Below are 66,304 nucleotides of genomic sequence, written 5' to 3' on the forward strand. Positions count from 1 at the left end.
AGTGCTTTCTGTCACTGCAAAGGGACAGGAGTGGAGTCGGGGCACCTGGGCGATGTGAGCCTGCCTGTGCCAGGCCGCAGTTGCCGGGACGCTGGAATGGAGGGTTTGGGGTGGAGGGTCTGACAGTCAACGGCTGTGAGGGGCCTGGCGGGACCACAGCAGCCAGTGGGGGCTGGGCTTGGTGGCACAGGCGCTCTGCTTGCTCCTTTCAGAGGGAGATGGCTCCTGTGCAGCCATTCCTGTCCCCCCACCAGGGGTGGGCCCCAGAGCTGAGCCCCCTCCTGGCCAGCCGCTTGCCTCTCGGTGCCTGGCAGCTGGCTACGTCCAGCCCTTCCCTCCCTGCAGGACAGCAGGGCTGGGCGTGACCTCACCCACCACCCTGCCCGAGGGGTGGGGAGAGGCTCCCGGCCCGGCCTGGCCACAGTGTGGGCAGCGGTTCCTCCCCAGGCAGCGCTGAGCCAGCTGTGGGTCTGGTGCCCTGCTGCTCCCCAGGAACAAGTTTGCTGGCCATGACCATGGGCACCGGGGAAGCCCCGGGACCCTGGGAGGTGGGCCCGCCACGGTCACACCCCCTGCAAGTTACACCTGAGCTGGATGGCCAGGGGTGGCGGGCGAAAGGATGAGGAGGACAAGTCCTGGAGAGAAGCATGCTTTCGGTCCCCAGATACCCAGCGCCCACTCCGCACGAGGCACCGTCCTAGCTAGGTGCTGGGGTGGAGCTGTTAGCTAGACAGAACAAGGCCGAGCATCGGGGAGCGGACATTCGAGGGCGTTCTAGGAGACTGAGCTGCCGAGGAGCCACTGAACTGTTGGAGGAACAAGAAAATCCTTTCATGACGGGCGGCGTGGACGGTGCCACGGGTGCTGTCAGAGGCTGGTCGGCGGGCTCCTTCGGCCAGGGCGGTCAGGGAAGGCCTCTGCAGAGGCGACCTCTGCGTGGAGGCCTGAATGAGGTGGCAGAATGAACTTGGGACCCTCTGAGGGAACAGTGTTGTAGGCAGGGAACAGCAGCAGTGGTCTGCGTGGGCAGGAGTTAGGCAGGTTGAGAAAGAAGCAAGGCCAGGGCCCTAGCCGGTGTGGCTCAGTGGATAGAGCATCGGCCTGCGGACTGAAGGGTCCCAGGTTCAGTTCCGGTCAGGGGCACATGCTGGGTTGCAGGCTTGATCCCCAGAGTGTGTGTGTGGGGGGGTGCGTGCAGGAGGCAGCAACCAATGATCCTCTCTCATCATTGTTTCTATCGCTCCCTTTTCCCCTCCCTTCCTCTCCGAAATCAATAAAAATAAAAAAGAAGAAGAAAGGCCAGGTGTACTGAGCAGAGGAGACCAGGCTGGGGTGGGCGGGGCTAGGGGAGAGCAGAGCCGAGGGCCCTGGCTGGTGGGGAGACGCACACTTTTCTATCTTCAGGGCCCAGGAAGCAGGACTGTGCACATGTCCCCCGGCCCATGGTTCCTCTGCCCAGATGGGTGTTTGATCTCTGCCACCCGCCTTGGATGAGGCCTGCAGTGTTTCACATGGTGGTTCCTGGTGGGAATTTGCAGGGGGTGGGGGGTGGGGGCGGGGGAGGTGGTAGGGGGACCCCTCCTGGATCTGATAGAAATCACACTCTCCCTGGTGCTGGTGAGAATCCTGCCCACGGGGTCTTTGTGGCGGGGTGGAGAGTGAGACACTGGGGCCAGGTGTCCAGGCAGGGATGTCCCCAAGCCCTGATAAGATCCATCTCTCCTGGGTGGGAGGCCCAGCCAGGCAGGCAGCACTCCTGCTCTGTCATTGGTTGCCAACCGCAGGAGTAGCGTTTGTTCTGGAGCCAAAGCCTCGGGCAGAATCCCGGTGCTCAGAGCCGGTGCTTAGGGAGGCTGCCCCATGGGGCAGGTGGGCAGGGGAGCCCCGGCCCTCCCTCTGCTGGCACCACAGAGACCCCCTGCCCCCTCCCCACAGGACACCTGCCCTTTCCTGGGGAGAGGGCCGGCTCAGCCCTGCCCTCTGTGAAGGAGCCGAGGTGGCCTGGCCCACGGCTGGTGCTGTCGCAGCTGGGACGGGAAATGGGGGCCTTGTTCCCCCTGCAGTGTTGAGGGGGCTGCTGGTCACCCTGCCTGGCTGCTCTGGGCGCTCAGAGGCTCAGTCACGACCTTCTTCCCTGCTGCAGGCTGGTGAGAGGCAGAGCCGTGGGGCTCGGAGACGGGGAAGTGGCCGGACGGCAGTTCCCGGCCTGCACAGCTCAGCCTGGGCCCTGCTCCAGCTTCACACAGTGCCTGCCCTCCGGGCGGCTGGCTCCAGGCCCCCCCGGCCCACCTCGTCCCATTGCCCGCCAAACTTTGGTCCGTCTGTTGGCTCTTCCCCCTCCCTCCCGGCCTCCCCAGTCCCCTCGGCTGTGCTTGCCCGTGCCCTTTGCCACCCAGGGTCCCCATGGCAGCTTGCTTTTCTGCTGGTGTGTTTCTGTGCGTCTGTTCTAGGGTCAGGTGGGGCCCAGGGACAGACGGCAGGGGTGCTCCTGAGAGCGTGGCGGCCAGTCACTGAGGGGATGCCGCCAGGAAGGAGAGGCCCGCTGGGCAGGTGGGCCATGGCTGGGTATGGTGGCTCCACAGCCTTTGGCTGGGCAGCGGCTCCCGAAAACAGCCCCGATTTCCGAGGCAGAAGCTCGGGTTCCAAAGTGGGCAAGTGGATTTATTTTCTCACTTAAAGCAGGTGGGTTTGCCCGGCCGGCTCGGCTCAGTGGGTAGAGCATCGGCCCGCAGACTGAAGGGTCCCGGGTTCAGTTCGGTCAAGGGCACGTACCTCAGTTGTAGGTGATCCCAGCCCCGGTCAGGAGTATGTGTGGGAGGCGATGTTTCTCTCTCTGTCTCCATTCCACTCTCTCTAAAACATCAGTGGGAAAATACCCTCCTGTGAGGATCAGCAACAACAAAAGTAGGTGATTTATCCTCGTGTTTTTGTGTGTTTTTTACTAACGGGGAAACTGAGGCGCAGAGGGGTTAAGTGGCTTGCCCCAGCTACCCATCCAGCTGGACTCAGGCTCCTGGCTGTGCCCCACCGCGGGCTGCCGCGAGGGAACCCCGGGCCTGGCGTTTCCTTGTCGGTGTGTTCTGGAAGGGGCCTTCCATGCTGTGGCCCCACAGCCGGGGGCCGCCTGCTGTCATCTTGGAGGGGAACTCTGTGGAGCTGGTCCTTGCTGGGGCGGCAAGGCAGCCCCAGGGGCAGGCAGCGGAGACCCGTCTCTGACTGACAGAGCCCGGGAGTGGCAGGGCTGATGGGGGCCAGTGCCAGGGAGGGCCCCCGACCAGACTTGGCAGGAGGAAAGCAGACCACTTGGGAGGGTCTTGGATCCGGGGCCGGGAGAGAGGGAGTGAACTGGCAGGGAGGCGCTGAGGGGGGCTGAAGAGGCTGCCGGCGTGTGGGTGAGAGGGTGAGATCGGGGAGCGTCACCCTCTTTGCCCGCCTGGTCTGCGTGTGCCCGGCGGGGCAGTCCCATCTGCTCCCTTGTTAGGGACTTAGCAGACAGGCTGCCCGGAGATTAATTAATGCCAAGCTGCCGGCAGATCCAGCAGCATGCCTGCCCCAGGCTCTGTCCTGGCAGCACAGATGCCCAGCTGACCCCAGAAACGCTGCCCTCCCCCCCGGCAGCCCTGGAAACATGGGGCCATGTTGCTGGCACAGCCCTGCCCCCGAGCCTGGCTGGCAGGAGGGCTTAGGTGGTGGCCAGCAGCCAGAGGTGGTCGCCGGACAGCCCACCCTGGGCCTGGCCCCATCACCCACCCCAAAACTTCTCATTTGTCCCTGGCTGTGCCCGGGCTTGCTGTGTGACCACAGCCATGCCGCTCAGCCTCTCTGAGCAACTTCATTTTCCCATCTGTAAGATGGGTGTTGAACTGGGTCATCCCTGAGTCTTCATTATCTTAATTATCTGATTCCGAGTGCCCGCCCCATATCGACTTCCCCTTGGCACCCTCACTGTCATCTGGCAGTGTCCTCTGCCCCAGGCACAAGCTAGTTCTCCTGCCGTGCTCAGGGCCTGGGGGCACTGCATGGCCTGGCCAGACCCTGAGCGTCCCAGCAGCGTGGCCAGGGCGAGGCATCTGCTCCACAGTGGCCACCTCCCGCAGGCCCAGCACATTCCTCAGGCTTATCTGGGGGCCCGCCCACTGGACTCTGCCCTCCCACCCCGGGGACTGCTGAAGCGTTCCAGGGGCTGGGGCCGCCCCGTGGGCTGGGAGAACCAGGTATAGGAGGGGCGGGGAGGCGGGATGGGAGGTGGGGTCTGCTGAGAACGGCAAGGCAGATTGTTCTCAACCTCAGGGAACGTGGGTCACTCAGACCCCAGACTCTGTGCCGTCTTCTGGGGGACCCCCACGCCCATCTCTGGAAAGGTGCCCGTGGGCCTCCTGCGCTTGAAGGGGGCAAGTTGCCCTCGGCGTCTGCCCCGAAGTTGTAACTGGAGGTTGGGCGGGACAGCAGCGCCGGGCCACCTCCTCCTCCGGCCCCGCCTCCGCGCGGACCCGGCACGTCCTCCCAGGAAGGGGTTAACTGCGAGCCCCAGCCTGGAGGGAGGGGACTGGGCTGGACCATTTTCCTCGCCGCCGCCTCCACCTCGGTTTTCCTGAATGGTTCTGTCGTCCAGGGTGGGGAGGGAAGGGAAGGAAGAAGGGCGGGTGAGGTGGGGGAGGGAGGGAGGGAGGAGTGTGGGAAGAGGAAGGAAAAAGAGCGAGCCAGCCAGGGAAGAGAAAGATGTCACGGCCTGATCTCCCTGTCATTTTTGTGTCCGGCAGGCGCTGGGCGAAGGAGCTGCTAGAACAATGCTGAGGCGGGCGAGGTGAGGAGCAGGGCTCTGCCTCCGAGAGGAAGCGCCGAAGGAGCGTCTCGAACAGGTGATCGGAGGAGCCGGACACCGAGGCCACCTGGGCATCCCTCCCCTCTCCCCGGCCAGGCCCTGCCCCCAGAGAAGGTGGGGAAACCATGGCGACCAATTTCAACGACATCGTCAAGCAAGGCTACGTGAAGATGAAGAGCAGGAAGCTCGGGGTGAGCCCCCCTCCTGGGGCCCTGCCGAGGGACGGGCGCAGGAGGGGGGCGGAGGACTTGCTCCGGAGCCTGGCGGGTTGGGGTACACGGCCCGGCATCGTGCATCTGCCTCCAGGCTTCTGCCCAGTGGGCTGCCTGGCGTGTGCCCGGGCCCTGCCCTGCCCGCTGCGGCCCCCGCCCCAGCAGGATGGCTGGCATCCCAGCGGCTGGGCCCGTGGTGGCAAGCCGATGGGCCGGGGTGCCGGCAGCTCCTGGCTATTGTTGAAGTTGTCGCCAGGGCAGCGGCAGGGGCCGTGTGCGCTGAGACCAGCTTCAGTCCCCTCGCCGCCGCCTCCCTGCCTCTCCCCTCCCCTCCCCTGGCCTCCCGGCCGCTGCTCCCACTGCTTTCTGTGTATGGGAATTTACCTACTTACCTTCAGTTGTCCTCTCACCGTTAAAGAAGTGTTTGAAAAGGAGAGGGGCTGGTGGTGGGGTGCGCGTTGGTGTGAGGGGTGCAGAGGCTGATGGTTCTGTGGTTCGTGAATGAGAACTTGGGCCCGTGGCTCCGAGTGGCTCGTCTGTGCTGGGTGTTTGGCCCCGGGCCGGGGCTTGCAGGGCTGGTGGAGGTGAAGCCTCGGGCACCTGCTGTGAAGACCCCCCGAGGGCTTGAGCAGGGACCAACTTAATGATCTTAGTGGGACTGTCCAGGAGTTGCCCCTCTTCCTCTGAACCGCCCCCCCCCCCCCCCACCTGGCAGCTGCCCTTCCCGTAGGATGGAAACCCTGGTGACAGTGGCCCAAGTTTAGTGTTTTACCTGGGCCTCTGGTCCCTCCCTTCTTCCTCGCCCGTGGCCTTGATGGGGTGGGGGTGGGTCAGACTGCTCCAGGCTTCCTGGCCCTGCCTGAGTGGGCGGGGCAGGAGCAGGGCTTCATACCAGCTCCCCTGCCTGGGGACCGGACTGAGCAGCGCCGGCCTTGGAGAGGGGATCCCCTCCTGCCTGAGGGCCCGTGGGGGTGTGTCTGACTGTCCAGCACCGGAGCTGGTGGGCGTTTGCAGCCTTATTGGAATTTGGGTTTGTGTCCCATCCTGGGCCCCCCGCCCCCCCCCCCCGGAGACGGGGTCTGGTGGCTCTCAGCCACCGCCTTTACCCTGAGAGAGGGCTGGCGCCCACGTGGAGCACAGAACAAGGGAGAGCCTGAGGCTGAGGTGGGCAGGCCGAGTGGGCAGGGGCCCAGTTTCTAGTGTGGCTCCCCCTCCCCGTGGGCCCAGACCTAGCAGGTCCGCAGGCACTAGCTGGGCTGGGGCGCCTTCAGGATAAAGCTCACTTGAGGGCAAGCGCGGGCTCAGGGTCAGGCCTGTTCTGGGAGTCTGCGAGCCTCCAAGGTGGGCACAGCGGGGAAGGGGGTTGGGAGCTGGGACATGGCTAGGCCCAATCTGGGGTCTCCCCCCTCAGCGATTTGAGCTTCCCTATGCAGACCTGAGATGAGGGACTGCAGTCACCCCTCAGGACAGCCATGATGGCCTCAGCTCCGAGGGGAGGGGGAGGGGCTGGACGAGATCAGGAGCCCCCTCCCTGCCAGGGCCTCCCTCCAGGCCCACGGTGCAGTCTTTCCGAAGGACTGATCACAGACCTGTGAGAGGTGGGGAAGGAGGGCTCCTGAGCACAGCGGCTCCCTGGGGCTGTGTGTGTGTGTGTGTGTGTGTCCCTGTAACCAGGCAACCAGGGTGCTCAGGCCCCCCAGGCCTTTTGCCCCTGACGCTGCAGGCTGCATGGAGCCCAACCTGGCAGGGCATATCTGGGTCATGCATGCATCCACCCGTCCATTCATTCAGGGCCCCGTCATATGGCCATTCAGAGCTGTTAACGAGGCTCCCAGGATGTGCGTGAGGATTCTGAGAATAACAGTGTTCGTCCACAGGAGGCCGGCTGTGGTTTAGGCAGACAGGCCCGGGGCTGAGCCGGGATCATGGGATGGGGGCTGCCTAGGGCCCCTGTACCCTGGGACTCGGCCGGACAAAGGCCTGCTGCCTGTGTGGCAGAACGGGGCTACTGTTTGCCAGTGAGAGGAGACCAGGGATTTCTGGGCGTGGGTCCGCAGGCTGCTGGAGTCCCACTGGAAGAGGAGGGACATTCCAGACAGCCTGGACCTCAGAGAGCCCGAGCCAGGAGGGAGGGGCCGTGGAAGGAAGAGGCACAGCCGGCGGGTGGCGAGGGCCACCCCTCGCGTTGTCTGAGCCAGTTTGCCCTGTAGCCCTCGAGACTGGTCCGCTCCCCCCTGGCTCCTGGGCACAGGGTCACTGGCGGTGTTTGGACAAGGAGGGAACGTTGATGGGGAAGGCCCTGTGCTCGGGGTCACCCCAGGTTCCTAGACCTTGAAGGCCTCTGGTTCCCAGCTGGGACAGGCAGCTGTGCCTGCCCCCTCCCCAGGTTAGAGAATGAGTGAGTGGAAGCCCCTGGAGTTGAGGGGGTGTTGCCGGCACCAAGAACGGGGCCGTGACGTGCAGCTGGCGGTGGAAACGGGCTGATCCCTGCACCGGGACGCCTGCCGTTGTGGCTGGTGCTGCCGGAGCCTGGGCAGAGCTGGTGCGCAGTGGGCTCCGAGTTCTGGCCCTGGGTCCAGACAGCCTGTTACAGACTGAACTACCGTTTACAGCTTACTTTACCTTCTGGTGCCTCAGTTTCCTTATTTACAACGTGGAGATAATAGAACCGACCTCAAGAGTGACCCCGAGTAACTGTCGAGTGCGAATACCAAAAAGCACCCATGAGAGGCGCTCCATAAACACACTGGCTTCTCTGTCACAGGACAAAACCTTCCGACTCCTCCTCGTCCCTCGGTATCCGGATTGGTTCAGGGCCCCCGCAGATACCGAATCCACGGACGCTCAAGTCCCTTACATAACATGGCCGAGGACATGCCTCCAGGCGGCCTCTGCACCGATTCCCAACCAGATACACAGGCTGTGTTTATTGGGGGGAAATCCCTGTGTAAGTGGACCCCGTGCTACAAACCTGTGTGGTTCAAGGGTCACTGCACTGCGAGCCCCGCTCACAGTGAATGGAGGGCACCGTGGACGAGCCTTTCCGAGCAGCCAAGAAATAACTGCCTTTCGGGGGGGGGGGACTCTCCCCCGGGGGCGGTCACGCTGGTGTAGCCGTCCCCAGGTTTTCTCCGGGGCTGGGGCCTCCCGGATGGCTGTGCGGCTCCGCCCCCGGCGGCAGGCAGGGGTCACTGCAGGGCATGCTGGGTGGGAACGGGAAGCCTGATCCCCTGGTCCTTGTCGTCTTGCCCCTCAGATCTACCGCAGGTGCTGGCTGGTGTTCCGCAAGTCCTCCAGCAAGGGGCCCCAGCGGCTGGAGAAGTACCCGGATGAGAAGTCCGTGTGCCTCCGAGGCTGCCCCAAGGTGAGGGCCTGGGCCCTAGCTCCCCTAACCTGTAAGCAGTGGGTCCAAGAGCACCCTCCTGGGGGTGGCAGAATGGTGGGGAGTGCGGAGGGGGGCTCCAATCTCGCTGTCCTTTGTGGGTGCCGCTCCAGGTGACCGAGATCAGTAACGTCAAGTGTGTCACGCGACTCCCCAAGGAGACCAAGAGGCAGGCGGTGGCCATCATATTCACTGACGACTCGGCCCGCACCTTCACCTGCGACTCAGGTGAGGACTTCAGCCTCCCCTGGGCCAGCCGTGCTTCAGTGGGCCAGTTGGAGAAGGCAGAGCAGGGCTAGCTCTGGCTGGAATGAGGGTTGGGGTGCCTTGGAGTGAGCGGGCCCCCAGGATGAGGGGTAGACAGGCCGAATTCACAGGCCTTGCCTCCCTGCCTCACAGGGTGGGATAACTCAGGCTGAGTAGATGGGGTAGGCTCCGGGGGACCCCGAGCCTGCAGCATGACGAGGCCCCATTTCTCTAGAGCTGGAGGCGGAGGAGTGGTACAAGACCCTGTCTGTGGAGTGTCTGGGGTCGCGGCTCAACGACATCAGTCTGGGAGAGCCGGACCTCCTGGCCCCAGGGGTGCAGTGTGAACAGACAGGTGAGGCCTGGCGGTGGGGAGGAGGGGACAGGAGGCCCCGCATGGGAAGCTCCGGCCCATGCACCCTCTCCCCTCCAGATCGCTTCAGCGTCTTCCTGTTACCCTGCCCCAACCTGGATGTGTACGGCGAGTGCAAGCTGCAGATCACCCACGAGAACATCTACCTCTGGGACACGCACAGCCCCCGCGTGAAGCTCGTCTCGTGGCCCCTCTGCTCCCTGCGCCGCTATGGCCGGGACGCCACACGCTTCACCTTCGAGGCCGGCCGGTAGGACCCTCTGGCCTCCCCGCCCCGTCTCCCCACGGCCATGACGGCGGCCACATCCACTCTGGGTCAGGCACTGTGCTGGGAGCTGGCGTTATTTCCTGGTGTAGCAACCCCAAAGGGAACGTAATATTCCCCTTTTACAGATGAACAAACTGAAGCTCACAGCCGGCAGGTCAAGTGACAGTTTACCAAAATCAAACTCTTTGGGCTTAGATCCAATGCTGGCACTGACACCAGCTCTGAGGTTGTGGACCCGAGCCTCAGTTTCCTCATCTGTCACATAGGGGACGAGAAAGGACCCAACTTCCTGGAATTGTGGTGAGGACTGGGTTCCATAGCGTGAACTCGGAGCCTAGTACCTCGGCTTGAATTCTGGTAATCCTCTGTGTAACCTTGAAGTTTCTCACCCTCTGTATGCGTTTCCTCATCGCAAAGGGGTTTGAGAAAACCCCTAGAAACAAGGAAACAAATCGTGTAGAGCAGAGGCGGGGAGAAAACGAACGGGCTCATCCTATAGAGCATTTAGACCACCCCCGGGCGCATCGAAACCACTCAGAATGTTCGAGCCGGGGGTCAGAGCCCAGGGTGACAGCCTGCCTGTTTCCCAGAGGGCCCAGCGTACAGGAGAGCCCAACCAAGCACGTGTGGGTGCCACGGGGTCCCACCACCTTGCCTTCCATGCCACTGTGTCCCCAGGATGTGTGACGCTGGGGAAGGGCTCTACACCTTCCAGACGCAGGAAGGGGAACAGATTTACCAGCGGGTCCACAGTGCCACCCTGGCCATCGCCGAGCAGCACAAGCGGGTCCTGCTAGAAATGGAGAAGAATGTGAGGGTGAGGCCGTGGGTGTCCGCCCAGGGCACAGGGGAGGCTGGTGGGCGGGCAGGCCGAGTACCTGGAGTGTGCCAGGGCGTCTCCTCTTAGCGCGTCCACAGGAGAGGCAGGCAGGGTCTCGGGCTGGCTGCTTGCAGGCAAGCCACTGTCCCCAGGGCTAATGGGACCCCTTCTCTGGCCCACAGCTGCTGAACAAGGGCACGGAGCACTACTCCTACCCCTGCACGCCCACCACCATGCTGCCCCGCAGTGCCTACTGGCACCACATCACCGGCTCCCAGAACATCGCCGAGGCCTCCAGCTGTGGCGGTGAGTCCCTGCAGCGCCCCTCGGCCACCTGCCACGAGCCTCTGTGGAAGACAAGGCCTTCTGGACAGGGACCCTCCGACCTGGACCCGAGCCCTGAGCCTGCCTCTGTGTCCACAGGTGAGGGGTCCGGGGCAGCCCAGGCCAGCTCGGAGGCGGACCTCCTCGGCAGACTCCTCCTGCTAAAGCCAAAGCCCAGCCCGGGGGGCAGCAGCGAGGCCAGGACCCCGCCCAGTGGCAGCCGGGCTGGTGTGCACCACTGACTGCGGGGCTGCCCGCTGCGCACGGACAGCCTCGGGGGCTGTAGGCTACGCGCCTGGAGAAGGGGAGCCGCTGTCCCTTCCTTGCCCCCACGGGGGAGGCTGGACCCAGGCAGAGGGCCGGCCACACTGCCGGAGCATGTGCGAGGGGCCAGAGCTACCGTGGGGCTCTTGACTGTTCAGGATTCTAATGTATACGGCTTACGACACATCCTCTCTTAACGACACTTCCCCGTCCTCCCCGCCACCACATCCATTTCTGAATCCCGAGACCAGGCCACCACCAAGGCTGGTTCTGAATGTCCTCTTGGCACAGCCCTCCCGCTGCCGGGACTCGCCTGAGCTGCCGGGGCGAGGCAGACAATCAGAACTCAGGCTGGTGCTGTCGGCAGGCTTTTCCCAGGAGCCAAGGGCTAAGACAGCAAGTGGCTTCTAGTTCCTCTGGGCCCAGTGGCACAGGAAGGATCCGAACTCACGCGGTGCCACTTGCTGACATCTGGTTGACCCCTCAGGTGAGAAGCTGGTTTGAAAAAGAAAGTTTCTGCCCAGGCTCCTCCCGCTTTGTGGGCTGGAGGTCCCTGTGGGCAGCAGTGCTGGTGACCTCAGCGGGGGGAGGGCCGCCAGGACTGCTGTGGGGAGCTCCCTGCGGCCCCTCACGGACCTGGGCTGGCGGTGCCCTGCGGAGAGGCCCCCCCTCTGGTCTGGCCGCCCTCTGGCCAGGAAGTCCTCAGAAACCAGCCTCCCCTCCTCCCCACCTGGTGCTGATGCAGCTGAAGCAGTTGACTCCCCAGCGCTGGTCTTGACTGACTACTGGGCACAGGGCTATCTTTCTATCCACATCAACCCTTCGGGTGTGTGGTTTTTTTAGTGTTTTTTTTTTCCTTAAATACTTAGGGTTCTGATTTGTGGGAACAGACCTTGTTACCCTGATGTAAATAACCACTGTTCAGAGTTGTGGCAGGAGGAGGAGAAGGCTGGAGGCCCCTCCAGCAGAGGCCTGGAGCCAAGGAGGTGGCCACAGCAAGCTCGGCTCGGACCGAGCAGGGACGGACCACCAGAGGCCGGAGCCTGCAGGCGAGCCCGCTGGGCCTTGGAGGGGGAGCAGCACGATGACGCATGGAGATGATGTTGTGCTCTTTACTGCCCAAAATAAACACTCGGCTGTTAATCAATACCCCTTCCTTTCTGCACTGTGTCTCCCTGCCAGGCTGCCTCATTAACTGCTTTGGTATGTTCCTACCAACAGGACTAGGGTCAAGGCCAGACCTTCATTAAGGCCCTTGCCCACCCCACCCTCGTCCCTCCCCCCCAAACTAATTAAGCAGATCACTGGCAGGGAAGTCATAACTGATGGGTAGAGAATGAAATACAGGGTTTATTGGGGGGGGGGGGGGGGGGGGTCGGGGGGAGGAGCAGCAGCCAGGCTCTAAAGACATTTGGGAATTTGAGCAAAGTGTAGGCTGACCATGGGCAGGGGCTGGGTTTGTAGGCGGCCTGAGTGAGACTTCTAACGCTCAATCCTAACACGGAAACCTAAGGTACAACTGTGAAGTGCTAACTTCCACACACACAGTCAGTCAAGAGCTGAAATGACCTAAAGAGGAGGGTCTAGCTCAGCGGTTTTCAACAGGGAAGCAGTAGGACCTCTACAAGCAGACCAGGGGGAAGGGAGGTCTGGGTTCCGGGGAGACTAGCCATCAGCAGGCAGGGCCAGGGATGCTGCATGCTCAGTGAAGGACTGTCCTGCCTCAAATACCAGGGGCACCCCCGAAATCTACCTGGGACCAAGCAAGGATGGGGGCACCCTTCCCCTCTGCTACCTCTCCAGTTGGTGCTGATGGCTTGCTAAGAAGTTAAGTACAGCTGTCGGGACTTCTGGAGCTAGGAGGGTCTCAGGAGACCTGCACACAGCTGCTGCTCGGATCCTTTTCCGCTCAGGCGGATGAGCTGCGGCTAATTTATGGTGAGGACGTCACTCTGGATCTCGTGGCTCAACTGAGTCTGTAAATCACTCAGCTTCTTCTTTAACCCAGAGAGGGCTGAGAGGACGATGGTTTCAGGGCGCAGAGAGCCACAGGACTCCACGTTGTAGTAAAACCTGAGAGGTGGGAGTGCAGTGAGAGCTGCCCCAGGGGCTGGTGAAGCTGAGCTTGGCCAGGGCCACCTCTTTCCCTCCCGAGTCCTGCTTAACTCCTTTCCCACCAGGAGCTCAACCTTGCCCGGGGCTGACCTCCACCCTCTGACAAAGAGTGCTTTTCACAGGACCTCAGAGGCTGCAGCCACCTCACAAAGATCCTATGACACCCCCCCACACACACACACACACTCTGTATAGCTGAGGAGAAAGTGGAACATAAACGAGCGGGTCGCACAGGCCAGCGTCTCTTCCTCACTAGGAGACCGGTCGGTTTCTGGCCCTGATGTGACCCCATCTTCGGATGTGCGAACCAGAACAGGAAGAGCTTGGGTAACTGGAGGCCCCTCTTTCAGTGACGAAAGGGGGTGCACCCATCCTGGGTTCAGCAGTCTTCAGCCCCTCCTCAGCTTTATGGAAGCTCAGACATGAGGGCAAGGGTCACCCTAGCTCAGAGCCCGCACCAAAACTACGTTCCTACACATTTCACCGTCCGCACTGGCCCAGGCGCTTACCTCTCCGGCTTGCCATTGGGGTCGTACGGAGCCTGGGACTCATCTTCATCCAGCTCTGAGTACTCGCTCTTGGGCCTGAGGTCAAACACAGGTCAGCACCCGGTTGTTACTGCTGCTTCCGGGCACCTGTGCCCGTAGTGAGTCTGCCCACCTGGGTCACTAGGAGCCACGTCCACCCCCTCCCCTCTAACCGCCCGCCTTCATCCCCAGCGGGAACCTACCACTCCTCTGGCTTGGGGTACACCGTGTGCCTCAGGGCATTGTCGGGGTCGTACTCAAAAGCCACCCCTGCGGTCGGGTTCCACTTGGCATGCTCCTTGCCAAAGCCCTTCTTGGCATAGGCGCGGAGTCTCAGCTCCTGGCCCTTCCGCAGCTTGACGATGAGGATGTCTGTGGAGAGAGGGGGAGTCGGGGCGGGGGCAGGAGAGGCACGGTCCCCCCACATTGACCTGGAGTGCCACTGGAAGGCCACACACATCTGGAAAAACGGACCAAAGGCCAGCTGAGCTGACCAGGCGGCACAAGGCTGTCTGGTCTCTGCCTCCCTGTTGCCGGGGAGCCATCTGCACACTCACGCCAGCCCCTTACCGTCCTGGTCCACGTAGTCATTAGGGTCGTTATCTCGGTTCCGGGACGTCACCTGCCGGAGCCCAAACAGACATTAGCCGCTCATCTCCCACGCTCTTCTGGCAAGTACCTCCCAGCACTTCCAGATCGCAACCTGCCAACCAGGGGCAGGATGCCCACGAGTGAGGGCAGGAGTGCCTACCAGGACCCATCTGGGCTGGTGCCTGTACTCCAACCCCTGCTTCACGGCGTGTGACAGTCCCCTGTCAAAACAACACCGTGGCCTTTTATTTATTTTAAAACTGATCTGAGAGGAAGGGAGAGAAAGATAGAACCATCAGTGATGAGAATCACTGATTGGCTGCCTCCTGCATGCCCCCTACTGGGGATTGAGCCCTGGCATACGCCCTTGACTGGAATTGAACCCAGGACCCTTCAGTCCACAGGCCAACACTCTATCCACTGACCCAAACCAGCTAGGACAGTGGTCGGCAAACTCATTAGTCCGCAGAGCCAAATATCAACAGTATGATTGAAATTCCTTTTGAGAGCCAAGTTTTTTAAACTTAACCTTCTTCTAACGCCACTTCTTCAAAATAGACTCGCCCAGGCCGTGGTATTTTGTGGAAGAGCCACACTCAAGGGGCCCAAGAGCCGCAGTTTGCCGGCCACGGGGCTAGGGCTATACTGTGGCCTTTTAAAGGGGCCTGGGCGACAGAGGGCACACAGCACCAACCATGTCCGCCCACCCCAGCAGGAGCCCGGAATGAGCGTGTGCAGGCACCAGGGTAACACAGGGCACGGTGGTGCCTCGGGCGAATCCTCCCCGTCCCGCCCATGCAGAGGCAGGAGAGCCCAGGGCCTGGGCAGGGGGCTGGCCTCAGACACTGACTGGAATGACCCGGGGGCTGTTGGAGATGAGGTCTCGAGACGTGACGTGACGAGTCTGGTCTTCGTTGCACCGCACGTCGAGAGTGAACTCCACCGAGCACTCGGGGCAGAACTCCTCGCACGTGCAGTCCTGGGGCAGGGAGAGCAGGTGTGAGTGTGGAGAGAGGGAGGGTCCTGAGCTCCCTGCTTGCGATCCCCAGTTCCTACTGTTTCTTCGTCTAGAAGAGGGCTGACCAGTGTCCAGACCCTGGGGAGCCGTCCATCTGGTAACCTTCTCCCCTGCAGGCACCTCCCAGCTCAGACAGCCGGGTGCTGACACCCACGCTCCTTCCACACCCTCAGCTGCAGGCTGCCACCGGGAACGCCCTGTTCACATCTCGGCCTGGCCCTGGGCGTGTCCCTCCGAGAACCGCGGCGGTCCTCTAGCTCAGCCTCCATGGACCAGGTGGACTAGCTCGGGAATAGAATCATTTAAAATAAAGAAAAGGGAAATAGGAAGAAGTACCTTTCAAGTTCTAGACTATTGACCTTTTCTTAAAACAAAACAAAAAAACTTTCTATATACAAACACACACATATGCATACATATGTAAAATAAAGCAAACGCAACAAAATAGTAACTAGAGGCCCGGTGCACAAAATTCGTGCGCGGAGGGGGGTTGTCCCTCAGCCCAGCCTGTACCCTCTCCAATATGGGACCCCTTGAGGGGGCAGTCGGACATCCCTCTCACAATCCAGGACTGCTGGCTCCCAACTGCTTGCCTGCCTGCCTTCCTGATTGCCCCTAACCGCTTCTGCCTGCCAGCCTGATCACCCCCTAACCACTCTGCTGCCAGCCTGTTTGCCCCCAACTTCCCTCCTCGCCGGCCTGGTCACCCCTAACTGCCCTCTCCTGCAGGGTTGATCACCTCCAACTGCCCTCCCTTGCAGGCCAGGTGCCTCCCAACTGCCCTCTCCTGCTGGCCATCTTGTGGTGGCCATCCTGTGTCCACATGGGGGCAGGATCTTTGACCACATGGGGGCAGCTATATTGTGTGTTGCAGTGATGATCAATCTGCATATTACTCTTTTATTAGATAGGATAGAGGCCTGGTACAGGGGTGGGGGCCATCTGGTTTGCCCTGAAGGGTGTCCCGGATCAAGTGGGGGTTCCCTTGGGGCGTGGGGGCGGCCTGAGCGAGGGGCCTGTGGTGGTTTGCAGGCCGGCCATGCCCCCTGGCAAGCCAAGCAGAGGCCCTGGTATCTGGAATTTATTTTCCTTCTACAATTGAAACTTTGTAGCCTGGAGTGGAGCCAAGCCTGGGGCTCCCTCCACGGCCAGCAGCCATTTCTGTTGGGGTTATAATTGAAACTTTGTAGCCTTAAGCGGGTGAGCCCCGCCAGGGTGCGCAGAAAGCTTTGCTTCCCCTGTTGCCGGCGGCAACCCTGGCCTGCTCTCTCAAGCTTCATTCTGCTGCCATTTGTTTGAATTTGTTTACCTTCTATAATTGAAACTTTGTAGCTTAAGTGGAGGCTTAGGCCTGGCAAGGGCAGGCAGAAAGCTTGGCTTCCTCTGTTACCTAGGAAACCTTGCTCTCTGTGGCTGTAGCCATCTTGGTTTGGGTTAATTTGCATGCTCACTCTGATTGGGTGGTGGGCGTGGCTCGTGGGTGTGTCAGAGGTATGGTCAATTTGCATATTTGTCTATTATTAGGTAGGATTGGCAACAAAGGTCAAAAGTAAATGGAAATTTATTATTGTTTCTTCAACTTTTCTGCAGATTTTCAGAAAAGAAAAAAAAAAAAAGGACCATACCATCTTTCAGTAAATGCAACACTAGAGAAAATGTAATAGCCCAGCCGGTGTGACACAGTGTTTGAGCGTCGATCCATGAACCAGGTCATAGTTCAATTCCCACTCAGGGCACGTGCCGGGTTGTGGGCTTGATCCCCAGTAGGGGGCGTGCAGGAGGCAGCCGGTCCATGATTCTCTCTGATCGTTTCTCCCTCTTCCTCTCTGAAATCATTAACAATATATTAACAAATCAATGGAAGGAACAGCTAGGCCATAGGGCGTGCCTATCTTTATATGAGACATTGCCAGACGCCTCTTCAGCTGACAGGCTGCACACCTGTCCCCACCAATATCTGATGCTTTATTTCTTAAAATCAAAAATCTGAAGATGAGAAGCAAATATGGCAAAGTGTTAAAATGTGACAAAATGAGAGCATAGTATCTGTTATATTAGCTGCACACTTACACACACACACGTTTGTATTCATAGGACATATCAAATTAGCCACCACAGAAAATGACATGCTCTTGGGAATTAGATGGGCTGATTCAGGATCGAGCAAAGCCATCAAAGGGGAATAGTCTCAAGCTACTATGTAACGCAGTCCTGGTGAAGAGACGCGGTCACCTCTCCTGTCCCGTTCTCTCCCGTCCCGTTCTCTCCCCGGAGGAAGGAGCCACGTTTACCAGCATCACCTACTGGGTGAGTCACAAATTGGGCAGCCACCACACTCCGGTCTCTGGGTGCTGCTCTGTGGACAGGTCTCACTCCCTCTCCTGTCCTCCACCCTCCCCAACCTTCGGTTGACTCCCTTTAACCTCCTAGGCCCCCGTCACTGGGAATAGATGCCCTGGAAAGCAGAATCAGAACAGAACAGACTGAAATGTACCCCCCCAGCTTGTACACATGGGCATTCTAGTGTATTCCCCCTTTTGTGTGACCGATGCCCTGTGAGTCTAATCAACCTGAGGCCCATCAGAACCAAGGACCAACGCCTGCCGTGGGCTCTAGACAACATCTCCACATTGTCTTTCTAAAAGCCAGAAGCAAGATGTCAGGAGAATCCTTCTGAGAACTGAAGGCCCCGCCTCCCCGGCCACCCAACCCCCCAGCATACCCGGGAGTACTGCAGCTTGTCCACAATGTCGTCGCTAGTGAGGGGGATTAATCCTGGAAGACACAGAAAAGCACTCTGAAGGAGGCCAAGCAGCCAAGCCCAAAGGAGAACCTAGAAGACCCCTTGGGCGTGAGGAAGCTTCCTCTCTGACACCAGACACAGCCCCACCGTGCACGGTCCCAAACCCGCACTCACCGAGCCTGTGAGCGATGAACTCGTCGTGAAGGACTGAGGAATTGGCGTCAATCTGGACCCAGTCAATGGCTGAAACGTGAAGGAAGCAGACATGCAGCTTAGCCTCCAAATTCTAAAGGCTTACAGCCGTGGTTCTCAAGACGCAGGAATCACCTGATGCATACGGTGCAGAGGCCTGGGCCCGGCGCCAGACTGAGTCCCACAGCTCTGGACCAGGCCCAGGAACCTGCATCTTAACCAGCACCACCAACGCCACGCCCCACACACCCCTTCCCTTCTCAGGAGGGGTTGATGCAGGGTCCCTGTACCACAGAGGAAAACGACGGCTAGCGGACAGTACGGAATATTCCCAAGAAGCACGACATCTGCTCCTCATGCCAACGTGAAATCCAAGAACACAAACTGTTTGGGTACTTAAATCCTAGGGAAAGCCTCGAGGCAACACAGACGTCTAGCCCATATCTTATTTTACGGGATAACGACCAGACGCCCTTTATTAATACTACATTACCACTCAACCAACCAATGCTGACAGGGTTCCTTCAACGGGCGAGGCACACTCCGTATAAAACCCAGTCCCACAGCAATGAGCTGGCAGGCGGGGAAGGCCTGCATGCTCACACACATTCACTCATTCGCTCACATCTGCATGTAAACAAAATCGTACAGCAAATGGCATTGGAGCCCACTTGTCAAACAAGAGGTGTAAATACTAAAATGGAGGTCAGAGGAGGACCAGACGCAGCCAGGCCCCGCCTGCTTGCTTCTACGCTTCCTACTGCCTCCTTCTCTCAACCCAACTCAAACAAGGACAAGCTAAGCTTTCCGGTCTCTGTCCCTTCACAGCACCTCCCTCTGGCACGCCCTTGCCCTCTCCAGTGAAGGTTAAAATCCTCTGAGCCTCCAAGATACAGATAAGATCATTCCCTCGGTAGGGAGCCTCAGACCGACCTGTGGCAGAGCCACATACAAGTCCGAGCTTGGAGGGGAGAGCCCTCCAGCACAATTAAGCTTGACCTTCCAGTCCTCCCTTGTTCCTAGGTAGCTAATGGGCTGTGGGAGGTGCAGCAAGTGCTGCCAAAACAAGGCTTGAATAACAAAATAGATTTGAAACTCACAAGAACATTGTAAACATGTTGACCATGCCCCTTGCTTTGCTTGGTGTGATCTGACTATAAAAGCTTTGGCTTACAGGCTGTCAGTTTCCTCATCCAGGCACAGTGATCCCACCTGGCCCCAACTGTATTCTTCTGTCTTCTTTAACCCTTTACCACCCCTCCTCAGGTGCACCCTCCCTGTAAGATCCTCCCTAAAAAATCCTGCCCAGATTTCTCTTAAGACACTTGTCATATTGTGCCTTGTGTTACATTCACATGGGTCTTGTTTCTACCTCAAGCTCAGAAAATCCCCTGGGGCAGGGTCTTCAGATATCTTAACTTTTGTATTCCTACCTCTAGGTTGGGACAGAGCAGGTTCTCATTTATTTGCGGGGCTGAATGGGAAAGTGGCATTTAAATTTGGAACGTCAGGGCTGCATCATAAAGTGCAACTCCCTCATTTTACTCCTGCTGAAACCCAGGCCCGGAGACGAGAGTGATGAGGCAGAGGGAGGACCGGCACACCAAGCTCTGAGCTGACCTGTCAGGGGAGGTGGAGGGTCAACTACAACACCCTCCCATTTACCCATCCCGCCTGCTTATTCCCTTAGGAGTAGGCACACCTGATGCAGCAGCCGACTTACATTTCGCTTTCCTAAACCAAGCTGACACTCAGGAAATATTGGTAGTATGTGTGCAAATTTGCAAGATACCTGGAGCATTGAGGCTGGAACTAGAGCAAAAACCACTGGCTAAGATCCTCCCTCTAAGCCAGTGGTTCTCAACCCTCCTAATGCCGCGACCCTTTAATACAGTTCCTCATGTGGTGGTGACCCCCAACCATAAAATTACTTTCGTTGCTACTTCATCACTGTAATGTTGCTACTGTTATGAATAGTGATGTAAATATCTGTGTTCTCCCATGGTCTTAGGCTCTAGAGCAGCGGTTCTCAACCTGTGGGTCGCGAGTCTAAGCCAACAGCGCTGGCGCCAGCTCCTCCCAATACTGGTCCAAGGCTACCTTGCGTTAATGTTGTCTGTGGCTCCTCTTTCCCCTGCAACTTCACTGTGGGCTCTACGAAGGCAAGAACCCTGTCCTATACAGCTAGCTCTGCATTCCCAGTGCCCAGCCACTGCCTGGCACTTGTATGTTCCATAGATGCAGTTGAAGAAACAGATTCATAAAAAGACACCTAGCAGCCCTGGCTGGCGTGGCTCAGTGGTTAGAGCGCCAGCCTATGCCCTGGAGGGTCTCAGGTTCCATTCCAGGTCAAGGGCACATACCTGGGTTGTTGTTTCAATCCCTGGCCCTGGTTGGGCTGCAAGGCGGAGGCAACCAATCGATGTGTCTCTCTCACTTCGATGTTTCTCTCTCCCCCCTCCCTTCCACTCTCTCTAAAAATCATTGGAAAAATACGTCCTTGGGTGAGGATTAACAACAACAATAAAGACGTCTAGCCGCACTGAACACTCACCAAACGTTAGGCACCTAATAGCGGTCACCTTACTTCCTCCCGCCATCATAGGTACACAGCGTCCCAATGTTACAGGAAACTACAGCCCCGTTTCAGGCGCCGTAAGTGAACAGTATTCGAACCCAGACTCCTGCACCCATGCTCCTCACCAATGCAAACTGAGAGTGGACCTGAGAGTACGCGGCCAGGGGGGCCAGGGAGGTGGCCGGAGCTGGCCCTGGGCCAAGGGCACAGGGTCCGATCCAGCTTCCTGCATCGCTGCTTTCTCAGCGGCACTCCCTGCCCCTCCCCCCGCCTCCCCCAAACCAGGGCTGCAGGCAGAAGCCCCAGGTGTGTGGTCGGGGGACCGAAGGGTGGGGTGAGTCTGGGGAGCACTCGAGGCCCTGGCAACGAGGAAGCGGGGGTTGCTTACCTATTATGGGCACCTCGGCGATGAAGACCCTCCGAATGGAATTAGCCACCCTGAGGGATGGAAACGGGCGGCGTGAGGGCACCGCAGCCTCGACAACCCGCCCCGCCCTCACCCCCGGTTTCCAAAGTGAAAGCCACGGCACGGCCCGGGGGCCTGCAGACTCGGCCCGTCCCTCCCCTCCCCCTCCCCTCCCCTCCCCCTCCCCCCGGCTCCGGCCCCCGGCGCTCCGCGGCCGCCGCCTCCCGCAGCAGCCTTACGCCAGGTCCGTGTTCTCGATGATGAACTTGACATTCTCGTCGGTGAGCTCCGTGATCCGCACGGTGGGCTGGTTGGCATACGGCATCGTGCTCCGCGGCCCGGCGGGCCGCCGGCGTCCACCCTGCAGCGCGCCCCCGCACCGGAAGTTACAGGAAGTTACCGGAAGCCGGTCAGCGTGGCCCCCACCGCCTCCTCGGAGACGCGCCCACAGCACCGCCTACTGCTCGGAGGCCGGGACTGCTCCGGGCTCGCCGTTTTCCATCCCACCACCTGGTTTCAAAGCACCAGTTGGACCATCTAGGATGGTGATTTGGCAAAACACGCATCCATCCTTGACTCACCAATAACGCTTCCAGGAATTTAAACTGCAGAAATGCTTAAAATTTCAGGCAAAGATATATTTACAGGGATGATCACGGCAGCACCGTTTGTAACATCAAAAAAGCAACCAAAGTAATTGTCCATTGAGAGGCCTGGTGAAATATACAAACGTAGGAATACTATGTCTTTTAAAGAATGAAGTTTGAACATTATGGGAAAACAGAAGTGTACTTTAGCCAAGTCTACTTGAACGGTAGGTACATACCCCTTCCCTTCCACCGCAGCCGGACCTGACCATACAAGAGCGAACCACACGTGCAAAAGGAGCCCAGCCAGTGCAGAGGCCAAAACATCCTTAAAGCTGGATTGTATCACTGAAATGGTGAGCACAGACCAGCACAGCCAAGGAGCTGACGGTGAGAGGACAGGGCCTGCCGCTCCCACTTTGCCGTCGGGTGGCTGGGCCCAGAGCGGAGCTGCCACATGGTTAGGCAGCACCAGGGCCACTCGGGGCTCCGGGCTGCCAGCCTCAAGCCTTCCCCACCACTGCCGTCTCTCTGGGGTCTTGGGTGCCTGCCATGGTCTGGATGAAACTCACTACACAACAGTAAATGGATTCAAACATGTTTATTAGTATTTTTACAGAGTCTAAGCTCACTAATAAGCCTGCACGCACGCTGGTGTAATGCGACACCAGGCCTGAGATCACACCTCGGGCCGGGCTGTGAACCACTGTCCAGCAGGCACCTGTCTCATGTGGCAGCTTTCTGAGGGGGTCCCAGGCGCAGTATCTCAGGCTGCTGGGGAGGAAAATGGCCGCAAGGAAGACCGCTGGGTGCCTGTGCTGTGCTGTGGACCAGCTGCCACAGGGTGGCTTCAGACCCTGACTGACCTGGGAGCCCCAGAGAGCATTCTAGGAACATTACGATATGACCTAGGTGCCTGTGAGACGTGACAGGCCGTGCTGGGTTTCTGTGGCTTGAACGCTTGGATGAGAGCCTCAGCTGTCAATCACTGCAGAAAGACACCAGGAAGCCGGGCGTGGTGCTAGGAACCGAGGAAGTGGCCCGCTCCTGGGCTACAGCTGTGTCACAGGTGCCCTGCGGCTTCCAGGTGGCTGTGGTGGTGACTCAGGAGTCCTGTCCTGTGCTGGCACTTCATGCTGTTCCATGTCCTTTAAATATATCCGCAGGTTTTCTTCTGGGCACTCTAGCTTACACCCTTCTTGCTCACCGGCGCTGGTTCAGACCTGTCAGGTTCTTGAGCTGGTAAAGGGGTGGAAACAGACAGAGTGCTGAGGCCTTGCCCTGCCCCAGGACTTCAATGGGAGAGGTCAGGATTTTCAAAGCAGCGCACGTGGCTGTGATCTGATGTCCCGGGGTCCAGGGAGTCAGCCAGTAAAAAAGTAAAGCGGTGGGATATTTGGAATCAAGAGAGTTGGACTGCACCACTGTCAGTCTCATTACTAGTTTTCCAGTTTAAGGCTACAAAACTACTTGGGGTCAGGGATACATTAAACAAACAGCACAGGGCCAGACTGGGATGGGGGAGGGCAGGGATGAGCGGGGAAGTACCCACCGTCACTGCTGCACCCATGAGTCCTTGCACCAGTGCCTCCCCAGTGGACTTCACCTAGAAGGAGTCAGAGTCAGGTTCTCTTAGCCCCCACCACAAGCAAAGGTGAGACAGGTAGGACAAACCAGCAGGCCTACTAGTCCCAGCAGGTGGAGTCAAGAGGGCTGTGTACCGGAGGAAGAGCCTACAGACAACACAGCCGCAAACGGGCCAAGCGTGGCTCTTTGGAGAGGCTGCTATGAGGAAGAACCAGCCCAGCTCCCCGGGAAGGCCCTCAGGACTGTCAGCTGAGGCCACAGGGGAGCAAGAGGAAGACGGTGCCCAGCTGTGACCCGAGGCGGAGGGTGTGCCTGGGGAGGAGGCTGCCCAATGGCTAGCCCCTACCTGGTTGGCAGTGTGGCCCATGTTCATTGCATCGTTAATCCGGTTTTCCAAGAAGCGCCAAGTGTCCTCGAAGTCCGGGGAGGAGTCCTGCATCATCACCAGCTCGGTGGTGTTGTAGATAGCAGCCAGCACGGCCCGGCGGGTGTACCAGTTGAACTGCAAAGAAAACACCCAGGCAGGTGGGTCAGCACTACTGCTGCGGGTGGGGGCAATGGGGGTGGTTTCTGCCCAAAGCCACAGGCACGCATGGGCTTCCTCCTGATTTCTTCTTTCCCTCAGATACATATGGCTCTCTGGACAACACTATGGTTCCACCACGTGGCTGTACATCAGAATGACCTGGGAGATTAAAAACACAAGCTCCCAAACTGGCCGGATGGCTCAGTTGGTTGGAGCATCGTCCCATGCACTAGAAGGTTGTGAGTTCAATTCTCAGTCAGGGCACATACCTAGGCTGTGGGTTCGATACCTGGTTTGGAGAGCGTACAGAAGGCAACCGATCCATGTTTCTTTCTCACATCAATGTTTCTCTCTCTCGCCCACCCTCTCTCTCTTTCTAAAAATCAATAAACACATATCCTTAGATGAGGATTTTTAAAAAATGTTTTAAAAAAATCAAGCCCCCGGACCCAACCTCTTAGCGTTCAGTCAGTGGGTGGAGTCTGGAGGTTTACTAAGCATGACTTTGCTACGTCTGGTCCTTTTTGGAACTGCTGGTGAAAAGACTAAGTCTCAGGCCATCTGAGTGCTGGGGAGGCCCTGTGGTCAGCCAGTTATGAGCAAACTGTAGTGTATTCCACTGGGCAAGTGACGGCTGAGAGAATCACGGACAGGTGAGAACGGCAAGGAAAAGCTGAAAGGTCAAATTCTTTAGCGACACCGACTTCCTGGGAACTACTCTTCAGAGCACTGGCTCAGCTGCCTCGTGTTTTATTCCTTTAATTTCTTTGCTTTCTAATTTCATTTTGCTGTCATCTGTTGCTGGCATATTCCCGCAGGGGGAAGTTTATTAAAGCACTATGTTAGAACCGGGTGGGAGCATCTCTTTGCCTCCCCAGCCAGGATATCAATTTCTTTTTATAAAGATACACTTTTTAAAAAACTTCCTTACACAAATATAATAGCATTCACAAGTCACATTCTTTCCTGGTGCCTGTTTAAAGGCTTATTGATTTCTTAGCAAAGCAGGCCAAGATGGGCTGGGGGTGGGAGTTTCTTTTTAAAGCAATGGTGTCTCCATGGCATTAAAAAAAATCAGTCTCATGAAAGTCACACTGAGAAATTCTGCTGCAGAATATAAATTTTAGAAGACGGGGGTGGGGGGGGGGGTGGGGGGGGAGGGCATTATAAAATAGCAGCCCAATCACAAGGCCCTCTGGCGTCTTTTGTCACCACTGCAGGTCAGAAGAAGGACCACTGGCTTGTGATAGAGTATTGGTTCCTGAATGAGGATGACCTAGATCCCACTGTGGCTTGTTGAGGGCCCTCCCTCATACCTCAGCCTCTCCTTACCAGGAGGGGAATGGCAATGCAGGCCCCTGAAGGGATTTGTGATCAAAGAAATTTCACAAACGTGTTGAAGAAATGCTCAACCCAAGTTTTTCCCAGCATCCTTTGGGCCTACAGAAACACTCACATCAGTGGACTGGTCCCCAGCGTAATGCCACATGTCGTCCACCATGCTGGTGAGCAGGCTCAGGCTGGCCGGGATGTTGTGAGGGAGCATGAGGATGCTGAGGGCCTGCAGGGAGAATGACAGGGATAGGTATAGCACACAGGTGACAACCGCGCAGGGTGGCTGGTGCCTCACCTCTCCACTGACCTATGTAAGGAGGCTTGCCCAGCTCGCATTCTGAGCCCACCGCCCACCCGCTCCTGGTGGCTAACAACCCTGACCACAGCCGATGGGGACCAGGGCCCATCCTACCCTCCTGGCCCAATCAGATTCTCCATCCCCAGCATGTGGACTTGGGAATGCAGACAGCAGAGGGTCTGGCCTGGTCTGAGTACTGAGAGCGAGGATGGGGAGGTCACATGGAGGAAGAAGCAGAGATAGGAAGGGAATCTGGGGGTGGTTTCTAGGTCCAAATTCTAGGTCACATTCCTCCTCTTGTCCCACTGCAGCCTCACTAAGTTCCTCCCCATGACCTTTTGCTCAACTCAAATTAACTTGTTACTGGAAACCAAATCCTTCAACTAATACAAGCAATGGCACAAGGCAGACTCCTCCATCAGCAGACACCACCTCCTGACAGTACAAGGTCTTGCCACTTTGTCAGCTGTAAAGTCCTCGGCCGGGGCCTCTGGGGTTTGTTCAGAGAGGCCCTGGGTCAGCTGGGAAGTGTCCTCTCGGTGCAGGGCCCAGGAGGAAACGCGCTGCACCAGCAGGCAGCCAGGCCTAACCACTCGTCTTTGTCCCCTGAGCTGAGGCGGAGCGAGTCCAGGCGCCGGGTCCGGAAATCCAGCGTGGCAGCACAGGCAGGAGCGGGCTGGACTCGCGGCCGTGCTCCCTACACACCCGGCCCGGGCGCCCACGTGTCTGTCCACGGACGGACTGAAGTGACGTGCTCAATAGAGTCCCAGCTGGGTGGGGGACCCCGATGGCTGTGCGCTCCTCTGATGTGCTTCGACTTTACTTGCTTAACTGAGAGAAGGGCCCCCACTGTGACATGCTTTGAAAGAGGAAAAAGGGAGCTTCAGAGAAGGGCAGAAAAGCCCTTGGATGAAAACTCCAATCCTCAAGCATCACACTGACGATCTGAAAAGAAGGCCAGCCCCCTGAGATCTGAGACACGACAGGCCCGTTCATGACAATGGCCAACACAACCTGCTGACTTTTCTGATATCTTTCATGGACACCTCCTCACTGAAGACCGGCGGGCCACTCAGGCCACCAAGGCCCCACCCAGGACGCGATCCAGTCCCCAGGCCACTCACATCTCCAGCGACCGAGACACAGATGGCTCCGAGTTACTGTTTGGCACCCCCCAAATCTGAAACCTAGCTCTGCCACGTGCCCGGAGCATCCCTGGGCCTGTGGGGGTCAGTGAGCTGAGGCCTGACAGCGCCCAGTGCTCCGAGGGGAAGGTGCTGGCAGTTTCCATCTGACGGCATTGTTGCCCGGGGGCCTGGATATGGACTCTGTACCCGGGGCCAGTGCTCAATGTACGGGATCAGCATTCTCAGTCTGGTCTCCACTGCGTCCCTCAGGAACTCGTCCGTCTTCCTCTTCCTGGAAGAGGGAAAAGAAAACATGCGTCTCTGGGTCAAAGGCATGGCTCGGTGCTGGCCTCGGGGGAGTCAGGCGAGCTCCGGACGCTGGCCTGTCGACAGCTGTCCGAGCCAGGAGGCTGCCTGTCAGCCAGTCCCCTGGAAGCGGCAGCTGCTGAATGTCCCTTTTGGCTCTGCTTGGACTGGCCTCCTGGGGACAGCTGGTGGGGCCTGAGTCACTCGAGCCTTAGCTGCCACCCCGAGCGATAACGCCATTGGACTTACTCTGCCTGGCTCAGCTGGACCAGCTTCTGCTCCTCTTCCAGCACCTGGGTGAGCCGAGCATTGCACTGGGTCACAAAATGCAGGATCAGCTCACTGCCGTCGTTCCCGAACATGCTGGCTGCTGCACTGGAGAGGCCCAGAGACTACGGAGGGAAGAACAGAGCGGTGGCGGCAAGTGTAGCGGACGTGTGTTGCCCGCGCGCCACTAGTGCCTCTTCTAGTAACAGCAGCTTCGTTCTCAGGGGCCACCCACTCTTCGTTCTTCATCCGTGAGACTTGGGTGAAGCTAACCACACTCCATCAAGCCCCTGGCGTGCTGCAAAGCATGGGGCACAGACTTGGACGGGAGTTCACAGCGCCATCTCAAAGAGCAATCCCAGGCCTGGAGAAACCGCCTTGGGACTTTGGCTAGGACTGCTGGGAAAGAGGCGCTCTCTTTCCACGGCGGCTGCTGAGCCATTCCTAGTCCTGCATGGGAGGCCCCTGCCGAGAATGGAGCTCAGAGAGGAACGCGAAGCAGATATGCTGGAGAGAAAGTTCCCAGCCCCACAATCCAAGAATGTTGTGCCCAAGCTACTTCCAGACTTTTCTGTTACTAAATGAGCCAAAACACTCCTTCCTGCTTGAGCCAGTCGGAGTGGAACTCTGACACTTGTAACCTGGAGTGCTAACTGACATGTAAAGGGGCTGGGGAAGAAGGCCCATGACCCTTCCCTTACCAGTCCACCTACTTCATCTCTTGGGAATCGAGTCACTTCGCTGTTTAAAGAACAACAACAAGACCCTGACTGGGTAGCTCAGTTAATTATTGCCCTGATAAGCCAGGGTTGTGGGTTCGATCCCTGGTCAGGGCACATACAAGAAGCAACCAATGAAAGCATCAATAAGTGGAACAACAAATCGATGTTTCTCTCTCTCTCTCTCCCTTCCTCTATCTAAAATCAATGAATAAAAATGAAAAACAACAACAAAGCTTTCCTTAATGAGTTGTCCAGAAATTAAAGCCACAAAGATCCCTGCTGCTCCCCATGTACAGCAACTGCTGTGCATCTGCTGGAGGCAGAACCCTGACAGCAGCAGAGACAGAGGGAGAAAAAGGAACAAAACAAAAACATTAACTAGAAACTCCCACTGTTGGGAGTGGGAAACGCCTCTCCTCTGGTGGAAGCACACAGCCGTTTCGGAGGCCGCCTGCAGTCTACTCCAATGCAGGAGCAAACACAGACTCACTGAGAAAAACAGAGCGTGTTCTTCTCCCAAGTGGTGCCTTCTTGGGCATTTTCAAACACCGTATTTCATCAAGTCTAAGAGCCACATCTTTTTCATTTTAAACCATCAGTGTGAATTGTACAACTGATGATGCATCCCAGTTTATAGGCGGTATTTATCTTTTTCAGTGATGCATAAAACCATGTTGCTTCTTACAACCACTGGCATCTTAGAGCCAATGAAATATGGCCATTTTTGTCATAGGCAATTCTTTACATGGGCTGCCTTTAGAACAGTGGTTCTCAACCTTCCTAATGCCGCGACCCTTTAATACAGTTCCTCATGTTGTGGTGACCCCCAACCATAAAATTATTTTCGTTGCTACTTCATAACTGTAATGTTGCTACTGTTAATGAATCGTAATGTAAATATCTGTGATTTCTGATGGTCTTAGGCGACCCTGCTAGCGGTTCTCAACCTGTGGGTCGCGACATTACGATTCATAACAGTAGCAACATTACAGTTATGAAGTAGCAACGAAAATAATTTTATGGTTGGGGGTCACCACAACATGAGGAACTGTGTTAAAGGGTCGTGGCATTAGGAAGGTTGAGAACCACTGCTTTAGAACCTTACTCCTAAGAACCAACTTCATCTTATATTCTTTTTATAGTAAACAGCAGTTTTATAATGAACCTAGTTTCATCTTACTAATAAAGAACTGTCCCCTGCAAAAAAAAAAAAAAAAAAGCAAAACATCCAGAGAATCCTACAGGGGTGAGGGGTTCCAAGCTGGGCTGTACTTTGGCTGATGTAAGGCCTCTGCTTTGGCTGATGTAACTCCCTCCCGGCTGATCTTGGTCAGGCTGCCCCGCCCTCGCCTATACACACCTGGGCTCCTTCTGCAATTGCCTCTGCCGTCCACCCGTGGGCAGGCACGAACGCCAGGGCTGCCGTCAGGATGCGGTGCTGCAGCTGCTCCTCACTCTCATAGTCCTCCTCTTCGTCGCCGCCCTGGTCTGTGTACCTGAGACCCAAATCCGAGGGAGACATGGGGACAGAGCCCTGCACACCTCATCTTACTGCCTGCTGCCTCGAGTGCAAAATGAGCCTGACCAGAAACCATAGCTACTAGTAAGCACATGTTGGGAGGACATTTACGTTGTGTATTGGTACTGCAATGCCAACACAGTAAAGCATCCATCATCCTTCCCCTCCCGTATGCTCACTGAGAGAAGGCAGCAGTGAGCGAGGAGGTCATGCATAGAGCACATGCTCCTGCAGCTCCCAGGGTTCCCTGTTTCTAGCCCTCAGCACAGTTTCTTTATCTGTATTTGCACCAGATGGTAACACCATGAGGTCTGAAACAATGGTCATATTATCCACAGGGTCTGGCACAAAGTATATCCTCAAAATAATATTTGTTGAACTGAAATGAAAAGTATGTTAATCAGGAGACCAGAATAATGACTGGGGATACTGTAATTTCAGAGCTAGAGGAACTTCTCAGTGGTAGGATTAAGAAAAGAATATCTAATGGAATGGAAATTATGTTTCTAGAGGACAATTTGGCCCCACACATGTAACCAAGTGCTACCTGTGCAAATCCTTTGATTCAGTGCTCCCACTGTGGAGAGAACCACACACTTTATCACATTGTTTTCATACCAGTGAAGGAAATCTAAACATCCTAATATATAAAGAGCCAGGGTCCATAACGTCCAAAACGACTGAATGGACGACTGAACGCTAGGCTGTGCATGCAGCAGCCTCGGGTGGGTGGGGACTGGCGAGCGGGCTGAACTGCTGACCTCTCGGTCCCTCCTGGGTCGCGGGTGCTGCGGCGACCCAGCACTGACTGCCGCCGCCAAGGTGGGTGTGATGCGATTGGTCAGGGGGCCCCACCATCACCCCATGATCGCCCCACAGAGGGAGGCCCAGACCACCAGCCAGGGGGCTCTGCAATCGCCCCAAAGGAGGCAGCTCAGGCTACCTGGTTGGCGGCAGTGGGCAGGGCGATCAATCGCGGGGCTCCCAGATTGCGAGAGGGTGCAGGCCGGGCTGAAGACCCCCGACCCCTCCTCCCCCGCCCCCCCCCCCCCCCGGCCGAGTGGACGAATTTCATGCACTGGGCCTCTAGTTCATCAATAAAAGATAGGTTAAACAAACTTTGGTACCACCATTTGCTGGAATATTATGCAATTACTAAAATAATGACTGTGAAAAGACATTAAAAATGTATATAGAGTGAAAAAACAGATTCTGAAAGAGCATATATAATGTAATTAATCATTATTATTATTATTTTAAATCTGCACCCAAGGATGTTTGTATTGATTTGAGAGAGAGAGAGGAAGGTAGATGGAGAGAGAGAGAAACATCAATGTGTGAGAGAAACATTGGTAGCCTCCCATAGGTACGTACCCTAACGAGGGATCGAACCAGCAGCCTGGGTATGTGCCCTGACTGGGAATTGAACCCTTAACCGTTCAGTGCACAGGATGACGCCTCAACCAACTGAGCCATAGAGGCCAGGGCTATAATTAATCATTATTATGTACATAAGTTTATATATGAAATATGCTTACAGAAACATCGTAACAAAAATGTTGGCAGAGTTATTTCTGGATCTGTGATTTCCAGTAATTTTTGTGAACTTCTTTGTATTGTTTAGATGTTTTACAATGTACAGGCACCATTTTCATTAAAAAACAGGAGGTTCCTTTCCAAGATAGTGTGATAATGATGCAAGGTGAGAAAGAAGAGGAGAGAGGAAGAACAGGTGTACCCAAGCACGCACAGTGGCCAGAAATGGGTCGACAGGGTTCTGGTGCCTACCTGGGGGGTGGACGAGAAGACTCTGGACTGGGTTCTTCTGGCCCCTGCGTCTCAGAATGTTGCTGAGAAAAAGGAGGGGGCGGTTGGTGCTTCTGCTCATCGGAAGCCCTTAGCTGCAGAGCTGAAGCATGGAAGGCACGTGGCGCCAGGGCGGGCTGGCAGCGGGCCACTGCAACAGAAACGGGACTGGTCAGTCGGGGACACTTACCAGAGAAGACCCTTTGAGACCCACCGTGGTACAGGGATGGGGGAGGGTAAGAGGGCAGAGTCCGTTCCGGAACCACTTATCCAAGTGTTGGGTCTCAGGCAAAACTCAGGGTAAACTGGCAACTTCAGACAGGATGTGGAGACAAAAGTCTGAGCCAGAAAGAGACCTGCTTCTGGGCCTGTTTCTATCATTTGTAGCGGTGTGGTAATGGGCAAGCCGTCACACACTGCCCGTGAGTGTGACTTTAGAGCAGGCAAATCAGGCGTAATGATCTCTGCTACTTGCTCCATGTGAGTAGGCTGAAGCAAAAAGTGACAGTGACTTGACAATATTTCATGTTTATATATCATGGCTAGAGCGCTGGACTAGAAATTAGAAGGTCTGAGTACTGACCCCGTGTTTATATGATGCCTCAATCTGCTTTCTCATCTGCAATATTGCAACACCCCTTCATTCACATTAGGAAAGGGCTTTTGGAAAAGCACCACCTCATACTTTTTTCTTTCCCAACCTTGTATTTATAAAAAACTGCAAACATACTGACAAGTTGAAAGGATTGTGGCATGAACGCCTGTATACCCAGCACCCAGATACTCTCTATGTCGCCATCACTCTGTTAATCCATTTGTATTTCGATACATTTGTTGCAGACCTCAGTATTCTTCATCTCTAAACATTTCACCATGCCTCCATGAACTAGAGTTTAATATTTATCTTCTGTCCCTTTATTGAGCTACTTATAGACAATGAAATGCAAGTCTTAAACATGCCAATTCTGAATTTTGACAAATGCATACTTATATAAGCAGAACCCCTATTTAGAGATTATCACCTCCCCAGCAAGTTCCCTCATGTTCCTTCCGTCATTCCCTACCCACAGTTCTGAATTTTTCAGTCTAGTTTTGCTTGTCCTAGAATTTCATCTAAACACAATCGTACAGCATGTCATTTTAATGTAAGACTTCTTTTGTTTAATATATTTTTTAGATAGAGCTATGTTTTTTTGTGTAAACCAGTAGGTTGCTTTTTACTGCTGGGTAGTATTCCATGAAGATACACTCTTCTGTGGATGGACACCGGGCTGTTTCAGTGTTGGCTATTGTCAGCAAAGTTGCTACGAACGTACTTGCACAAACCTTGTTGTGGACACACGCTTTCGTTCCTTCTGGTATTTGTAAATATTTCAGAGTGGATTTGCTGGGTCACAGACATTACTTTTACTAATCGTATTTAGTTTGGAGTTTTGTATAACAACAAAAAAAAGGGCATCATTAAAAAAAAATCTATGAGCCCACTCAGGGAACAATGATTTAAAAAACACAGCACAATATGTGTGAAAACACCAGTATTTTAGTGTATGCATAGAAAAAACGGAGCGAATGTTCATAATACTTTGAAAAGGACAAAGGAGGTTCTGAAGAAACTCGGAGGAGCCACTGTGATTTAGGAGGTTTTAGGTGAAATGCAGGAGAATGTTGATTATTTTATTAGCTATATATTTTTGTTGGTGTGTCACATACACACTACGTGTGGTGACACCGGCTTTCCCTTTATGCCAATGACACAAAGGTTCCTCTTGTAAGTAAAGGCCTGTTTTTAAGAACTCAGATGTAGAAACAAAAGTACTGACTCCACAGTGGCGAAGGCGGCACGAGGGCATCCCAGGGTTACTGACGCGGTGGGCGCCGACGGACAGGAAACCGAGGACAAGGTGCTCCCGGCGGTCCCTCCGGGCCGGGCCCTGGGCTTCGGAGACCGGCCGAGTCCTGCGAGCTGTGTGGCCCTGGGCACCGCAGCCCGCTCTGGGGCTTCGTCCAGTCCATTACACGGGAGTGAGAGGCCCTGCTCCGCGGCCCGGCCCCTCACATCTGTTGTCTGGGGGCAGGAGCCAGCCGGACGGCCCTTCAATCCCGGGACGCCGGCGGCCCCGCGCCCGTGTCCTTCACCTCACCTTGCTCGCGAGCCGCCGCCACGGCCTCTTCCGCCCGCACCCAGCCCAGGTCGGCCTCGCGCCCGCTCCCCGCTCCACCCCGCTCCCCGCCTCGGCCGCCCCCTCACCGGGCAGGCACCGCAGCTGCAGGAGCCTCCAGCCCGCTCGGCCGAACGCGCTGGACACCGCCGCCATCTTGGAAGCGGGCACGTCTCCGACGTCAGCGCAACCACTTCCGCCCTCACGCTCCGCGGGAGCCTCCGCCTCTCGCGAGAAGCGCGTGCGCGGAGCCGGCGACTGCGGAGCCGCGGGGAGGGCGTCCTGGGTACCAGGTAAGCGCTGGTTCGGTTGCCCCAAGAACACGACCTGCCCCCGTCCCCTGCCGGCCCATCCTCGTGCCCAGACCCTCCCATTGCCCAGTCCCAGTCGTGTCACTTGGTGGGAACTAGCCGTGGCCACCTCCCCGAGGACCATGGCGGGCTTTTGCCCTCAGAAGCCGGCTGAGGGGCCGGACCGAATTTGTGGGCCGCGGGCTCCTGGCGCTGGGGCCCTTGTCCGGCCTGGACTGCCTGCCTCGGGCCAGGGCCCAGGGACAGCGGTCGGGAGGAAGAGCCGGGCTGGGGTCCGGGAGACCTGGGTCTGAGACCCACTTGTGCCCGCAGCCAGCTGTTGTGACCTTGGGCCTCAGGCCCCCTTCTCCGACCGAGGGCGTTTCGGACCTCCAGGGAGTACTTTTGGGGGGACCTCCAGGGAGTACTTTTGGGGGGACCTCCAGGGAGTACTTTTGGGGGGACCTCCAGGGAGTACTTTTGGGGGGACCTCCAGGGAGTACTTTTGGGGGGACCTCCAGGGAGTACTTTTGGGGGGACCTCCAGGGAGTACTTTTGGGGGGACCTCCAGGGAGTACTTTTGGGGGGACCTCCAGGGAGTACTTTGGGGGGACCTCCAGGGAGTACTTTTGGGGGGACCTCCAGGGAGTACTTTTGGGGGGACCTCCAGGGAGTACTTTTGAGCCAGTGATTTCCCTGAACCTCTAAGGTGTTGAGTTGGTGATAACCAGATATTTCCCAACTGGCCAGATGGGAGGAACCACACAGGATGCTGTGGGTCGGCCGGACGCCCAGGTCTCTCCGGGACGGCAGATTCACTACGTGTGGGTCCAGTCCAGGAGTCCTGTTTTCACAAAGGCCCGGGTGATCTGTAGCATCTGCACATTTGGAAAAGGCTGGTCGCACTCATTCAGACATCGAGTGCCAAGCCCTGGGTGGCCCTGGAAGGTCCTGGCCTGGCCTCAAACAACGGTCGTCAGAGAAGGCTCCATGTTCGTAGGGCGCCCGCTGGAGGAGTAGGGATGACAGGAGCTAAGCGAGTCTTCTGTCAAGTTTGTGTTTGCAGTTAGACCCTTCCTTGTCTTGGTATCTGTTCTGCACACGCCTTACCAACCTGATCTTTTCAAATCACTTGGGTCTCCCCTGCCTGAGTGTGGGCGAAGCCCTCCTAAGCCAAAACTCCCCAGATGTTAAAATTTCATACCCATATCTCGAGTTCCATAAAGCACTGCTCTGTGGTTGCTGTTTTTTGAGTTCTGTACATTTCTCTTCAAATGGGCCTCTTCTGTGTGTTAAGGTAAGAAACATTCAAACCTGTGAAGAATTTTTGTGAGTTTATTTGAGCCAAACTGTTGACAGTTGCCCGGAAGCAGACTCAATGGATTGAAGATAATGCTCCGGAGAATGGCGGTCTCCCACCTTGTTTTATACGTGACGGTAAAGGAGGAGTCCTAAGTGGTTCCACGAAGTCCATCGATAGATTAGGGAGGAGGCGGGAGAAAGCACAGCCGGGAAACCTCGGGGATTGGGTGAAAAGTAAAATGATAGACACACTTCTTTTTCTGCCGGGGGTGCGGGATAGTTAACAGTCAACAGCTGTCATGATAACAAGGATAACGAGGGGATTTGTGGCCTCTGCTTTGAGGGGTCAGAAAAAGGGAAATCACTTTGTTTTTGCAAAGACATGTTATTCTAGATACAGACTGGCTTAGTGAAGGTTAACCTTTGCTAGGGAAAAATACTGCCTTGGCACATGACTACCCACAATAAACGGCTTTTAGTTTTAAAAAGTTTTCATTTCAGACCATCCTTTGTGGTTACTTTAGGTCTCCAAGTTTGCAAGGCCGCCACGCAGGCGTCCCCTAAGCGTGTCCAGGTTTAGTATGTGGCCCCTTTTCGTCCACATGTGGGTATTCTAGGGCTTGTAACCCTTAACTCTTGACACACACCTAATTCGCTGGTGACAGCCTTCCATTTCCTTTTCCTTTGAGTTTCCTGTTTCCTTGCTGATTATCCCCTTTCTCTCTCTCTCTCTCCCTCCCTCCCTCCCTCTCTCTCTCTCTCTCTCTCTCTCTCTCTCTCTCTCTCTGTCTCTCTGTGTGTGTGTGTATGTGTATTTATGAGCTTCAGTCGGTTCATTTTAATTAAAATTTTCTTTTCTGGTGACTGTCAGGATTCTCAGGTGGTTTTTGTTGTTGTTTTTGTTTTAATCCTCACCAGAGGATACTTTTCCATTGATTTTTTAGAGTGGAAGAGAGAGAGAGAGAGAGAGAGAGAGAGAGAGAGAGAGAGAGAGAAACATCGATGTGAGAGAGACACATTGATTGGTTGCCTCCCCCAGGCACCCTGACCAGGGCTGGGGATTGAACCTACAACCCAGGTACGTGCCCTTGACCGAAATCAAACCTGGGACCCTTCAGTCCTCTATCGACTGAACTAAACTGGCTAAGGTTTTTCTTCTTTTTTTTTTTTATATTGTTTTTATTGATTTCAGAGAGCAGCTGAGAGAGAGAGAGAAAAAAAACATCAGTGATGAGAGAGAATCATTGATCCCGCATGCCCCTCACTAGGGATTGAGCCCACAATCCCGGCGGGTGCCTTGACTGAGAATCGAACTGTGACCTCCTGGTTCATAGGTCAATGCTCAACCAATGAGCCACACCTCCTTGGGAAGGATTCTCAGGGGTTTTTTTATGCACCTGACTTAAAAGGATTTGATTTTTGGTTTGAACTGATACCCAAATGTCAATCTTAGTTTTTTCTTTTGGCCCCGTTCCTCCTTAAGAGAAGACAAATGCCTCAAGATTTTATGTTAACTTGGTACCTTAAAAATAAGCAAATGGCCCTGACCGGTTTGGCTCAGTGGATAGAGCGTCGGCCTGCGGACTGAAGGGTCCCAGGTTCGATTCCGGTCAAGGGCATGTACCTCGGTTGTGGGCACATCCCTGGTAGGGGGTGTGCAGGAGGCAGCTGATCAATGTTTCTCTCTCATCGATGTTTCTAGCTCTCTATCCCTCCCCCTTCCTCTCTGTAAAAAAATCAATAAAAAAAAAAAAAAAAAAGGCAAGTGTATCTCCAGAAGTTATTCTGAGACATCTGCTGTCACTGCCTGCCAGGAACGTTTTAGAAGAGCCATGGGCACGTGTGCGCAGCAGTTAGCGTTGGGGAGGTGGTTAACAGAGACGTCCAGTGCTGTGACAGTGACTTTACCTCTAAAGGGACAGGTTGAGCCCAGCCCATGTTGCTCAGTGGTTGAGTCTGCAAACTGGGCATGTGCCCCGACCAGGAATCCAACCATGACCTCCTGGTTCATGGTTCAATGCTCAACCACTGAGCCATACCAGCCAGGACCATCATCATTCTAGAAACAGTTCGTTTGTTTCTTATAACTTAATCCCCAGCAATCCATATTCCTGTCTTCCCTGGCTGGTTCTTAAATGTGAGATTGATCCCAAGTCACTCACCTTAAAGATTTGCAAAGCTTCTTCCTCAGTATCATGTGTATCATATGATAGTAAAAGGCTTAAAAGTTTTTATTTATTGCCTGACCGGTGTGGCTCAGGGGTTTAGCGTTAACCCATGAACTAGGAGGTCAGGGTTCGATTCCTGGTCGGCACATGCCCGGGTTGCAGGCTTGATCCCCGGTAGGGGCCATGGGGGAGGCAGCCGATCAATGATTCTCTTTCATCATTGATGTTTCTATCTCTCCCTGAAATAAATAACATATTTTAAAAAAAGAATTTTAAAAAGGTCAGCTTTTAAAAAGTAAATAAAATAAAAGTTTTTATTTCATGATTGTGCGTTTTTTAGGGATTTGAAAACCATAATTCGGTGACTAAGGAAATCCTGATTGTCTAATAACACTTGGCAGCCTTTTACTGCGACTTTGCAGCCGGGTCAGGATAGCAAAGAGTATGCACTCCACATGGAAGAAACTAGATAAAAGGCATGATAGAGCAAAATTGCAAAATTCACTTTGGAGAGGTGGAGACACACGTGGAGTCAGATTGTGGAGAACCTGAATCCTGAAGACAGAGGAGTTGATTTTGCTCTAGAAAAGAAAACCTTTAGGACAGTGGTCGGCAAACCACGGCTCACGAGCCACATGCGGCTCTTTGGCCCCTTGAGTGTGGCTCGGCGTTAGAACCACTTCTTCAAAATAGACTCGCCCAGGCCGAAAACCGACTTCTGCGCATGGGCCACGAAGTTTCAATCGCACTGTACGTGCGCGCCCGCACGTGGTATTTTGTGGAAGAGCCACACTCAAGGGGCCAAAGAGCCGCATGTGGCTCTCAAGCTGCGGTTTGCCGACCACTGCTTTAGGATAAAGCTCCTTTAGGAAGTGAGCAACAAAATCAGAGTGCTGTAGCGGTGAAGGATGACTGGCTAACCTGGGCTTGTTTTGGGAGCAGAGGAACAAATCATTTGAAGTTGACATTTTTAAAGAAGGAAGAACGTATGGACATGGCTTAAATTCCGTCCCAGAGTGCCTATGGTGGTATAATTGTCACTTAGCCACCTCTGCCGAAGACAGTGGTTCAGCATAAGACGGATTCACCCTGATGTCCCCACCACAGCTTCTGTCCTGATGTCATTTATTGGAGCTATTTGACGTCGGAAACTGTGGCATTAATATTAAAGAAAGAAAGGAGGAACTGAGTAGAGGGCTATCTCCTGACCCGATTTCATTCTATACTCGCCTGAGTATCAAGTGGAAGGGAAAGTTGACCCATGCGGGGAAATTTCCATAGGATGAAAGCCCTGGCTTTACAGTCAGATGGACTTGGATTCAAACCCCAGCTCTTACTTTATCCACACAACACTTTCTAGTTGTATGACCTGGGCAAAGTCAGTGGCCTCAGTTTCCTGGCTGTAAAATGGGAATAATACCTAGGTTAAGGTGGTTCTGAGATTCAATTGAGATAATGTATTTAAACACTCTGGCTAATACTAAATGTTAAAAAAAGGCATAGTAGATACTATTGATCACTGATACATTGATCATATTTTGCTGAAAGGGAGAATACTCAGTTTGCCAAACTTAATAACTTGTCTCTTTAAAAAAAACACATTAAGCTTGTGGTTGGGTTGTCTGCCAATTTATTTGCCTTTCTTGCTGAGTCATACTTCTGCCTAATTAGTGTCCTGCCTGTTATATATTCTGGTCAAGCTGAGCTGTTTCATATCAGAGAGGAAATAACTTTCTGCCTTCAAGCTCCTTACTTGACTGCCAAGTCAGGGTGCTACGAGGAAGCCACCTGCTTTTTGGGTATGTTGGGGTTATGAAACCTTTGGGTAATGGGCTCGTTCATTTATTCACACTCTGGTATTGACAGGAAGATGCTCGATTGTGGTCCGAATTCCCGGTCAGAATTAGGTTGTGATTCTAATCATATTCGATGGTGCCTCGTGGGTGAAATTGTGCTTTTGTCTTCGCTACGTCCTGACTCTCCTTTGGCCGGTGGTTTTAGGTGTGCAGCACAGCAAGGATGGCAGACTTTGGGGTCTCAGCTGGCCAGTCTGTGGCGGTGGTCTGGGATAAGCCCTCCCCGCCGGGGGCTCTGAGAGACCTGGTGGGAAAGCTTCAGGCGTTGACCGGCAGCGAGGGCCGAGTGTCAGTGGAAAACATCCACCAGCTGTTGCAATGTAAGTACCTACCCAGGTTGTCTACAGGGTCAGGGCGGGGAGGTGGGGGACTCCCACGGGAGCTGCATTTCTGATAAGATAACGGAGTTTTTGGTTTGGGTGGCACATGATGGCAGTGGCCTGTCACCCTGCTGTTTTCAGTTGAGGTGCAATGGACTTGGGCGTGTGGTTGATTTATATCAGCATATTCTTGTTTCATTAGCTACGCCACTTTTTTTCAAAGCCTACTCTTCAGATTCCTCTTTGATTTCTTCCCATGAGCGTATCAAAGGGTATGAAAGTAGTAAGACTCGGGGAGAGCAGGGCAGCATGTCCCCTTACTATAACGGTGGTCTAATCGCATTTGCTGAACGGGTGGGTGTGCATTCTACAGGGCCAGGCGTAGCCTTGGTGGGGGCTCGGAGGGCTTGGGAGACGGCTTCTGGGGTCCAGGTGATTGCTGACACAGTCTTCCTTCTTTTCAGCTGCACACAAAGAATCTAGCTTTGACGTTATTCTAGCGGGTGCAATTCCTGGAAGCTGCACTCTGCACAGTGCTGAGATTCTGGCCGAGATGGCCCGGATCCTTCGGCCTGGGGGATGTCTTTTTCTGAAGGAGCCAGTAGAGACAGCTGTTGGTAAGGAAACCTTCCTCTGAAAGACGGGCCTTTCACAGGGTTGCATCTGTACCTGTGCTTGCTGCATCTCTCTGAGCAGGAGATACCATGTGGAGATCAGTATTCTTACAGCTGATCTTATCATTAGAGATACGTTATTGTAAAAATCTGAAGCAACACATCTGAAGAAATGTGTGATCTCTGACCCAGTAGGTAGTAAAATAGAAGGAAACTGCCCATCTGAACATGGTGGGTCCTTCAACAGGTGAACGAACGGTTAACCTTAGCTGTGTCTATACCATGGAAAACCCATGCAGCAGTAAAAAGGAACAAACTTCATGTGCGCAGCACCTTGGATGAATCCCAAGGGAATCATGCTGAGTGAAAAAGCCCGTCTCAAAGGTCACAGGCTGTCTGATTTCGCTCATACAACATTCCTGAAATACAGAGTTCCAGGTGATGGAGAACCAATTGGTGACTGCCTGGGCGGTGGTGTGTGAGGCTGTAAAGGGCTAGTATGGCCCTGGCCGGCTTGGCTCAGTGGATAGAGCGTCAGCCTGTGGACTGAGGGGTCCCGGGTTCGATTCTGGCCAAGGGCACATGCCTTGGTTGCGGGCTCGATCCCCAGTGGGGGATGTGCAGGAGGCAGCCAATCAATGATTCTCTCTCATCATTGGTGTTTCTATCTCTCTCTCCTCCCTTCCTCTCTGAAATCAATAAAGAAATATATATTTTTTTAAAAAAATAAAGGGCTAGTATGGGGGCTCCTATTTTCAGAGAACATTCTATATCTTGATTGTGGTAATTGATTACCCTAAGCTACACGTGTGCTAAGATTGCCTAGAACCACCACACATACGAACATGCACACGCACACACACGTGCATGTAAATCTGGTGAAATTTGGATAAGCTCTGTGGACTATCAGTGTCGCCTTCCTGGTCTTCATATTGTATTAGAATTGTGTGAGCTGTTACCGTGGGGGAAGCGAGGTTGAAGGGTCCTTGAGACATCCCTGAACTTTAAACACCCTGTGCGTCCATAGCTAGAGTTGAAATATAGTGACTGGAAGTGTGGGAGTGAAGAGGTAATTATTGATTCCTGGGAAACTATGATGGAACTCAGGGAATAAAAACCTCTCTTTTTTGTTCAAGTGGTAAAGTGTCAACGAGTTATTCAATTCTGAATTTTAGCATTTTTTAACCAGACTTTCCATCAAAATGTGATGACTTATTTCACCAATTGAAATGAAAATATTTTGAAGTGTATGAAGATGTTTATGTGGAGATATAAAAACGTTGCTGGGAATGTAAACCTTGGGTGACTAAACACAGTGTCTTTTGTCAGAGTATAAAAAGAGAACACTGTACTTGTTACGTTAGAGTTTCTAAAGCCTCTTTCTAATCATTATCTAACAACCCTGAAAGCCTTGGTATTTCCAAGAAGCAGAGAGCTATAAGAAACAATGAAATTACTATCTAAAACTTAAGAGTACTGGTAAGAGAATTTTGAATAACCAAGTCAAATTAAAATATCACCAAAATGTATATACATTAAACAGAAAAGGTTATTATTGTTTTAATGCCCATTGACCCAAACAGGATAGAGCCTTTATTATTTTTCCTGCTTTGACCTATAAAACTGTTGATTGGGGTTTTCCTCTTGGCAGTTAACGATAGCAAAGTGAAGACGGCATCTAAGCTGTGTTCGGCCCTGACTCTGTCTGGTCTTGTGGAAGTAAAAGAGGTATGTTGGTAGACAGCCTTCTTGGCTGGGAACTTAACCCTGGGTCACTAACCTAGTACTATATCTTCATAGACAATACAGAGAGAACCGGGGAAATACCAGCCCTGAAGGGGAGACTAGGAAATAAGTTGAGAAGTGCTTTGCATGTGAGATACAAGGACAAAACCTCTGGGGTAGTCTCCCCTGAAGAGGCTCAGCTGGGGCCCAGGTGGGTGGGGGCATATTCTGGTCTCGGTGCTGGTTAGTGGTGCTGACCACTGAGCCGGCAGAGCGGAGCACAGATTTCTTAGTGGACACCAGTCCTAGGCCCCAGGGAAGGGCAGTCACCGAGATCATCCTTGGATATTTGGTGGGCGGCTGGTGTAGGTTGGAGGGGAAATCCCATTTTTGACAGTCCAGTAGAAATATTTTAATTAAATAGAGGTGTTTATATTTCTACATTCTTCTCCAATGTTGAAATTTTCTTATGTGTGAGGTAAGAATAATATAGTGAGAGCCATTATACCACTGATTTGCTACATGACTGAAGACCTTAATTTATTCATGCCCACTCTTTATTTTTCTTTTTAGTTTAAGGTTTTTTGTTTTTTATTCTAAAATAAGGAATGCTCACAAAAATTCAGTTAATACTGAAGAATATTGAATTTGAAGTGATGACATCCTAGTCCTTGCTCACACTTCTCTCCCCAGGGGAAACCATTTTTTTTATGTATTTGCAGCTACACACACACACACACACACACACACACACACGTCATTACTTAATGTCAGGAAGGTCATATGTATACATTGTTAGGTCACTAGCTTGTAGGACATTTACCCATCTCAGTGTATCATCCCTTGTTGGCATTATGATGTAACAGTAGTCAGTGCTACAGGTGGGCTGTGATGCATTTAACCATTCTATAATTGTTAGACACAAGGTTATTGTTTTAATGACACAGCACCCCCACCCACTTTTTCGCTTTTACTGTCTGCTGCTACTTCCCAAGGCACACAGGAAGCATTTCCCTCCCGCTGTGGCTCTTTTCCTCTCAGGATCTAAATTTTACGTCCATGGTGGGCATGCTTCCCCGCTACAGGCTTAGATCCTGTTTAACAGGGCCATGTCTGATTCATCTTCACAATCATCACCCACCCCTCACAATGAATTGCACAGTGCCTTACGCCTAATAGATATTTGATAATGTTTTAAAACTTTAAGTTTTAAAACAAAGTAAAATAGGCTCAAAGTAAAAATGTAGACAAACGTTACACTCTAGGGTTATGATCAGTGAGAAACTGATGTGAGTGTGAGGTGATGTCTGTTACTTCCGCTGTTATCCTGTGTACTCCTTAAAACAGCGGTCGCCAACCGGTGATCCGTGGACCTCTGGTGGTCCGTGAGGTCCGAAAGGTTGGCGACCGCTGGTTTAAGGAAACCTTTGGAGCAGCGGTCGCCAACCCGTGGACCACAGTTGGTCCGTGAGGTCCGAAAGGTTGGCGACCGCTGACTTAAAACACAGAACTTAGGATTTGATACCCATATACTGGTAGGTGGGCTTAGAACATCATTTTGTAGAAGGAGTGTGGCCTGATCCTTTTGATGTCTTGAATTCCAGCTGCATCGAGAATCCTTGAGCCCCGAGGAGATACAGTCTGTCCAAGAACATCTGGGTTGCCATAGTGACAGTTTGGTCTCTGTGCAAATCACAGGCAAAAAACCCAACTTTGAAGTGGGTTCTTCTAGTCAACTTAAGCTTTCTACTGCCAAGAAGTCTCCTTCGGGTAAGACTGGACGTGCTTGTCTGAATAGGCCTGAAGGACACACTAGAAATGGAGCCAGAGATCGGAGTGGTGTGATAGATTTTTAGAGGATTAGTTCTTCCTTAATTTCTGTCATTTCCAAGTGGAAGAAATTAAGGAAGGACTAATCCTCTAAAAATGGAAGAATGCTTATTGTACTATTGTCCTAGGCATTTTCAGATCGCAACAGAACTAATGCATAGATATTAGTTCAGCCCTTCTGAACTGGAGGACACTGAGGCCTCCAGATTTTATTATGTTGTTGTTGTTTTTTATTAATTTCAGAGGGAGGAAAGGAGAGGAAGAGAGAGATAGAAATATCAGTGATGAGAGAGAATCATCAATCAGCTGCCTCCTGCACTCCCGATACTGGGGATTGAGCCCACAACCTGGGCATGTGCCCTGACGGGGAATCAAACCATGACCTGGTTCATAGGTCGATGCTCAACCACTGGGCCACACCAGCTGGGCGAGGCCTCCCCTCCGGATTTTAGAGGCCTGAGTCACAGAGCTTAGTTAGTGAGTCTTTCCAAGCCCCAGAATTTTGATATTTATCCTCAGAAGACCTCATGGTGGTGTCATGATAGATAGGAGTGCCCTGCGCCTCTTTCCATGCTTTTGTGCCACTAACGTTAGCTTTTCTTCCTTTGAGGATCCTAAGACACTTGTAAAAACATTTCTTCTGCTCAGAAAATTACATTCCCCACCCTGCTTTGCATTTCCAGTCCCTGTTTTTTAATGCCCAGGTTGAGAAAATTGTCCCAGCTCTGAAGTGTGCAAAGGTGTATAGGGCCAGTCACACTGCTCTGTTTTGACTGTCCATCTTACACCTTCAAGAAACCCTTGGAAATCCTAACCTTTGGGTTCATAGTCCCGAGGGGTGGGAACAGCTTAGAGGAGCACTTTGCCCAGTGGAAGGTCCGAGCATGCAGTTATGGCAGTGATCACTAGGGGGTGCTCTTACCCCCAGGCCCATTTGAGAACAGGCCTCACACTGAATTGGGCTCTCCTGTCCGGTAGAGAACTCGGGAAGTGTGAGGCTTTCCGCCACCCCTTTGTTACACGGCCAGCATCAGCTCCAGAGCTTATTTTCTCGTGTGTAACAGGTTTATGTGAGGCTAAAGCTGTGTGTTCATCGTGCTTTTTGACACATTCTCATTTAATCTTCAGTCACCTGCAGTAGGTGTACAGAGTACCATTAGCCCGTGTTCTGAGGATGGAAACTAAGACAAAGAGGAGAAAGCAATGTGGAGTGGAAGTAAAAGCATTAGACAGAATCGCACTTGTGGCTTTGTGTAACTGGCCTAAGTGTCCAAACCTGCTTTCTGTCTATACAGTTAGGATGACAGATGCTTACCTCCTAAGGTCGTTAGCAGGATTAAATGAGATGATGTATGCGAAATGCTTCATACAATGTCTGGTACAGAGCAAGTGTTTAAAACAGGATGGCTTCTGTGACTATCACAGGGATCAGCCCAAGGCCCTGCCTTTTGTAAGTGGTAGAGCTGGGCCTTGAACCCATGGCTCTTGCCTCTCAGTCCAGTATGTTCTCTGCGCAGTCTCAATGGAAGCACTTAGGTTCGCTGTAGTCTGTTTAAGGCTTCTTGGTAGAGCTCTTCTTCTCTGTTGGTTGGACTCAGTGAAGCCTGCTGTGGACCCGGCAGCTGCCCAACTCTGGACCCTCTCGGCCACTGACATGGAGGATGAGAGCATGGTGAGTCGGCACCGGGGCACTTGGCGGCTTTCCTTTAGGCCCCCGTTGGGGGTGAGTGTTTCTGGTTTGGAGGGGCCTCCCTGCACTTGTGGGTGTGAAGGTATTTAAAGCCCAGCATTGAGGCTGTGCCTGTCACCGGCATTTCTGCATTAGAGGGAACCTCCCCACTAGTGGCCTTTGCATTTCTTTTCAGCATATTTTCCCACCGATTTTCTCGTTCTTACTCCAGGTGACACAGGGAAGACTCTCGTGAGCATGTGCAAACCTGGAAAGAGTTGTCAGCTGAAATGTTTTTACTGGCTCTTTTGGGCAAGTCACTGACACTCACTGTCTTCAGAGCAGTATTCTCCATCTGTGGTCGGTGCTTTCCTCACGCAGTTGTTCACTTCTCCAGCTATCCAAGCTACAGTGGCAGGCAGCGCGGGTTAGGGTTTGTGCCCGCAGAGAACTTCCAGGTTACCTGTCCACACGTTTATCAAAGCGTCACACAGCATATGTATCATATTGGCCCTTTTCTCTGGAATTCTAGAGAAAATATTTTATTCCCCTTTTCACCTGACAGGCCTTCTTATACAGGGTGTCCCAAAAATGTATCCACACACTTTGAATAATTATGAAGGCAGTGTTTATTGAAATACATTTCATTCTCATTTACCAGCTATCAGCTGTTCCCAGTGTAAATCGGTTCCCAGTCCCCTCACAGCCTCGTGCATGTCACTTCACTGTGGTTCTCAGCTCGGACATGAGCATCAACCTGAAGGAGGATGGCGGGTGCCTTCGTACACAGGCGGAAACCCTGCTGCCTCCGCCTGTGGCCACCTCCGCCTCTCCTTAGCAGACAGTGTGGCCATGTCACTAACTGCTTCCAACACTCCCCAGGATCTCATCGACTCAGATGAGCTGCTGGATCCAGAGGATTTAAAGAAGCCAGATCCAGCTTCCCTGCGGGCCCCTTCATGCGGAGAAGGGAAGAAGAGGAAGGCCTGCAAGAACTGGTGAGTGCTGCCGCAGCAGATGTCTGCACTCACAGTGCTCTGCTGTAACTAAAGCACAGTCTTCCCGCAGTGCATTTTAAAGAGGAGTGAAATGAACACCCAAGTACGCCTCACCAGGTTAAGAACCAGAGACATTACTGGGACTTGAACAGCCACCTCTGCAAGCTTATTTCAGAGAGGGAGGGAGAGGAAGAGAGGTAGAAACGTCAATGATGAGAGAGAGTCATTGATCGGCTGCCTCCTGTACACTCCTACTGGGGACCGAGCCCACAACCCAGGCATGTGCCCTGACTGGGAATCAAACTGGTTCATAGGTTGATGCTTAACCAGTTTTCACATGTAGGTGGATAGTTTAACCACCTACATGTGACTCTCCAAACAATATAGTATTTAGTTGTGAAGAACTGAAGGGTAAGCCCAGCCTGAGCAGACAAGGAAAGATGGGCACTCCATATCTGTGAAGGCTCCCAGGGAAGGACAAGATCGATAGGGTCCTCTGCTCTGGCTCCTTTTGCTCCCGGGAAGTCAGTGGGAAGGTCTGAAGAGGAAAGTCTGCATGCATTTGGGACTGCCAGGATTTGGGGTTTCTGGGTGGTGGCCAGTCTCACTCACCAGCTACTGACTCCCCAGCACGTGTGGCCTTGCCGAAGAACTGGAAAAGGAGAATTCCCGGGCACAGACAAGCTCCCAACCCAAGTCGGCTTGTGGAAACGTAAATATCGTGGCTTAGTATTCCCCAGATCCTCAGTGGTATCGAGCGCCGTCCTGAGCTCCACAGACTAGCTCCCGCTGTAAGGAACTTCCTGCCCGGTATTTCAGCGATCGGTGGTTACGTGAGAACATGTATGTAGGTCTTCGTGGGGAAGCAAGGTTATCTCTTAAGAGAGGGTCGGCATGCTCATGCCCAGACGGGGGCTCTTGTTTCTTATTTTTGTCCCTTCCCACTTCCTGGTGGACCTGAGGTTATTCCGCCCTTTGGCTGAGCTCAGCTGGAATTGAATGCTGAGAAGATAGAAATACGGCCTAAGGAGCTGCTCCAGGCCCTTGTTCTCATAGGCCTGAGATCTTACAACTCCAGTGTCTGGGCCCCCAGGGACCTCCAAATGCACCCCGCCATTTCCTTTGGCTGCTGTGGCCGTAACATGAAATTAGGGATCCCGTCTAGCCCCTAACCTGGCATAAGCTTCCCGTGTGGCGGGCTCTCCAGTATGTTACAACGTATTATTATGTCCACAGTGCTACCTGGGCGACGCTTTCCGCTGCGCCAGCTGCCCCTACCTCGGGATGCCAGCCTTCAAGCCCGGGGAGCAGGTGCTCCTGAGCAACAGCAACCTCAGCGACGCCTAGGAGGGACCCGCCGGCACACGGCTGCTCCGGCCACTCTGCCTCAGACCCTGTCTCTGCCTCGGCTCTCTCTGGGAAGCCCGTTTGCAGGGAGGGGCTTAGGCAGAGGGAAGCTGGCTGTGGGGTGCAGGGTGTGTAGTGCTGCTGTGGATCAAAAGACGGAGGTGTCCTGGGCCGGGTACCTGGGCGGGCCGGTTTCTTCATAGTGCTAGGGAACCGGCATGGGTCCTGGAGAGGTCCCCCGCCCAGGGTCAACGTGCTGATCATAACACTCCGCGCCCAGACTCCCCGAGTATTAACTCCGTGGCAGGGCCCTGCCCCTACTCTGCGCTCAGCGGGTGCCGCTACTTGTCTTAGAGGGTTGGTGGCTTACTCACCATGCAGTTCCTAGTGACATGAGTCAAGTGATTCATCACCTCAGGGCACCAAGGGAGTCGGTCACTCAGGGGTTGCTGTGATCATAGTCCCTGTACCCATCCACCCCCACCCGTGTTTCATGTGTTGCACCTGTGTTCTGTTCGTCTGCAGTTACTATTAAACTCTTGTACTTCCACGGATCAGTTGTGAAGAGGGGATGTGTGTGGGGTGTCTGACAGCCGTGCAAACTCAACTTGCACCACAGAACTTCTGTTTTGGAGACTGTGCCCCGCACAGTGGGACTGGTCCTTCTAGGGAGCGGGCCGCTCTGTCTCCTTTAGAAGAGTCCTGGTTGGAGGAAGCAGGACAGAAAGCTGAACCCACAGCTCACCTCTCAGCAGGAGACCCTTCTCATTTCCGCCCTCGCAGACCTGGCGTGCCTCTTGCTCATAGTTGGGAGGGTGTGTGGGGTTGAGAGGCCTGGGTGGTTCTGTCTTACCAATAAATAGAAGTGCTCTTTGGTATTAGTGCTCAAAGCTTGCTTTTGCTTCTCCTGGTCCCGGCGGGTGGAGCTCAGTTACGGGTGTGGCTAGATTCTAGTTTGACTGCGAAGCCCCTGTGATGGGCAGAGTTCCATGACGCCCCTTAGCTCCCCACGCCCGGTGGATGCCTGCCCTTGCGTTTGAGCGGGGCCTGTGAGCATGGTGGGCCCTCACTGCTATGGCGAGGTTGCATTATGTGGCGGAAGTGAGGGGGTTTGCAGGCGTGAAGTCCCTAGGGGACCATCAGTGAAAAGGGAGGTATCCCGAGGGGCCTGGCCTGAGTGCTGGTCCTTTAGAAGAACCGGAGAACGAGGGTTTCTCTGGCCTCCAGTGCCGTGATGTGAGGTCCCGGGCAAGGGCCTGCAGGCAACTGTTGGGAGTCAAGAGCAGACCATTGAGGGTCTTGCAAAGGTTCTGCAGTGAGAGGTGGGCAAGTGGGGGTGGGGCTGCAGGAACCCCCAGGCCAGGGAGCTCCCCAGCTGGGAACGTCTGCGGAATTGGATCAGACTCTTAAGGGGAAGTGTGCTCAGCCCCTCACCGGACAAGAGGTCACAGGTGAGCACAGAGGCTGGTCTGGGAGGAGACTGGGGGACTTGGGGTCTGACAAGAGACCTGAGAGAACCCAGACAGCGCTTCCTAGAGCCCCTCCCTGCTCATGCACCGCAGAGGGGGGTCTGCTGAGCCTCTCGTCCACACCCCCTGCTCTTCCCTCAGCCCTGCCCCTGCCTAGGCCTCTCTCAGCAGGGCCTCCCTCACTGAGTGGCCAGGTCCTCTGAGCCTCAGCTCCCTTTCTGACCTGGATGGGGCAGGACCAGATGTTCTCCGAGGGCCCAGCAGTGTGGCCGCCCGGGCGGACAGACACGCTGACACAGACTGCGGAGGAAAGACTTTAATCGGGCCCTTTCATGCCTCGGTTCCAGTTGGGAAAAGGAGGGGTCCTCTTTCCTTGGACGGCGCCCACTGGACCCAGCAGCTGGGGGTTGGGGTAGCGAACACTGAGGCACCGGAAGTTTCCATATGGTGCAGGAAGAAATCAGGACTCCTGGATGCTGGGGTCATGTGACCTCATGATGCTTCGCAAGTATTTGACTGCCTTCTTCACCATGGCTTCCTTGGGGTTCGCACAGATGGACCTGCCCTGGACAGTTACAAACCTACAGCGGGAGAAGCCGGGCGTCAGGGCAGAAGGCTCCACAGCCCAGCAGCCTCGCCCTGCGCCTGCCGGACCTGCTGACGTCACACAGGTCAGTAGGAAATCTGGGGCATCAGGCTCTGCCTCAGTGACTCGGGGACTTGTCCCTTCCAGACAGCCGGGGGACCAGTGGGGGGCGGGTGGTGAGACTACATCCGCTGTGGCTGCCCATGTGACGTGGGGCTGTCCCGTCTCTCTCAGGGCCTCAGTGTTCCCATTGGTCAATGAAGAGGGGGGACCTCAGGCCTGGGCCTTGGGCCATTGCAGTGTGGGGTACAGGGGCAGGGCCTGGGTGACAGGGGACACGAAGGCCACACGCCCCTCTCTTCCTCCCAGGGGCCCTTCTGAAAGCTCCAAGTCCTCCCTCTCCCACGCTCAGCTCCCAGGATTGGGGGGGGGGGGGGGGTGCTTACACGAAGGCAGCTCTGGGACACTCCTCCGAGGTCCGGTACCACCGCACCACCCTCCGCACAGGGATGGCCCCTTTGAAGTACTCCACGCAGCACTCCCGGCCCACATGGATCCCTCGAGCTGCGAGGAAGAAGCGGGAGCAGGTGTGAGACCTGTCTGTGGGCAGGGTGCCTGTGTGTGTGTGTGTGTGTCTGTCTGTGGAGAGGAGTCTGTGTGCCTGTCTATGTGTGTGTGTCTGAGGGGTACAAGGGTGGGTCCGTGTTAGGGGTGGGGGTTGTGTGTTGATGGGGGGATCTGTGAGGGGAGCATGCAGAGGGCTTGCACGTGTCTGTGTGTGTGTCACATGCGCACATTGTGTGCCTAAGGTCTCCGTGTGGGCTTTGGGAGCTCCTGTGTGTGTGTATGTATGTGCATGTATCTGTGTGTGCTTGGGAGGGGGTGTGTGTGTGTGCATATGTCTGAGTGTGTGTACCTGTGTTTGGGGGAGTGGTGCATGCTTACTTGTATGTGAGTCTGTGTGTGCATCTGTGTGTGTGTGCACACTCAACGCCAGCTCTGAGCACGCATGGACTCGGCCAGGCTCTGGGCTGAGCCTCCCGGCACAGCTCACACGGTCCCCCAGCACACCTGAGACAGGTGCCTTCATCCCCATTGGACAGACGGTGAGACGGAGGCCAGGGGCTCAGTTCCCTCATCTCTGCACAACGACAGATATCTGACACAGCAGAGACAGGCTGGAGACGTGTGGCTTAGTTACCACCATGCCAGCGTGTTTTCTAAGAAGCCCGACCGCCCTCGACCATCGGGGCTGTAACCTGGTCTGACGCACTCGGGGCGAGGTGCTCAGCGCTTGCCTCAGGAGTGAGAACGCAGGCACAGCGGCCGAAGGTGGCCCCTGACAAGATAGCCTCCGAGGCTGCCCGCGGGCGGCAGGCCCTCGCCAGCTTGTGTCTGATCTCAGCCTTCCTTTCCCAACTGAATGTAAAAATCTCTCTCCGCATCTGGGAACCGATTCCCCTGCTTTTATCCAATTCCCTCGGGGTATGGAAGACCCATTCATTAAACATGCTGACAAATTCTTCTGAGAATTGTTCGCTTTTCACTGTTGAAACACAACTACAGCCACCGGCTCACAACCATTGGAGTGTGAGATGTGGGAGCCCTCAGCCAATCTCCTCACCTCCTCCTCACCTTCATCATTATTTTTCTCTCAACGCCTCCCCCAAATCCTATTGCTGCTGACCTCTCACCTCTTTGCAGGAAATAACACACAAGTGTGCGCATGTCCGTCCCCCCACTCTCACCTGCACGGGCGTCCTGCAGGGAAGCCCCCAGGAGGAGGGTGAGCAGGAGCAGCATCTTCCCTGGGGTCATGGTGCTGGAGCCCAGGAGAAGGTCTGCGTGTGGTCTCTGCTGGGGACAGGGTGGGAGCCCAGGGTGGAGGGGACCTATTTAGCCTCGCTGGGATCTTGCCCCGCCCATCACCTCTTCCTCCCATCCTTCCCTAACCAGTGGAGTTTGAAGAACTTGAGATGATTCTGTAGAAGTCCAGGCTTGGAATGTTTGTGGCTTTCCAGTGAACAGGGGCTCAAGTGGGGACAGAGGAGGGGTATTCATCCGGGGGCCACAGAAACATACTTCTCCTTTTGTAGATGTATTTCTTGGTTCCTCTTAGGACAGAAAAAGCTTGATCCTAGACTGGAATCGTCCTGCTTCGAACCTCCTTTGTGCACGGTGCCCTGGGAGGGGGACAGCCAGGCAGGGGCCAAGAGAGGCTGCTGAACCTGGGACCGGAGGAGCTCAGGGTGCAAAAAGGGCTCCTCTCCTGGGGGACCGGCCGGCTGCACGTGCACACGGCAGCTCCCTGCAGGGAGGACCACAGCTCCATCTTGTTCTGAGAAAGGCCCGAGGCCCAGACAACTTTGGTCGTGGCTCCTTTCCCAAGTTCAAGGTCAGGGTCTTCCCCTGAGCCACAGAAGGCCAGGGTCTGGCAGTTTCTAATCATCCTTTAGCCCAGATTTGATTTGTCTTCTTGGGAAGGCACCTTCCCCCAAATGCAGCGTCTCACCTGAGCGAGGACCCTTTCATGCCTCTGTTCCAGTTGGGAAAAGGATGGGTGCTCTTTCCTCTGGCTCCCAGCAGAGCCAAGTCTGCATGGGACAGCTGGTCAGGGTCCAGCCCTGGCCAGGCCCGGAGCAGACTTGCCAGGAACCCAATGGCCATCAGTGCACCGGGTCAGCAGAGAACAGGGCCAATCGTCTGCTTAGGGTTCCCCGGGCCAGATCATGACAGCCCCTTCATCAGGTGGGAGTCCCGCCTACCTCCAGGTGGGCAGCTCTGGACTTTGATGTTGACACTTGGGACCTAGGCCTGGCTCCACCCTGTCCCTGAGGGACTGGGGGCAGCTTGGAATGACACCGCCCCTGCAGTCACATTCCATTGCCAGAGATGATAACCTCTGGAATGACATCGCCCTGCAGTCATATTCCATTGCCAGTGGTGGTAACCCCTGGAATGACATCGCCCTGCAGTCACATTCCATTCCCAGTGATGATAACGGCAGGTGCTGACTGTGAAACCCCACTCCTGGGACCAGGTGCTCAGCTGTGAACCTGGGAGAGGAAACCATGACTCTGGACTGGACCATGGACGGGAGAGCCAGGTGCTCCTCCCCCCAGGGCACCTTGGGAGGCTGGGGCTGCTTCAGTCCCTATGGGGAGGGAGCCGCCCCGTCCATGGCAGAGCCTCCTGTGGGCAGGATCTCCTCTCCCGGCCTCGGTCTCACTGCTCACAGACCCTCCCTGGGCCTCAGTTTCACCATCTGTAGAGGGGCATTTGGGCTGTCCCAGGGGCCCCGTCACAATGGTTGCATTTCTCATCACCTGCCAGAGACCCCTAAGCTCACCCACTCCTCAAGCCACAGCCTGGGCGGTTCTTTGGCCCCTGCCCGCCTGGCTGGGCCTCGCCTCTGTCCCCCAGGCAGCCGTCCCTTTGCACGTGCAATGGAGGAGGGGGGTCCCGCCTGTGCTCTTGCTGGACACCAGCTTCCTGCACAGCAGCACCCGGCTGTCCCGCCTGCTGAAGCAGAGGGGGCCCGGCTGGGGGGGGAAGCTCCGGGCTGGAGGCAGAGCTTTGGGCCCAGAGGAAACAGGAAAGCGCAGAGGTGCGTGGGGAGGGTCTGGGTCCCACGCGGAGGCAGAGGGAGTCTGTCTGCTGATGCCGCCCTGTGGATAGAGTGTCTCCTGACCTCTCTGTTCCCCGTGGCCTCTGCCCAGCGGCTTTTGTCCACCATCTGTGGCTTCTCCACCTGCCACAGGGGTCCTTTGTGCCCGGTGCCCTGTGCTGGACAAGAGGGGGCTGTTGCGATGGAGCAGCAGTTTGTTTATGGCGAGGCCCCGGCCCTCACAGCTGGGGAAACTCCCGAATGGGTTGTGAGTCCCCCTGTTCTGCCAAAGACTCAGAACTTTTCTCTGGAAGGACCCAAATTCCCCTGTCCCTTCTGGGGAACGGGCCACGGCAGCAGGAACTGAAGTCTGCACTAGCTCGGGGCTGGTGCAGGCTGCCTGGCCGGGGAGGGAGGAGGGGCAGAGCAGCAAGAGTGCCAGTGAGCACCTGCTGTCTGCCTGGCTGGGCCGGGGCTGGGGGCGGGCAGAGGTCAGATGCAGCCCCTGCTCTTGAGGGAGTTCGAAGCTGGTGAGGCTGGAGGAGCAAGGCCTGGTCCACATAGGGACGTGCGGGTGAGATAAAGGGCCGCGAGGCCCAGCGTGGGGAGAGGATGCCACTGGACAACTTGGAAGGCTGCCTGGAGGAGGAGGCCATTGAGCTGGGCGTTGTGGGTGAAGGAGGGGCAGGCGTTCCTCACGAGCAAAGGGCTTAGCAAAGGTGGAGAGGACAGAATGTGCAGACAAACGAGGGAAACAGCGCGGAACGCTGGAGGACGAGAGCCTGGAGGTGACGCCAGGAGAGCAAGCTTCGGGAGGACAGGCGTGTCTCTGCCCACCGCCCTGTGTCCCGCTCCCAGCACGGCGCCTGGCACACAGCGGGCTTCCCATGAGGCTTGGCAGAGCGAGCACGGGACCGAAGGAGGAGGAGGTGAGGCTGAGCAGGGGCCTCGGTGGAGAAACCGCGGAGGCCAGCACACCTCTCGGCCTCCCTTGGAGACCAGGGACATTTTCGGGTGGTTTCCTCACAGGGATTAACCGGCTTACTCCTCCCGCCGTGAAACGGCTTCTAAGGGACCTTCCAGGTGGGGTCCTGGAGCCTGGGCCTGGGCTCAGAGCCGCGGTGTGGGCTCCGCGACCCGAGGTCTGGCAGGGGAACCAGGACTGCTCCCTGGAGGAGAGCTCTGTGGAGGGCTCCCGGGATGGGGAGCCCCTGGTGGGGAAAGAAGGGCACAGGCAGGGAAACAAACAGGTGCAGGCCGGTTAGAACAGTCACAGGGAACTGGGTCTGCGTGGGAGGAAGCGGCCATGGCGCTCCCTGTCTCAACACCTCTGACTGGTGGGAGTCCACACCCCCACCTCCCACCCCGCTTCAGCCTGGTCCTTTCCCCTGACAGGGAGGGAGGGGGGCTCCTGCCCCACCCTGGCTCTCCTGTGGGCTGGGCTGGGACCAGGGATGCTGCTGTCACAGCACCAAGAACTTCACCCCAGGCTGCAGAGCAGGGGGCGCACTGCTGGGGTTGCTGGGGTGGAAGCAACTTATCTTCAAAGTGCACACGACAGTGTCACTGCGATGGCAAAAGTTGTCACCCCAGGTCACGGCCGTGTCAGCCGAGGCTCCAGCGGGTGCAAGCGCTTGCCCGGGGTCTCAGGTAGCATCTGGTAAGGATCTAGTCTTTTGTCTACTCGGCTCCATCCTCTCACAGCGGAAGCTAGACTCGTCCTGCCTGCCGGGGGTGGGGGGGAGGGGGTGGGGGGCGGTGAGATGTGGAGGCCTCGAATGCTTTTACCATCCCCCAACCCCAAAACATGTCCCGCTCCCCTGTCCCAAGGGCCTGACCCGCTCACTGATGAGTCCGTTGTTCTGACTCATTGTCAGTCTGCTTGATTCCTCAAGTCAGAACCTCCAGGGTCATCCCTCAACTCCCACGTTCAATCAGCAAGACCTGCTGAGTCAGCCACCTGGATGTGTCTCAAATCCATTTGCTTCTCACCATCCACATGGCCATCCCCTCCATCTCTCCACTGGACGGGGCTCCCCACACAGCACCCGGCTTCCAGGCTTGCCCTCTAGTCTGTCCTTCTCTGAATGCCCAGCGATCTTCCCAAAACACAAATCACCGCTCTCAAAAATCCTTCAATGCCGCCCATTGTTCTCAGGATGAAGTCCAGATTCCTACCAACTTCTCCAGCCTCAACTTTTGCCCCCACACACCATCTCACTTTGCTCTAGCCATGCCAGCCTTCTTTCGGTTCCTGGAAAGTGCCAGGCTCTCAGGGACACCCAAGCCTTTGTACAGGCTGTTCCTCCTGTCTAGAACACCCTCACACCCCACTTCCTTCCGTTCCCACCCTCCTTCGGATTGCAGCGTAAACCCTCACTTCCTCCCTTCAGCCCCCACTTTCCTCTGTGTCCTCACAGGTCACAAACTTCATGCTCTTCCCATTGCATTGTGATTGTTGGTTTATTGCTGCAAACTCCTTGAAAATAGGATCTCTTTTATGTTCCAACTTGTACCTACAAGACTTAGCACCCAGTAGGTACTCAATAAAATATGTTTATTTAATGGATGCAGAGGTAGGTGATTGAGTGGATAGATGGATGGAAGGAAGGATGGAAGGAAGGAAGGAAGGAAGGAAGGAAGGAAGGAAGGAAGGATGAAAGGATGGATGGATGGATGAAAAAAAGATGGATGGGTGAATGGGTTTATGGATGATGGACAGATGGATGGAAGGAAAGATGGATGGATGGATGGATGGATGGATGGATGGATGGATGGAAGGAAGGATGGATGGATGGATGGATGAATGGATGAATGGATGGAAGGAAGGAAAGATGGATGGATGGATGGATGGATGGATGGATGGATGGAAGGAAGGATGGATGGATGGATGGATGGATGGATGGATGGATGGATGGATGGATGGAAGGAAGGAAGGATGGATGGATGGATGAATGGATGAATGGATGAATGGATGGAAAGAAGGAAAGATGGATGGATGGATGGATGGATGGATGGATGGATGGATGGAAGGAAAGATGGATGGATGGATGGATGGATGGATGGATGGATGGATGGATGGATGGAAGGAAGGAAAGATGGATGGAAGGAAAGATGGATGGGTGGATGGATGGATGGATGGATGGATGGATGGATGGGTTGATGGATGCTGGATCGATGCATGGACACTTACAAGCTTCTGAACTACAACATGAGCCCAGCTTGCATTCCAACCAGGGCTCCTTCACCCAGTACTAATTATTTTTGGTCCAGTGCGTCCCGCCAGCTCATGAGACACACCTGAGTCCTCCTGCCATGGATGAGGTAGAGGAACCCGGACAAAGCTCTCTGGCTCCACGTCCATCTAGGTCACAGCTTCCTTGTGGTTTGGCCATTTCTGCTTCCTGCCAAACCTAAACTGTTTCAGCAGTGCTTTTCCTCCAGCCTTCTTCAGACTGCAGCTTAAACCCTCACGTCCTTCTTCAGCTCCCGCTTTCCTCTTTCCTCATTCCTTCTGCATCCCCAAAGTGCATCCTCCCCTCAGTTACACTCCCACGCCTCGGCTCTTCCCATGTTCCCCTTCCCCTCTGCTGATGACGTGGTTCAGTCTCTTTGCTCTCCTTGACCCCAGCACCCCTTCCTCCTAACACCCAACATGCTGCCCTCCTAGTTCTCCTTTTACTCATGACCAAACTTCTCCAATGTGTTGTGTACACCTCCCACAACTATTTCCTCTCTGCCCACTTGTGATTTAATCCTTAGTAATGTGGTTTCTGGCCCCGAGACTCTAGGGACACCACTCTCTCTGGGTCTCGCAAACCTCGACGGCCACTCCCTGGACATGCCAACCCCTCACAAAGGGCACCGTGGGGCAGTGGTTACCAGCAGATGTTCTGGAAGCATGATCTACAGCTATGGTCCCAGTCCCTCTTCTGCCTGTTCCTGGTTGTGTGACCAAGGACAATTCTATGAACCTCACTCTCCTCGTCTGTACTTTTATTGATTTCAGAGAGGAAGGGAGAGACAGAAACATCAATGATAAGATAGAATCATTGATTGGGTGCCTCCTGCACACGCCCTACTGGGGATCGAGCCTGCAACCTGGGCATGTGCCCTGACTGGGAATCGAACCGTGACCTCCTGGTTGATAGATTGAGGCTCAACCACTGAGCCACACGGGCTGGGCCCATTTGCTTTCTTGATATCCCTCCCACAGGATTCAGAACGTGGTTCTTCCCCAGGTGAGCTCTCTGTGGTCTCTTTTCTGTACCATCCTTGAGCTCTCACTGCGGACTAGGCGGGTCTTCAGCAGTTCCATCTATGAGTCTACACTGAGTGGCCAGTTATTATGATCTCTGAATGCATAATCATCTGCTCACTCAGTGTGTGTGTGTGTGTGTGTGTGTGTGTGTGTGTGTGTGTGTGTGTGTATTAGAGGCCCGGTGCATGAATTCGTGCATGGGTGGGGGGTTCGGTCAGCCTGGCCAGGGGGAGGGAATATGGGCGGTTAACCGGCCTGCCTGCTGGTCGAACTCCTGGTCAAGGGGACAATTTTCATATTAGCCTTTTATTATATAGGATATACACTAAGTGGCCAGATTATTATGTGTTCAGAGATCATCATCATCTGGGCACTCAGTGTATATTGTCCTCACTACAGGCCTAGGCAGTGAGAACTATCAGCCACAGTTTACAGATGAGAAAACGGGACCAACCACAGTGGTTAAGAAATCATCCCAAGGACACACGGAGCTGCCAAGTGCCAGAAGGCTGCCTGGAGCTCTGTCCTGGGGTTTGTTTTCTCCTGGAGCAACCCTCTCACCCTCTCTGACGTCATCCACGCAGGCCTTTGGCCTTGGGATGGACTCTCCGTACATCTCTGTCCTCAGCCTCGACTAGTGACTGATCAAACACACCCTCCTGGCCTGTACTGGTCGATGCCTTAGGTCTCGCTACCTTGGGGTCCGGACAGCTCTGTGCAGACTGTGGGCTACTGAGGAGTAGAAATCTGTCCCCTCATGGTTAACTCAGCCCCAAGGACAAAAAAGGCAAGACCCAGTTTCGTCTCAACCAACTTCCCCTTTTTCAGTTCAGGCCGGCGTCATTCCTCACCTCCGCATCTGCCCCACTGGTCTGGGACGTTGTCCTTACTCATTCCTCGCCTCCAGCCCCCACAGCACATCAGGCCCAGACTGTGCTCAGTGATGTCTTGGGGTGATGCTCAGCTTCCTCACTTCCCCCTCATTCTCAGTGGCTCAGCCCAAATCCTTCACAGTTCCCCTAACTTTGCTCTGCCCTGGTTCCTCCTGACCCTGTCAGCCTGTATGCCCGTGTCTTATAGGTCTTTCTCAAGGGCTGCTCTCACAGCATACAGCCCTCTTTACGAACCATCAATGGCTCCCTGCTTCCCTCCCCCTCCACTTGAAACTCATCAGGCCCATCTTTAAGCCCTGCTATGACTCTGGTCCATTCCCCCTATTCGTCTCATCTTGCAGCTCCCCAAAGTTCAACTTCCGCGAGGGTCAGTGTGGTCCCCGACTAGTGACTTGCTTTGCTGGTCCTGTCCTCCTCTTTTCTGGACTAGCCACCCCTAGAACCAAATTCTATCCATGGCTCGTATATGACATGCCATAGAAGGTTAAGGCAGGGGTCACTGCTAGGCCAGGGGCCAGGAGCAGACCCTCAGTCAGGTAACCAACTGGGTGTGAATTTAGCTCTGTCATCAGTGAGCTGTGAGACTCCAAGCAAGTCACTTCTCTCCAAGCCTCAGTTTCCACATCTGCAAAATGGAAGTAACAATCATAACTACACTAGAAGGCTTCAGTTGGTGCTGCCTTAGTGCATATGTGTGGCAGATAGTCCATGTTCCTGACTTTAAATGGCATCTCTATGCCAATGACTCCCAAATTTCTCTCACCAACTGCCTACTCAACGCGTTGAACAGGCGTCACCCACCCACCAAGTCTGAAGCTGGATTTCGGATTCCCTCCACCCCCACACCAGCTCCTCCCCAGTTCTTTACCAGCTCCTTCCTTCCAGTTGCTCGAGCCAGAAACCAGGGTGCCATCTTGATGCCTCTTTCTCTCACCCCCACTTCCCATCTGCCTTCAGCACCCATCCAGAGCCCATCCTCTCTCCCCTCCGCTGCCTCCCGGCAGTCTCCTGCCTCCATCCTTGCCCCTGCAATCTCTTCTCGGCGCAGTGGCCACAGGGAACTGGAGTGTGCTCTGTTCATAACACCCCATGGCTCTCCGTCGCACTCAGAGGAAATGCCAAAGACCCTACAGTGGCCTGGAGACCCTATATGCTCGGCCCCCGCCCCTTCCCTTCCTGCTTCGCCTGGGCCACTCTGGCCTCCTCACTGGGCCTCAACCACCCAGGCACACGCTCACCTTCGGATGCTCGCACAGACTGTCCTTTCAGCCTAGAATGTTCTTCCCCTGGGCACTGTGTGACTCACTTTTTCACCTCCTGCAAATCTTTGCTTAAATGTCACCTTTCAATAGAACCCATCCTATTTAAGATCGCAACCTCCCCACCTCTTCCTCCGCCCTAGTTTTTCTTTTCTTGCTGTAATACCTACCACTCGTTCCTGTATTTGCTTATTCTGTCTGCACGGAATGTAGCTCCATGGGACAGAGGCCTTTGTCCCTTCCGTTCACTGAAGCATATTCCCTGGCGCATGGCCGACCCTCCATTCCTGCGTGTTGGTTCCGTGAGTGGGTGCATCAATGGCTGGCGTTGCTCCTGAAGCCGAGTCCGTAAACTCCTCATTGAGCCTCATTCTTACCTGGCGCTTGTCTCCATCCCTCTCGAGCCTGGGCTTCCGGACTCCATCTGGGCTCCCACTCCAGCCCCGCGAAGCAGGTCCTTTCACCCACCGCTGGAGTCCAACTCTTTCCTGGGCCGTTTGCTCCAAGTTATTTCACCGGCAGGTCTTCGGCCTCCCACCCACTGGGACAATTCGGGCTGCACTGCCGAGTGACCGAGTGACCGAGTGACCGATTCAAGGCTCATCCCTCAGGCTGCAAAGCAGACCCTTCCAGTAGAAGTCAGAAGTCCGCAGCAGCCTGCCTGGGGGGTGGGGGGTGGGGTCCTTCCTGCTACCGAACCCTCTGTGCTCCCAGGAAGGTGTTTTCAGCACCAGGGTCAGCGCTAAGAGCCTGGCCCCGGGAAAGGAGACTCTGGCACCCTTTCTAAGGAGCCTGTGGATCTGGCCCTTTTGAAGGCTTGGGGATCCCCCGCCCCATTCCCGTCCAACCTCAGCCACTGCAGAAAAGCCAGCAAGGAAAGGGCCGTCAGCATTTGGCGACTTAACATGTGGTGCAGTCCTACCAAGATCATGGCTCTCCCAGGGGCGCTGAGGGTGCAGGCTGCCGCTGAGCAGGGTCCATCTAGACTGGGGAAGCAGGGGCCTCCGGAGGAGACTCAGGCCCCCACCGTTTCTAGTGAGAAGCAGGCATGTCAGTAGCCTCTCGGCCAGGGCCAGTCGGGCTGTGGCTTGTCCTTCCACACGCTGGGCCTTCCCCCTCAGCCCACGGGCTTACCCCAGGGTCCTCCCTCCCTCCTGCCCTGCCCGCCTCCTTTCAGATCTCCTAACTCCTTGCTTTTTTATTTTTTAAGTGAAACTAAAGCTGTCTAATCCAGCTCCACCGATGATTTGGTGTTTTCATTGGGATCGCTTTGAATGTACAGATTTACTTAGGGAGCTGGTCGCCTTTCCCCTCCATTTTCTATCTGCTCCTTGGAGTCTTTCTCACCATCCAATCCCTCCTCTCCCAGCCAGCGCCTCCTCCTTCCTGCCCTCCCCAGGGGCCGCAGTCTGGGGAGGGGGTGCTGGGCTCTCTGCGTTGTCTCCGGTTGGGTTCATGAAGGATGTGCTCCCGAGGGAGATGGGTATGGAGTGGGAGCGTGAGGGCGGGGAAGGGATGGGAGCCGGGCAAAGGTGTGACTTCGGGCAACGTCCCAGGAGGTAGCTTCTGCTGACCACATGGGGGCGCCCGAGTTCAAGTGAGACGTGAAAGCAGCTGACGGGAGTGGGGCTCTGCCTGGGGCACCAGCATTGTTATTCACATCGCGTACCACCACCAGGGGGAGAGGTAACTACGGCCCACTGAGGTCCCTCCTCATCCACCCTCCGCGGACTAATGGAAACTGAACTAACTGGGCATCCATTAGCCCCATGCGTTTCTTCATAGCTTACTAACAAATGCATGTATGTCCTTAAACATATATAGCAGTGTTCATGCGTGTTTTTAAGCCTTATATTAATACTAGAGGCTCGATGCACAAAATTCGTGCAAGGGGCTCGGCCCTCATAGCCGGGGCTTCGTCTGGAAGGTCATCCAGAAGGACTTCCGGAAGGATGTCCGGTCTAATTAGCATAGTATGCTTTTATTATTATAGACTATCCTACTGTGTCTGAACTTCCACATCCAGCCGTGTTGAACTTGAGAGTCATGTGTGTTGACAGGTGCCCATGTATTTCTTTTCTTTTCACCATGGTGAGCTATTCCATACAATACTATCTTACCTTATAATAGACAAATATGCAAATTGACCGCACCTTCGCTACGCCCAAAGCCACGCCCACCAACCAAGCCACGCCCACCAGGAAACCATTGCAGGGATGTTGGGGTGTGGCGGAGCCCAAGGCCGGGAAAGCCGCCTGAGGCTTTCCCGGCCTTGGGCGCCAGCGGGGAGCCTGCGCTGATCGCGGGGTCGGCTCCTGCGATCGGGTCGCAGGGACGCTGGGTGCAGCCGAGCCCAAGGCCACCACCCAGGGCCAAGCCCGGACCCTGAAAGAAGGCAGAAGGCGGTGGCCACAGCCAAGGCCTGGGTCCCCGGTGCCGGCAGAAAACTGGTGCAGGCAGCCAGGTGAATGAAGGTCTATTGCACGAATCTTCGTGCAAACGGGCTACTAGTTGATTATATAGTTATAATAACGATATAATTATATAATATGCACCTATATAATGTAATTATGCCACAATTAACAGAAAAGAATGGGGTCTCTGGAGTTGGACTGCCTGCTGACTTAGTCACTTACTAGCTCTGTGACTTTGGGTTAAAATATCTCATCTCTCTGTGTGTCAGGACTTCTACCTGGAATATAGGACTCGGATTAGCAGGGCTTATCTTACAGCGAGGGCTGAAATTAAATGAGAAAATTCTTTCAAAGTCTCACAGGGGTGTGTGAGGGGGACTGCGAGCTTCGCAGGGAGCGGACACTGTCCCCAGAGCACTTGGCCCAGTGCAGGCTTCCTGCGGGTCCAGGCCGGGTCTGGGAGCAACTTTTTGACCAGGCTGTGATGGTGGAGGGTCAGAGGGGTTCAGAGGTGACGTGGACACACCTGTACAATGGCCACCTTTAGTCTCTGACAGCCCGTGGAGGTAGGTAAGTATTTTTCACCAGGATGTGCCTTGGAATGCAGGTCCCCACATGGACAGGCGGGCTTCCCGTAAGTCAGAAAGCCATGGGAGACAGACGCCAGGTCAGCCCGTGCCAATGGGCACAGTGGCTTTTCCCCTCTTGGACTCCTCCCGGGACACGTGGTGGTCACGGGGCACAAAGGGGAACGAGAGACAGATGGCTGCCCTCGCGGGTCTCACGGAAGCAGTGAAACAAGCAGGTAGAGCTGAGCGGCCTGAGGGCTTTGCTGGCACAGAGCGGGTGAGTCTCCACAGCAGAGAATCTTCACTAGACTAAGAAGTCAGGGAAGGCCTCCCGGAGGAAGCGACCTCTCAGCTGGTGAGTAGGGGTTGGCCAGGAGAACAGTAAAGGGAGACGTTATTCCAACAGGGAACAGCTCGTACAATGGCTCAGAGGTGGAGAGAGAAGGTTGACTTGAGAATATAAGAAAATGTGTGGCCAGAAGTGGTGGGGAGTGAGAACAGGGGGACCAGCATCCTGAGAAACAAGGGGGAGCCAGAGGACCCACGGAAATCCTCCAGGAGAGCGACAGAAAGTGCACGTGTATTCCTGTGCCCACGGGCCCAGGCTCCGGTCAGGCTTCTGGGCTTCGGGGTGAAGGAAGGACTGGCTGGTCCAGATCAGCCGGCAAACGCCGGTGCTCGGACTGCCAACACCCCCGGTTCACTTCCTTGTCTGCTCAGGTGAGCAGCAGCGCATCTGAGCCCTTGGAACGCCTGAATGGCAACGTGGTTCAGAGAAACTACCAAGCGTTTCTTCTTTCCAACCCATTCAGTGAGAAGTCCAAGTCAGCCCACAGACAGCTGGCCAAGCTAAGGCTGACCTCGATTCTGTCTGCAAAGAGAGCGAAGGCAGAGGGCCCAGCTGCATGATGGGAAGCCATGTCTCCAGGTGCGGAATGTTCCCGAGCCTTTATCAGCACTGCAGGCCCTGGTGAGTCATTGCTACGGCGTCCAGGAAACAACACGCGTTTTCTTCTGGCGGCCCGTCCGTCAGGACAGGCGAGGTCATGCTCACCTCGGATTCTTGATGGCTTGAAACCACAAGGTTGGTTGCGTCCACAGAGATTAGCTGAGGCTCTTTCCATGGCTGGAGGCCGGAGTCACATTCACCGGGGAACTCTAGATCAGGGGTCCTCAAACTTTTTAAACAGGGGGCCAGTTCACTGTCCCTCAGACCGTTGGAGGGCCGGACTATAGTTTTTTTTAAAAAACAACAACAACTATGAAAAAATTCCTATGCACACGGCACATATCTTATTTTGAAGTAAAAAAACAAAACAGCAAAAACACCGGCAGTCCGGATAAATGGCCTCGGTGGGCCGCATGTGGCCCGCGGGCCGTAGGGTGAGGAGCCTGCTCCAGATGAGGGTGCCGCCATTTTCTGGCATGTGGCCAGGGTCTCAATTAAAGGTTGGAGCCTGACTACCAGTCTCCTGGGATCGGAAAACTCACAAACTTTCCTTTCTGTCCACGTCTAAGAGTCAGACGTCTTGCTGGTCTGGTTTTAATGAACCGGGACTCGTGAGTTTTGACCTTGCCAAGTTCAAAAGCAATTTAGAAGGAAAAGTTACATCAACTTGAACAGCAACTGTTAGCTCTTAGGAGAAAAAAATATACAAATTATTCTTATCTGCCTAACGACACTATGACATGTTTTCACGCTACTTTACGGAAAACGAAGAGGACTGCATTTCTTTATAGAAGTCCTATAATTTTATAGTCTTGTTTGGATACCCAGTAACAAAAGCCAATGGGACTACGATGTTTCAAACCCTCTGGAAATAACTATTGCACAATCGGAGGTTCATTTACCCAGAGCTCACTAGCGACATGTCCTTTTTCTAAGTGTTTAGCAAGGATTATCTCATGACATCCTCCCCCAGGGGGTAAGCTGTTACTATTCCCATTCTACAGAGGTGAAGACTGAGGCCCAGAGGGGTAAGCAACTTGCCCAAAGCCACACAGCCAGACAGCCCCAGGCTATCTTCCCTTCCTGTTTGCTGAAAAGCAGGATACTTGCTACAAACAAGTCTAGTCTGTCCTCTGGGGGCCGCAGATCCCTTGTAGGTAGGAGCGGGCCTCTTCCAAACCACGCCCGCTCGGAATTTTCCCAGCCTCAGAGGCAGCACCTCCCCTCCCCCCGGGTGAGTCTGGCTGCTGACGCTTGCAGGAAACGCCAGCCCGGCACCAGATCTTTCCTCAAACCCCAGCAGCCGACAGTCTCCAAGAAAGCACGTGACCGAGCAGAAGCGAATGAGGCCTGTGTTCTCCAACACCCGGGACAACAAGGCATGTGCGCACGCACACACACACACACACGTGCACACACATGCACACACACGCACACGCACACACACGCACACACGCACAGACATACACACACGCACACACATACATGCACACACACATGCACACACACACACGCACACGCACACACATGCACACACGCACAGACATACACACACACACATACACACACGCACACGCACGCACGCACGCACACATGCGCGCGCACACACACACACATACACACACACATACACACACACACCGTGGCTCCCAGCACCTATTATCCAGCTTCATGCTGGAAATTCCCGGCTATTCATTTCTTTGTTTTTATTCTGTCTGGCCTCACCCTTTCTGGGGAATGTCCACAGAACACGAGGGTGGGGTGGGGTGGGGGGAGGTGCTAATGGCAAAGGGCAGAGAATGAAAAGGCTGCAGGGAGCTGCTGCTTAAGGGACTCACCGTGGGCAGGTGGGAGTGGGTGGCCTGGGGCGGGGGCTCTACCCCCTTGGCTAGGCACCCGTCTCCTGATGTGGAGGGCAGTGCAGGGCGGAGGCAGGGAGAGAGAAGAGGGAAATGGTGGGGACGGAGGCAATAGCTGGAAGGTGCAGATTCCCAGCCCGCCCCGTCCTGGAGTCTGAGTGCAGTAGGTCTGAAATGGGACTCAGTGCTTTTTTTTAAATATATTTTTACTGGTTTCCGAGAGGAAAGGAGAGGAAGAGAGAGAGGGGTCTGTACTGGGAGGGATCAGTGGCTCACACTTTCAGAAACAGGGATGAAGATTCCGGTTCTGGAGGAAGACTCGGGTCATTGTCGTGGGAGAAAAACATGCCCCTCTTTCCCCGTTGCTAGTGGGAGCCGCTGGGAGCCGCCTTCCCGGAGGCCCCGTGGAGGACGAGATTGGGAGAAAGCTGTATTTCCGTGGACGGACGCCCCTGGGTTTCCAAAGCCCCATTCCCCTGGTCCCGTCCGAGAAGTGCCACCGGGGCTTCAGTGAAGCACGCCAGGGCCCAGTTTCCTTTCCGCGTGGAGCCGGGGCCCGTTAGTGCGTGGTGTGTGGGGTCCGGATGGCCGTGGGCCGTGTGGGCAAATGCAGGGAAGCAGGAGCAACAGAGCTCCCAGGAGAGCCAACGCCTTTGTGTGGGGGCTGAGGACTGGGGCTTGCCGTGGCCTCTGTTCCCGGTGACTGACAGGAAGCCCTATGCCACCCCAACTTTCCTGGGCATGTGTTCATCTCCCCTCTGCCCGGTCCCCTCCCCGCCAGGGACGTGCCTGTGATGTCTGGCCTTCCCTCCGCTGCTCTCCTATCATTAATCACTAGCTAAGGATCATGGTGTCAATATCCTAGCTCAGCTGCCGACAGGCTGTGCGGCCTTGGGGCAAGGTGCACATCTCTGCAGAGCTTCACTTTAGTCATCGGTAAGGTGGGGACCCTCAGGCAAAAAGGATTTAGCACAGCCCAACCGGTGTGGGCTGGGGGTTGACCTATGAACCAGGAGGTCATGGTTCGATTTCCGGTCAGGGCAGGTGCCCAGGTTGTGGGCTCGATCCCCAGTAGAGGGCGTGCAGGAGGCAGCCGATCAATGATTCTCTCTCACCATTGATGTTTCTATCTTTCCCTCTCCTTTCCACTCAGAAATCAATAAAAAAATATATTAAAAAAAAGAATTTAGGACATTGGC

At 54.8% G+C, this 66,304-nt stretch overlaps 5 protein-coding genes across 23 annotated transcripts; 2 read left to right on the plus strand and 3 right to left on the minus strand.

Moving 5' to 3' along the window:
• Nucleotides 1-4,165: 4,165 nt before the first annotated feature.
• On the plus strand, nucleotides 4,166-11,854 carry DOK4 (docking protein 4). Of its 3 annotated transcripts, XM_008152359.3 has the most exons (9): nucleotides 4,166-4,214; nucleotides 4,761-5,013; nucleotides 8,291-8,398; nucleotides 8,530-8,644; nucleotides 8,898-9,017; nucleotides 9,096-9,285; nucleotides 9,982-10,120; nucleotides 10,306-10,429; nucleotides 10,547-11,854. In XM_008152359.3, exons 2-9 carry the CDS (start codon nucleotides 4,948-4,950, stop codon nucleotides 10,687-10,689), a joined length of 1,005 nt encoding a protein of 334 aa, XP_008150581.2. In that variant the 5' UTR covers nucleotides 4,166-4,214; nucleotides 4,761-4,947; the 3' UTR covers nucleotides 10,690-11,854. The 3 variants fall into 3 exon arrangements, with proteins under 3 accessions (XP_008150581.2, XP_054567162.1, XP_054567164.1); XM_054711187.1 differs by lacking the exon at nucleotides 4,166-4,214 and having other exon boundaries at nucleotides 4,721-5,013; nucleotides 9,982-10,114; XM_054711189.1 differs by lacking the exons at nucleotides 4,166-4,214; nucleotides 8,898-9,017 and having other exon boundaries at nucleotides 4,721-5,013.
• Nucleotides 11,855-12,077: 223 nt separating this feature from the next.
• Nucleotides 12,078-21,272, minus strand: POLR2C (RNA polymerase II subunit C). 2 transcript variants are annotated; one of them, XM_008152301.3, is made up of 9 exons: nucleotides 21,121-21,272; nucleotides 20,864-20,913; nucleotides 17,880-17,948; nucleotides 17,685-17,737; nucleotides 14,795-14,923; nucleotides 13,924-13,975; nucleotides 13,557-13,725; nucleotides 13,336-13,410; nucleotides 12,078-12,784 (listed from the first exon to the last, which is right to left on the minus strand). In XM_008152301.3, exons 1-9 carry the CDS (start codon nucleotides 21,204-21,206, stop codon nucleotides 12,640-12,642), a joined length of 828 nt encoding a protein of 275 aa, XP_008150523.1. In that variant the 5' UTR covers nucleotides 21,207-21,272; the 3' UTR covers nucleotides 12,078-12,639. The 2 variants fall into 2 exon arrangements, with proteins under 2 accessions (XP_008150523.1, XP_027982726.1); XM_028126925.2 differs by lacking the exon at nucleotides 14,795-14,923.
• A 782-nt stretch (nucleotides 21,273-22,054) lies between these two features.
• On the minus strand, nucleotides 22,055-33,301 carry COQ9 (coenzyme Q9). Of its 2 annotated transcripts, none has more exons than XM_008152302.3 (9): nucleotides 33,210-33,301; nucleotides 30,944-31,112; nucleotides 28,997-29,132; nucleotides 26,897-27,039; nucleotides 26,549-26,633; nucleotides 25,038-25,142; nucleotides 23,402-23,557; nucleotides 23,021-23,074; nucleotides 22,055-22,707 (listed from the first exon to the last, which is right to left on the minus strand). In XM_008152302.3, the coding sequence occupies exons 1-9, from the start codon at nucleotides 33,274-33,276 to the stop codon at nucleotides 22,672-22,674; spliced, it is 951 nt and encodes a 316-aa protein (XP_008150524.1). In that variant the 5' UTR covers nucleotides 33,277-33,301; the 3' UTR covers nucleotides 22,055-22,671. The 2 variants fall into 2 exon arrangements, with proteins under 2 accessions (XP_008150524.1, XP_054567168.1); XM_054711193.1 differs by lacking the exon at nucleotides 33,210-33,301 and adding an exon at nucleotides 32,782-33,156.
• A 42-nt stretch (nucleotides 33,302-33,343) lies between these two features.
• CIAPIN1 (cytokine induced apoptosis inhibitor 1) lies at nucleotides 33,344-47,793 on the plus strand. Of its 4 annotated transcripts, XM_054711190.1 has the most exons (10): nucleotides 33,377-33,413; nucleotides 34,708-34,847; nucleotides 38,882-39,056; nucleotides 39,521-39,673; nucleotides 41,322-41,398; nucleotides 43,000-43,165; nucleotides 44,824-44,897; nucleotides 45,777-45,892; nucleotides 46,523-46,604; nucleotides 47,129-47,793. In XM_054711190.1, exons 2-10 carry the CDS (start codon nucleotides 34,803-34,805, stop codon nucleotides 47,237-47,239), a joined length of 999 nt encoding a protein of 332 aa, XP_054567165.1. In that variant the 5' UTR covers nucleotides 33,377-33,413; nucleotides 34,708-34,802; the 3' UTR covers nucleotides 47,240-47,793. The 4 variants fall into 4 exon arrangements, with proteins under 4 accessions (XP_008150525.1, XP_054567167.1, XP_054567165.1 ...); XM_008152303.3 differs by lacking the exon at nucleotides 34,708-34,847 and having other exon boundaries at nucleotides 33,344-33,413; XM_054711191.1 differs by lacking the exons at nucleotides 33,377-33,413; nucleotides 34,708-34,847 and adding an exon at nucleotides 38,600-38,679.
• A 1,222-nt stretch (nucleotides 47,794-49,015) lies between these two features.
• Nucleotides 49,016-58,135, minus strand: CCL17 (C-C motif chemokine ligand 17). Of its 12 annotated transcripts, none has more exons than XM_054711212.1 (4): nucleotides 58,014-58,135; nucleotides 51,043-51,148; nucleotides 49,741-49,858; nucleotides 49,016-49,289 (listed from the first exon to the last, which is right to left on the minus strand). In XM_054711212.1, the coding sequence occupies exons 2-4, from the start codon at nucleotides 51,110-51,112 to the stop codon at nucleotides 49,169-49,171; spliced, it is 309 nt and encodes a 102-aa protein (XP_054567187.1). In that variant the 5' UTR covers nucleotides 51,113-51,148; nucleotides 58,014-58,135; the 3' UTR covers nucleotides 49,016-49,168. The 12 variants fall into 12 exon arrangements, with proteins under 12 accessions (XP_054567187.1, XP_054567186.1, XP_054567185.1 ...); XM_054711211.1 differs by having other exon boundaries at nucleotides 51,043-51,151; XM_054711210.1 differs by lacking the exon at nucleotides 58,014-58,135 and adding an exon at nucleotides 55,123-55,156 and having other exon boundaries at nucleotides 51,043-51,151.
• Nucleotides 58,136-66,304: the final 8,169 nt, after the last annotated feature.

This window comes from Eptesicus fuscus, chromosome 21, assembly GCF_027574615.1.
Source record: "Eptesicus fuscus isolate TK198812 chromosome 21, DD_ASM_mEF_20220401, whole genome shotgun sequence".
Taxonomy (NCBI): domain Eukaryota; kingdom Metazoa; phylum Chordata; class Mammalia; order Chiroptera; family Vespertilionidae; genus Eptesicus; species Eptesicus fuscus.

What these genes read in the sequence shown, in the direction of transcription:
- CIAPIN1 (XM_054711190.1), top strand. Translation starts at nt 34,803, where the DNA reads ATGCTCCGGAGAATGGCGGTCTCCCACCTTGTTTTATACGTGACG. An exon ending in TGCCAAGAAGTCTCCTTCGG is followed by an intron (nt 43,166 to 44,823) that starts GTAAGACTGGAC and finishes GGTTGGACTCAG; the next exon opens with TGAAGCCTGCTGTGGACCCG. An exon ending in CCAAGTCGGCTTGTGGAAAC is followed by an intron (nt 46,605 to 47,128) that starts GTAAATATCGTG and finishes TTATGTCCACAG; the next exon opens with TGCTACCTGGGCGACGCTTT.
- CCL17 (XM_054711205.1), bottom strand. Translation starts at nt 54,917, where the DNA reads ATGGAGGGGATGGCCATGTGGATG. An exon ending in CCTGCAGGACGCCCGTGCAG is followed by an intron (nt 49,859 to 51,042) that starts GTGAGAGTGGGG and finishes TCTTCCTCGCAG; the next exon opens with CTCGAGGGATCCATGTGGGC. An exon ending in TGTCCCAGAGCTGCCTTCGT is followed by an intron (nt 49,290 to 49,740) that starts GTAAGCACCCCC and finishes CTCCCGCTGTAG; the next exon opens with GTTTGTAACTGTCCAGGGCA.
- COQ9 (XM_008152302.3), bottom strand. Translation starts at nt 33,276, where the DNA reads ATGGCGGCGGTGTCCAGCGCGTTCGGCCGAGCGGGCTGGAGGCTCCTG. An exon ending in CAATTGCAGAAGGAGCCCAG is followed by an intron (nt 27,040 to 28,996) that starts GTGTGTATAGGC and finishes TTCCCTCCGTAG; the next exon opens with TCTCTGGGCCTCTCCAGTGC. An exon ending in CTGGGGACCAGTCCACTGAT is followed by an intron (nt 23,558 to 25,037) that starts GTGAGTGTTTCT and finishes TTTTCTTTGCAG; the next exon opens with TTCAACTGGTACACCCGCCG.
- DOK4 (XM_008152359.3), top strand. Translation starts at nt 4,948, where the DNA reads ATGGCGACCAATTTCAACGACATCGTCAAGCAAGGCTACGTGAAGATG. An exon ending in GCCTCCGAGGCTGCCCCAAG is followed by an intron (nt 8,399 to 8,529) that starts GTGAGGGCCTGG and finishes GTGCCGCTCCAG; the next exon opens with GTGACCGAGATCAGTAACGT. An exon ending in CACCTTCACCTGCGACTCAG is followed by an intron (nt 8,645 to 8,897) that starts GTGAGGACTTCA and finishes CCATTTCTCTAG; the next exon opens with AGCTGGAGGCGGAGGAGTGG.
- POLR2C (XM_008152301.3), bottom strand. Translation starts at nt 21,206, where the DNA reads ATGCCGTATGCCAACCAGCCCACCGTGCGGATCACGGAGCTCACCGAC. An exon ending in ATCGAGAACACGGACCTGGC is followed by an intron (nt 20,914 to 21,120) that starts GTAAGGCTGCTG and finishes TCCATCCCTCAG; the next exon opens with GGTGGCTAATTCCATTCGGA. An exon ending in CGCCGAGGTGCCCATAATAG is followed by an intron (nt 17,949 to 20,863) that starts GTAAGCAACCCC and finishes TTCACGTTTCAG; the next exon opens with CCATTGACTGGGTCCAGATT.